Below are 69924 nucleotides of genomic sequence, written 5' to 3'. Positions count from 1 at the left end.
TGAATAGCAGGTGGAACTGTTGAAGCTGGGACAGGGTGAGGTGGCTGAGACATTTGTGTGTGATGAGATCTGACAGTCGGTGAGAAGAGTAGACAGTAAGAGAATGTCCTAGGGTGAGCTTGAGGGCCTCCTTGGTAAGTTCTGTGGCAGCCGCCAGGGCTTGCAGACAAGGTTGCCAGCCCTGGACCGTGGGGTCTAACTGCTTGGAGAGATAGGCCACAGGCTGGTATGTGGATCCAACCGGCTGGGCTAGGAGGCCAGTAGCTACCTTTTGGCGCTCCTCAGTGAATAGATGAAAAGGCCGAAGGGGTTTCGGGAAAGAGAGAGCTGGGGCAGAAAGGAGACAGTCCTGAAGCTTCTTGAAAGAGTTGGCAACCAACGAGGGGTCGGACAGCGGTCCGGTGGGCGCTTCCTTGGCAGCCTGGTAAAGGGGCTTGGCTAGGACCCCAAAGTTGGGAATCCAATGCCTGAAATACCCTACCAGTTTCAGGAAGGACAAGATCTCTTCTGCATCCTGAGGAGGCTGAAGAGTTTCAATGAAGCTTATTCTATCCACCATGAGGCTTTTTGTAGTGGGTGTGAGGAGTATGCCTAGGTAGGTGACAGAAAGGGTGCAAAGCTGAGCCTTGGCCGGGGTAACCCGACAACCTTGGTCGCTAAGTAAATTTAAAAGTGTAGCAGTATCTGCAAGGGAGCTCTCCCAGGAGGGACTACATAGTAATAAGTCATCTACATATTACAATAGTGTGCTGTGGGTAAGGGGACAGAGGCTAACATTCTGTGCCTGTGCCTGTCCAAAAAAATGGGGGCTATCTCGGAACCCTTGAGGCAAAACAGTCCAAGTAAGCTGGGAAGAAATATGAGTGTCTGGATCTTCCCATGTAAAGGCAAACAGAAAGTGACAGTCAGGATGTAGGGGAATGGTGAAGAAGGCATCCTTTAGGTCAAGGACAGTAAAATGGGTGGTATCAGGGGGAATGCGTGAGAGAAGTGTATATGGGTTAGGAACAACTGGAAAGGTGGGGACTACTGCCTCGTTGATGAGGTGTAGATCCTGCACGAGGCGGTAGGCCCTGGAGCTTTTCCGTACAGGCAGGATAGGAGTATTGCATGGTGAGTTGGCAGGGACTAGAATGTGCTGCTGGAGCAGGCGCATGATGATGGGTTTTAGTCCCTGTCGGTGCTCAAGGGAGACAGGGAACTGGGGTCTAGAGGGAAACTTGGAGGGGTCCTTCAGCCGGATGCGGACTGGAGTATGGTGCTGGGCAATGATCTAGGTGGAGGTGTCCCACACCTTAGGGTTAATGGGGACCGGAAATGGGAGTGGGGTGTCAGCCTGGTGGGGTTTACCAGGCGAGAGGAGGGGAAAGAAGAACGCGCGGTGCGGGAAGGGATTGGGCTGGAAGTGAACTGAGGCCCCTAGCTTGGAGAGGAGGTCTCGTCTTAACAAGGGGACTGGGCACGAAGGAATGATAAGAAATGAGTGCAAGAAGAGGGAGCCATCCAGGCAGCAAAACAGAGGAGGAGTCTGATGGTAGGTGGAGGGAGTGCCATCAATTCCCATGAACGTGACAGTGGAGGGATGGCTGGGGCCACTGAAGGAAGGCAAAACAGAGTAGGTAGCCCCCATGTCCATAAGGAAGGATATGGACTCACCCGCTACCTGGAGCATAACTCTGGGCTCGGCGAGAGTAAGAGGGGTTCCCGAGTCTGGGCCTCTTCAATGTTCATCAGTGTCGAGGAGCTGGAAGATGCCTCCAGTACCTGGAGGAGGGTCATCACATGGAGGCGTAGTGACTGTCCTGCAGGTTGGGGCAGTCTGACTTCCAATGGCCTATATGCCTTCAGCTCAGACAGGGGCGAGTTGGCTCCTTAGGGTTGGGGCACTGCTTGGCCCAGTGGCCTTTGTTGCTGCACTTGAAGCAGGCACCAGGTGGCACTCTGGGAGTACCTCCTCTCTGAGAGCTCCTGGAGCCAGCAGGCCTCAGGGCTGCTACCAAGGCCTGGGTTTGGAGTTGTACCTTCTGTTTTAGCCTGGCCTGTGGCTGGGCCTCAGCTGCTTCCTCCCTGGAGTTGTAGACCTTGAAAGCCAGTTTGACTAAATCCTGGATGGGAGTTTGAGGGCCGTCCTTCACCTTTTTAAATTTTTTCTGGATATCCGGAGCCGACTGAGAAATAAAGTACGTAGCCAAGACGGTTCCTCCTGCAGGGGAGACAGGGTCAAGGCGGGTGTACTGAATGAGTGCCTCAGTCGGTTAAGAAAAACGGCCGGATTCTCATCTGAGCCTTGGACTACCTCCTTTAATTTATCAAAGTTGACTGACTTATTGGAGGCTGCCTGCATGCCAGCAAGAAGGCACTGGACCATCACGTCTCGGTGGTGGCGGCCTGCCTGCCCAACCTAGTAGTCCCAGTCGGGCTCAGCTGACGGCACTGCCTCCGTGCCGACTGGCATGGTGGGGTCAGTTAAATGAACCTGGTCAGCATGCTGCCTGGCTGCCGCTGGGATACGCTCCCCTTTCTCAGGGGACAGGGTTGAGGTCATAACGACATGGAGATCATGCCAGGTGAGGTCATATGCCTGGCATAATCTGAACTCTTTTATATACAGAGTGGGGTTGTCTGAGGAAGAGCCTACACGCTCTTCAATCTTACACAGGTCTGCCCACAAAAACGGCACATGGACCCGGACCACTCCTTCGGCGCCTGCCACTTCCCGCAAGGGGCACAGGAGGTGGGTCCTGGACCGGGTATGGGCTGAGACAGGTGAGGAGGAGGAGGTAGGAGAGACAGGGTCTGTCAGGTTTGGTGGGGACACAGGAGGAGTGGAGGGAAGGGGTGGCGCCGACAAGGATGGAGACACCAACGGGTCAGAGTAAGTGGGAGTTTGAGCGGGGGACCGAAGTGGGGCTCAGAGAAAGAGGAGGAATCGTCCTTCTCCTTGCTTGAGGGAGTAGATTTCACAAGCAAGACCTAGGCCAACGAACATCGGGCACAGAGGTCTGGGTGGGAGCGCAAGTCCCAAAAGGCCTGAAGGTAGGGTACTTCGGACCATTTGCCTAGTCTCTTGCAGAAGTTGTTCAGATCTATGAGGATGTTAAAGTCTAGAGTGCCTTCTGCAGGCCACTGAGACTAATTATCTAATTCATACTGCAGCCACGCCATTGTGCAGAAGAAAATAAGCTGCTTTCGTTTTAGGTCTTGGCTGAGACCTAAAGTCTGGAAATTAGCCAAGAGGCACCGCAGAGGGGATTTTGGGTCTGGTTTGGACTGGGCAGCCCCCATGATCCTGAGGTGGGCAGTCCGGAGGCAATGGGAACCTCCTCCCACTGCCACAAGGAGTGCAGGGTATGGCGGCTTCCGGGGAGGTCGGATGTCTCCTAGTCCCTGGTGCCCAGGTCACAAGTGAGGGAGGGGGGAAGCCCTGACATGGCCGTGTTTTCAGGCAGGGACTCCTGGAGCCTGCAGGACGGGGGAAAACTTACCCAGCAGTGATGGAACTGAGTCTTGGATTTGGAGAAACGACTCCGGGCTCGGAGAGGAGGTCCTGGCTCCGGAGAAGACAGCCTGCCCAGACTGACAGGGGTCCGGGGAGGGGTCTCCTTCCGGTTTCGGCACCAATGTAATGTAATGGGGAGCTGAGCAAGAGGACATGAGGCAGATGAGAACAGAGGTAGCCTTTATTGGGCTCTCCGGGGAGGTTCACCGGTCCCCTAGGAGGAGGGCCCAGGAAGTCGAGGGCAGGGCAGATATCAGGGGCCTTTTATAGGGCGAGTTAGGCGGGGTCTGTAGGTTTCAGTTTCCTGAGTTAGGTTTGGATCTCTGAGGAATGAGGTGTCCAGGAGTTTGCGCAGAGTGGGGAGTTTTGGCGGGCTTAGGGTGCTTTTCACGCTGAAAAGTCCTAGCAGGAAATCCCAGCGGGTAAAGTCCCCACAAGGGGCCCGCCATGTCAGGTGGTACTGCCATGTTGGGTCTAGGTCCCTGCCTAACATTACTCCTTCGCAGAGCACATCTCCCCATCTACACAAGCATTGTACCTAGGATGGGGGCTTTACTCCTGTTACTTTTGGGAACGTCCCACTCTATGGAGTAGCTGTACTGTAACCACTTTACTTTCTTAATAAACTTGCTTTTGCTTTGCACTGCAGACTCGCCCTGAATTCTTTCTTGCGTGAGATCCAAGAACCCTCTCTTGGGGTTTGGATGGGGACCCCTTTCTGGTAATAGGACCATCTCTAAGATTTTGATAGATATTCTGAACCCAAATTCCCCCTCCTCAGACTTATGTTTGTTCTTGAGGATTTCATCTTTGCAACAGACCCTCCAAAGCCTATCTCCCCGCACCCACTCACCCCTACCACGTCAGAACACCCACTGAGTGACGGAATTAATGAATGAGGGAGCAGGGACTCCGGGTGGTTTCCCTTTCAGAACTTCAAGAATTCTCCCTTCTCCAAACGAAGCTGCTTTGCACCCTGGGCTCAAGCAAGGTAACCCATGCACACTTGCCTGCAACAGCACCAAGAAGTGTAATTACCTGAGACTGTACCCCACCTACCCTCACTCCCCACTGCAGGGGAAACCCCAGGTCCTCCAAATCCCAGCGCTGTCTCCACCTACCCACGGTCATTCCGTCCAAACCATGTCCTTCTGCCCTGGCCCCCTCCCACCCTCCAGGGGCAGTTAAGTCCCTCGACATCTCTATGTTCTAAGGGTCGCGGAGCCCCCCTTCCTGGCAAAGTGCTGAGCGGTCACAGCTGGGGCCAGGGAAGCGGAGGAGTCGGGGCACTCCCGGAGGAGCTGGGCTACTTGGGCGCTGGGGAGGTGCCGCTAGCGGGGCCTCCAGGTCGCGCGGGAAGGGAGGGCCGGGAGGCCACGGGGGTCCTCGGCGAACGGGAAGCCACAGGCACGGGGCGCGTCGCCGCGGCCCCCCGGCCCAGGAGCGAGAGGTCGGGGAGCCTAGAGCCAGAGGGCGCCAGCGAGAGCTGGAGCCGCCTTCAAAGGACGCCCTCGCCCTCCCGCAGGCGCCGGCGCTGGCCCAGTCCGAGCCAGCAGAGGGTGGTCCGCGGAGCTGAGCCCGGGGAGGGCTGGGCTGCCCAGCTGATCAGAGGCTTTCTCCCGGGTTGCGGGTTCTCTGGCCTGCGGCACCCTCCCGCGCCGGGGCCGCCCACCCACAAGCCCTGCCCAGAAGGCGTGTGCAGCCAGGAAGGCGGGGCCTGGTGTCCTCAGGGCTCTGGCGCCAAGTTCAGAGCCGCGAGCTGGGCCCTTGGCGGTGGCGGCCGCGTCGGCATCTCCCTCCCTGCGCGCCGCCTGACAGCCTGGGAGAGAAGCGCCCTCAGGTGGGCCAAGACCTGGAGCAAGCGGGAGCGGTCAGCGGGGTCCATCTCATTTCCACTGCCTTTCCTCACGGTAGCGCTCTTGAGTCCTTTGACTGTGGGGTCCTTCCCTTCCTTCTGTCGCCAGCTTCCTCCCGCATTCTCCCAGGTCCTCACTGAGTCCCATTCCTGTTCCTGTCCCCTGTCTTTCTGCCTCTTGTCTCCTTGTCCCATCCCGTTTCTTTCTCCTCTCATCTCTCCCTTTTTCTTGTGTCTGCTTTATTGGCTATTTCCCTGTCTTGTCTCTTTTCCCTCTCTCTCTCCTCTCACTCCCTTTTTCACTATTCCTATCCTCCGCTCATTTTTTGCAAGCAAGAATTCTCCCTTCCATTTATTTTTTCACCTAGGGAGACATGTTGGGCTGCGGTTCTCTTCATCCACCCATCCCTCTGTTCATGACATATTGCTCCATTATCTTCGTGGGCTGGCTGCTAGGGTAAGAACCATGCATCAGACCCAGATCCTTTCTCCAATAGATTATATCCAAAGATCTGGACATGTAACCTGTTCAGTGCCTTTTCCAGGGTAAAATACATAGATGATCAAATTATAAATCTCTGACTTTTCAGAGTTACCTGAAAGAAAACATCTGGTTTTAGAGTCACAGCTTGATTGCATTCTTTCCTTGACCTTTTGCCTTTCACTAATAGGCACAGACATTGCAGGAGTAAGCTAAGCCTTGCAGAAGCATTTAAGGGACACCCACACCTTCTGTGCAATGCCAGGTGCAGGGTAGGGAGGGGACAGGATACAGAGCTGGGTTGTGGCAAGACAGTGGGAGGCCAGGGCTTTGAACCTGAAACATTTGAGGGAGCCTGGAAATAAGAAAATAACAGTAAATTTCTAAAATATGTAGTTGCCAATGCCACTGATGTACGGAAATGAAGTTACCTAATTACTCCTGAGAGAGACATTAGATATTTTATAACAATAATTCTAGGCCGGGCGCGGTGGCTCACGCCTGTAATCCCAGCACTTTGGGAGGCCGAGGCGGGTGGATCACGAGGTCAGGAGATAGAGACCATCCTCACTAACACGGTGAAACCCTGTCTCTACTAAAAAACAAAAAAATTAGCCAGGCGTGGTGGCGGGTGCCTGTTGTCCCAGCTACTCGGGAGGCTGAGGCAGGAGAATGGTGTGAACCTGGAAGGTGGAGCTTGCAGTGAGTGGAGATAGTGTCACGGCACTCCAGCCTGGGCGACAGAGCGAGACTCCATCTCAAAAAAACAAAACAATAATTCTGGCATTTGAAATTAATGTTTTTGTGTACATTAGGTAGGAGGACCAAGATAAAAATAATACATTAATGTTAAAAATTGTCTTAGCTGCATACTAAATGAAGAACTCTAGAAAAGCAAGTCAGAGTCATTTATGAGGGATAAAATAGAAGAATTATATATGAAGGCATTTTTTTTGCTGCTTTTGTTAAAAAATGTAATCTTGTCAGATGTGATTTCATTTTTAATGAGTTTTTATGATATATGTGTCTGTATATTCAAAGACAAACTCTACATATATTTGTGTGTATATGTGTATATATATATCATTAATAACCAGCTAAAGCTTGAAGTTGGCATTCTTAGAAATAATTTAACCTGATGCTATAGTTTGTTGTGATCGTTGAGCTAATTTAACTTTTCAGTTGATGCAGAAAAGGAAATATGGTCATAGAGAAATCACACAGAAATGAATAGAGATTAAATATTATGGAAGTGGATTGCAGTGTGTTTAATGAAAGAATTTGCTCACTTTAGATCAAAGAGTGTTGGACAAAATCATAGGTCTGTGCATTGAACTTCGATTCATGAGACTTTTTCTGGAATAAGGAGTTAAATTCCCTTTTAAATCATCTAACCACTGACCTCCGACACATCAGAATTCTAGGGAAAGGGGTAAAAGACATGCTTTTCAAATGATTTTAATCATCGTATCTGCTTGGTTTAGCAGATTTCTTTTCAGAAATTCAGTGGGTGGCACATTTTGTAAAGATTTAATCACATCTTTTTTTTTTTTTTTTTAAACTACAAGGTTAAGTCTTGGGTTTCAGTACTTTTATCCTTGGATGATGCTATTGTAGGAACCTGGGAAGGTCGGAAGGTGTAGCTGAAGTAAAATCACGGACTTTTTCCTTGAAGGCTGCCAGTGGAATTGGGACCACCATCTTGGGCTCCACCTTTATTCTCTAGTTGTATTAGGAAGAGAGCTGCTGTTCCTGTGCTCTTGCTACCTGGCATGCGCAGAGCCCTGCTGAGTCCTGTCAGTGAGCCCCTGAAGTGAAGATCACCGTTCCTGTTTTACTTATGAGGAGAGGGAGGCCTAGAGTGGTTGCCTGAGGTCAGGCAGGTAGCAAGTGGCAGGGCTGACTTAGAACACAAGTTATGCCCTGGAACCAGAGTAACGAGAGCTAACTCAGTCCCATTATGTGACTTCCATGTTACTGCAGCCTCAGCACATATTATGTCTGATATATCACTCCACACAGCACCACTCATTGCCTGTTGGCGTTGTTGGGCAATAGGCAATGAGTACTGCTGTTGCTCCCTGTTCTGTGTCCTGGCCATCTTCAGCCATGTCCATGGCAGACTCTCAATCCGCACAGCAGGGCCCCTTGAAGCACTGCATCTGCCTTCTGTGTTCACTGGCCCTGCTTCTGCACAGTCTCAGGCATCTGAGTGGGTGATGGGATCGCATCCATGCCTTATGAGGGTCCATGTGGCCAAGCTGTGTTGTACTAGGGCTGCCCTCACTGCAGGACTGGGGGCTGCCTTATCCTGGGACTCCTGCACTTGGCTTTGCTGGAATACAGCAGGCATTGCTGCTAAAGGGGTCCAGGCATAGCTGGCCACGGAGCCCATAGGGGCTGGCCAGGAAGCGCTCATCTCCCCAGCACCACCAGCCAGCCTGGATCACCTTCAGTGTTTAGTTTCCTCGATATGCCAGAGCCAGGAGGATAACAGGTGTATTCCCTTTCTTAGGAAACCCCAGGACCTTATAAGCCATCAGCAGAAGAGGCCCATAGGTGATCGTCCTCTGGAATCTTCCAAAAGGGTCTGAGAAGCTTCTCCAGAGACTGGGAACACCAAAGGATTGGAAGACAGGAGGTATTCTCTGCTCTTGTTTTAGCTGAAGAGAAAGGTAGATGCAGCAAAGCACTGCGTGGGGGGTCGGGGGTATATGGTGTCTTTGAATAAGATTTGGTGCCTGCCCTGCAGCTCAGAACAGCTGGAGGCTGGCCAGTTGGCTTGGGATGGGTGCCTTCAGACATCTTAGGAAAAAGAGGTTATCCAGCTGTTTGCCAAGAGTTCTTTCTTCTGTAGTTGGAGCGGGAAGAAGAAAAATGCCCACGCCATTTGGTCATTCATTAAACATTGTTGGTCGCTGGTCCCTGAGAGCTCAGGAGTGATGGGAAGGCCTCCATGGAGTGGACTCTATCCCTTTGCACTCAGTGTGATAAGAACTGATCGCCCTAACATTTACTGAGCCAGGCTCCTTAGCACTTTACTATACTAATCAATCTAATCTTTCCAACAATCCAGTGAAGAGAGAGCCAAGGTGACCCTCTTTACAGGTGAGAAAGCAGAGGCATGGCGATGATCCACACTTTGCCCAAGGTCACAGGTTGGACACAGCAGAGCTGGACTGGAGTCTCGGTTACCTGGAACAACCTGGTTAAGGTATAATGTGGGAGAATGTGGCCAGTGGTTCCCAGATGAGTGAATGATCAGTATGCAGTCAGGGCCTAGGGGATGGGTGATAAACCAAGAATCATGAGCTTTTAACATGGTGGGGCTGGTAAGGCTTCATCTCCCAGGCTGCAACACCTGCTGAGTTGGGTAATAGCAGACCCTGATTTGTGGCCCATGTGGGCTGGGAGCCTTGGGGAGATGTGCTCTGTGTTGATGGGGAAGGCCAGCCATGGCTAGATCCCCTGTAGACTTGGGGAGCTCAGTTTCAGAAAGTTTCAAAGATCATCACTTGATTTCCTGTGATCTGGGGGCTCTCAAAGCAGTGGGGGAGTCCTGGAATTAAATCTGGTTCTTTCAAGTAGGAAGGATGTGGGGTGGTAATGAGAGATGTCTGTGTGGTTCAGAGGGAGGTCTTGCTGAGGTCAGAGGGACGAGAGCCAAGAGGAGCCCTTCCCAGGACACTCACAATGACAGAATGATGAGGGTCAGTAAAGAGTGTCAGGGGGCGAGAGCCCAGGCGTGAACTGAGCCTACTGAGGAGAGTTGACGATCACAAAGCATCTTTTCATATCATGTTTGGAGCAAGGAGAACAGGGCTTCATAGATCCATCGCCGTCTAGGGCAGCTGGTGTCTGTGAAGGGGAGGAGGGCGCAGCCGCACTGTGCCCACAGTGGTCTGGACAGAGGAGGATCTGCAGGTGCAAAGGGCACAGGTGGGTCCCCGGAGGAAATTAGAAGCCAGGCAGCGCTGGGCTGCTGTGTGTGCTCAGGGCCCTGACCCAGAGAACACCCTGGCCAGGGCATGGTGTGACCTGGAATGAGATCCCCCATCTGAGGTGCTGTGGGAGAGGCACTGGGGATGAAGCCTGGAGGTGGGTGAGACTCAAATCTGATGTTAACCCTGGGAATGATCCTAGAGTAAGCGGAAGGCTGTGAGTCTGTAGGCAAGGGAGAGACGGACATGAGGGGAAGCCAGACTCATGTCATTTTCCACCTTGAGGGACTTCGATCTGGCCCTTGTTCTGTTGGGGTTCTGGAGGACATCCTGTGACCTGGTCTCTCTGACCTTACTCCATGTGGTGCTGATGCAGCAACAGCAGTGACCCTCGCGGGTCCCAGGTGGGATGAAAGGTCCCCAGATAGTTCCTAATTTTCTCTCCTCCTTTTCTTCCTCATTGCTATTATTATGTCTCCCATTCCTTTTTTCATCTTTCTCTCTCTCTCATCATTATGTATTCTTCTTCTCATTTGCTCCCTCTTCCTTCTCCTCATTCTTCAAACTAAGATGGATGTTAGCATTGGAGCGTGAAGCTGGGTGGGGTATCTAAATCAGCAGTTGGCAGTGACCAAATCCACGATGGTCTCTAAAAGCTGGGATGCTGCCCTGAGTTTATCAGGATGACATTTGGCAGGTTGAAGATAAATTCACTTGGATCAAGACCTCATGTGGTTGTTGTGAAAATTAAATAAAATAAGGTGTAGGAGCATCTGTCATGTAGACACTTACGTAGTCAATAAATGATAAGTCTTAATCTTATACCGTGAAGCATCCTGACAGCAAATGTTCTGTCCTGTTGTGAGATCTTGTGTCCCCATTTTTAGTGCTGAGAAGAGGGCTGTCACATCCTAACTCAGGGCATGCTGGACAGTTCTCCTGTTCAGGGTGGCATGGCTGTGGTTGGCAAACTTTGTCTCAGCCATGAAGGCAGCCCAGCGGGGCACCTGCAGAGGTGGTGCCAGGTGCAGCAGAACCAGAAGGATGACACAGGCAGGCTGCTGTACCTAGGAACAATACTAGCTATACTGGGGAGATATGTGTGTATGTGTGAAAAAGAGTGAGCATGAGTTTGCAAGCCTGTGTAAGGGAGTGCATGTATGTATTTGTGTATGTGTGATTGCATGTGTGTGTGAATGTATATGCATGTGTGTAAATTTGTGTGTGTGTGGGTGACTTGGTATCTCTGAATATATGTATACGTGTATGTGTGAGTGCATGTGTGTCACTGTGTGTGTGTCTGTGTATGTTGATTTGTTTTTCTAAGACCACCAAGAGTGAGCACAAAAGAACCAGCAAGTAGGCAAGGCTAGGAGCAAAACTGCAAATTTATTTTTTGGTCACCTAGCTTCAGGGAAGAAGGTGTGGAGGGTGAGGTCTGTCGGCCTCCGGCAAAGGAGGCCGAGAGAGTCGCCTGGTGGAGCTCTCGGGCAGAGTTCCTGATGCAGTCCCGACAAGAGTGGGGGCTGAGGAAGCCCGCGCAGTGCGCTCGCTGGTAGTGGCTTTTCTAGGAGTGGAAGGGCAATAGGCGGGGCATGGGCGTGTCAGGGGCGTTCCGTAGGTGCGACCAGGTGAATCTTGGTCTCTTCGAATTGACATCACCTGGCGCATGCCAGGTTGGTCTGCACCTTCCTGGGCGCCGGCTGCATTTTTGCACGTGCGGGAAAAATTGGTGATGAAGAACCCGGAAGTGCGCCATCTTGCCTCCGTTCGTCCAAACATATGTGACTGTATGTGAGTGTATGTGTGTGAGTGTGTATGTCTCTCTGTGGGAGCTCATGGAAGCTCAGCAATGGGGCTTCAAGCAGACCAGTTTTTCCTGGAAAAAGGGGGAGAACTGGCTTCATCCAACTAGTCGTACATGTGTAGATCTGGGATGGACTGGAGAGACAACTTAGCCCAAGCCCATTTTACAGATGGAAAGCCAAGGCTCAGAGAGTTTGAGCGCTTTGCTCAGGGTCATTGAGAGGAGTGACGTTTCTGTATCTGCCTCTTTGGGAGATAGTGGCTGAAATTCATCTCTGATGTCAGGCACCCCCTCTGAGGAATCTGCTCAGAAAGGGCATGGGAGCTGCAGCATGTGGTTTGCATCCTCTCCATGCAACAAAGGGCCTGCACTTCCAGCAGTCACAGGGTAGTCTGCAGGGCAGGGTAGAGATGTTCCACAGAAGCTGGTCAAAAGCTGGAATATCATTAAAGATCACAATATACCACAACATCAGGTTCAATTATTTCTAAGGAGGCAAAGCAACTACATATTTTAGAAATTTACTGTTTATTTCTCATTTCCAGTCAGTCTCACCCAAATGTTTCAAGTGCAAAGCCCCGGCCTTCTAACGTCTTCCCATAACCCAGGTCTGTATCCTGTCCCTTCCCTCCCCTGCACCTGGCATTGCACAGAAGGTGTGGGTGGCAATGTCCCCTAAAAGCTTCTGCAAGTCTTAGCTTCCTGCTGTGCTGTCTGTACCTCTGTGAGTAAAGGCGAAATGGCAAGAAAAGGATTCAATTGTCTTGTATCTAAAACCAGGTATTTTCTTTCAGGTGACCCTGAAAATTCAGAGATTCATAATTTGATCATCTATGTATTTTTTCTCAGGAAAGGCACTGAACGGGTTACATGTGCAGATCTTTGAATATAATCTATTGGAGAAAGGATCTGGGCTGATGACGCCAGCACCTACCACAAGCCCTGGATGAGAATAATGGGGCACTACAAGATGAACAGAGAGAGGGATTGGCGGTGGGGGGAGGGAAGGGATGCAAACAATTATGGCCAAGAAGTCACCTTAGGGGAAAAACCTAAGAAGAATTTTGGCTTGCAAAAGAGAAGGAAGCCTATAGGAAGAGTGGAAGAGGGCGTGAGGGGAGAGGCTGAAAGAGAGACAGAGGGAAAAAGGACAAAGCAGGACAGGGAAATAGCCAATAAGGCAGACACGAGAAAAAGGGAGAGATGAGAGAGAAACAGGAGAGGACAAGGAGACAAGAAGCAGAGAGGCAAGGGACAGGGACAGCAACGGAACTCAGAGAGGACATGGGAGAGAGCTGGAGGAAGCTGACAGAGGGAAGGGAAGAACACGCCCCGCCGCCGTCAAAGGCAGGACTCAAGAACGCTGCCTTACGTGGAAGTGAGATGGGCCCCGCTGCCTGCGCCCGCTTGCTCTCGGTCTTGGCCGACCTGAGGGCGCGTCTCTCCCGAGCTCTCAGGCGGCGCACAGGGAGAACTTGCAGACGCGGCCGCCACCGCCCAGCCCAGCACGCGGCTCTGAACTTGGCGCCAGCGCCCTGAGGACACCAAGCCCCGCCTTCCTGGCTGCACCCGCCTTCGGGGCGGGGCTTGCAGTTGGGCGGCCCCGGCGGGGAGGGCGCCGTGGGCCAGAGAAACTGCAACCCAGGAGAGAGGCGCCTGCTGATCCGCCGGGCGGCCCGGCCCTGGCTCAGCTCCCCGAAGCCGCCCGCAGCTGGCTCGGACCAGGACCGGCCCTGCAGGAGGGCGAGGGCGTCCTTTGGAGGCGGTGCTCGCTCTCGTTGCCGCCCTCTGACCCTGGGCCTGCCAGGACCTCAACGATAGGCGAGGGCTGCGGCCGGTGCCTGCGGCTCCCTCCGCGCCGTGGACCCCCGCGGCCTGCCGGCCCTCCTTACCTCACTGAGGCGGGAGGATCGCTTGAACCCGGGAGGCGGAGGTTGCAGTGAGCCGAGACGCGCCATTGCACTCCAGCCTGGGCAACAAGAGCGGCCTGGCGGCCCAGCTAGCGGCACCTCCCCCGCATCCGAAACGCTCAGCTCCTACCGGGAGCGCCCGCGGCCTTCGCTTCCCAGGCCCCAGCTGTGACCCCCAGGAAGGCAGGCTGGGCGACCCCAGAACATAGAGGTGTCTGGGAAGGTAGCTATTCCCGGAGTACGGTGGGAGGGGGCCAGGGTAGAAAATGACAGTTCAAGTGCCTTAAAATTAAGAACTTAGGCGTTGTTTAAAAAACAATAAATGGAGTGAAAAAATCAAGCCACACCGTTAAAAGAAGATATTTGCAGCAAGTGATAAAGGATTAATATCCAGAATATATAAAGACTGTTATTGAATCAGTGTGAAAGAGAAAAACACCTAAAGCAAAGAATGGTGAACACCTAAAGCAAAGACATCTAAAGCCAAGACATCTAAAGCCGTCATTAGGCACTTCAAAGAGGAACCATGAACGACCAAAATCAAGTGAGTAGGTGACCAGTTCCCATTAGTAATTAGGAAATTGCAAATTAAGACCACAAAGAGGGTAGTGAGGGTGGCTCACACCTCTCATCTCAGCGTTTGGGAGTCCAAGGCCAGAGGATCCCTTGAGGCCAGGAGTTGGAGACTAGTCTGGGAAACATAGCAAGACCCTGTCTCTACAAAAAATAAAAATAAATGAAAAAGTAAATCACAAGGAGATGACTAACCACCAGGCAAAAATGTTAAAGTATGCTGATATCAACTGTCAAGAGGAATATGAAGCAAGATAGCTCAAATATGCTTTTGAAGGAAACATACCAGGCTTCATTCATTCTGAAATACCCCTTATTTAAGATACTCCATTATATTAAATACAATTCCAAAACAAAAAAAATCAAATAACAAAAAACCAGACTAACCCAATACTTTTTATCACTTGTAATTTGTATGTTACACATATTGAAAGATATGTTTTAGACTTATTAGAGAAGGATTTTTAATCGTATATCACTCTTGTGCATACAAAATAAAATTAAGATGTTTCTTATTTTATTTTATTTGTTCATTTATTTTTTTGAGACAGAGTTTCACTCTGTTGCCCAGGCTGGAGTGCAGCAGCGTGATCTTGGCTCACTGCAAGCGCCGCCTCCCGGGGCCATTCTCCTGCCGCAGCCTCCTGAGTAGCTGGGACTACAGGCGCCGGCCACCACACTCGCTAATTTTTTTGTATTTTTAGTAGAGACGGGGTTTCACCGTGTTAGCCAGGATGGTCTAGATCTCCTGACCTCATGCTCTGCCCGCCTCGGCCTCCCAAAGTGCTGGGATTACAGGTTTGAGCCACCGCACCCAGCCAATTAAGGTGTTTCTAACAGTCACAGTCTAACTTTTCTGAGTCCTGTTTGAATCTCATTCATCAGTGCCCACGTTTTTCCACACACTCAAAGCGTTGGTCGTACAGTTTTTTGTTTTTCTGTTGGTTTGTTTTTTGTTATTTTGTTTTTTGAGACAGAGTTTTGCTCTTGTTGCCCAGGCTGCAGTGCAATGGCGTCATCTTGGCTCACTGCAACCTCTGCCTCCCGGGTTGAAGCGATTCTCCTGCCTCAGCCTCCCTAGTAGCTGGGATTACAGGCACACACCACCACGCCTGGCTAACTTTTTGTATTTTCAGTAGAGACAGGGTTTCCCCATGTTGGCCAGGCTGGTCGCGAACGCCCGACCTCAGGTGATCTGCCTGCCTTGGCCTCCCAAAGTGCTGGGATTACAGGTGTGAGCAACCACGCCCAGCCCCTACTGCAGTTTTGACACTGGGATGTCAACCCGTCCACACTCCTGCCCTAGAGAGGGGGCCAGTGTTCCTCCCATTGACTCTTGGCAGCTGTGACTGCTTGGACCAATAGAGTACAGTGGAAGTGACACTGTGTGACTTCCAAAGTGATGTCATAACAAGTTCTACAATTTCTGCCGTGCTCACTGAAAACACTCTTGGAACTTTGGGCCACCTGTAAAAGCCCAAGCACCCTGAAGCTGCCATGCTGGGAGGAAGCCCAGGTCACACGGGGAGGTTACATACAGGGTCTCCATTCACAGTTCCAGCTGAGCCCAGCTTTTGAGCCCTCCTGCCCAGGAGCCACACTTGTGAGTGGAGCAGCCTCCAGATAATTCCAGTGCCCAATCCTTCAAGTCACGTCGGGCTGCTCAAGCCTTCCCATCTGGGGCCCCAGACATGAGGAAGCCCTCCCTACTCTGCCCTGAGTGCCTGATCATCAGAACCTGTGAGCGTAATAAAATGCGCCTGTTCTGTGTCCCTAAATGTAGGTGGTCTGTTACACAGCAGTAGAGAACTGGAATGTCCCTCTTTCACAAGGACTCTGGCAACGCCGCAGTTTCCATCTTCTTCCAGATTTGCCATCTCCTGGGGGACTTAAGTGTCATACAAATAACCTCCCATTGCCAACACTCTGGCCTCCCAGTCCTTGACCTCCTCACCCACAGCAATGTCCTCACCTGTCACCTGGGCTAACTCTTCCAGTGAACAAATGGCAGGGTCTAGTGGTTTTAAGGGACACTGTGAGGGCTGTTGTAAGGGAAATGGAGGCTTCCTCTTGTAGCCCCTCCAAAGGTCCTGTGCCTCCCCTCTGGTGTTGTCAATATGCAGGATATTGGGAAGAGCTGCAGGTCACAAAGTCACCATGTCAACCTTCCTGTCAACCACAAAGGAATTCTGTCCCCAGGGTGGGGGAAGGGCCAGGCAGGTAGCTGGAGGCAAGTCTCCCAGAGCCAGCTGCTGACCCTAGTCCCTGCGATCTGGGGAGGTACCTGGTGGAGGGCCGCAGTGTGCATTGGTGAAAGGGCAGGAGGAGGGGTGTGGCCCTTGGGCATAAGGGGAGGCGCCAGAGAAGGTGGCCAGAGGTGGCCTGTGCTCAGCCTATCTGGGCCGTGGCACAGGCACCCAAGAGTGAGGTGGGGTCACAGGGACGGCCAGATAATGAGGAGCCATGGCCGCTGGGGGCCCTGCTTCCTGCTCTTCCTGCTGCTGCTTCCTCCACCGCTTTTTAGAGCAGGAAGCCTTCGGTACCATGGACCTGGCTGGAGAATGTTTCAACGCCTGGCCCTGGGCTCCAGGAGGGCCCACCACCGCCATGGCCCGGGATGGAGGCAGCACTTGCGACAGGGGCAAGCAGGTCACAGATGCCAGGGCTCATTTGACCTCTACTTCATCTTGGACAAGTGAGTGTCCCTTCCAGCTCTGGCCCTGGGTCACCCTCAGGAGCCATCACCTCTTTTTCACTAGGGACAGGACGCCACTCAAAGAGATGCAAGCTTCCCTCACAGAAGCAGGGCCAGCCCTTTGGTCAGACCAGACCTAGGCCTCCTGATTTTCTGAGGCACAAAGAATGCCATGGCTGTCTTTTCCCTGGTGCTTCCCCTGGATGAGGAAAAAAGCCACCAAAGGGGTTCTGGACGATCCCCTATCCACCCATCAGCTGGGGCAGCATCCTCATCCTCAGGCTGCTGCAATAGCTGATTGCTCGGACCTGCTTCTCAGCAGTTCTCAGAAGCGCACTGTGGATGTTTGGGGTTTTTGTGTTGTTTTGCTTGTTTGTTTTTCACGCAAATAACTTCTATTTTACTGGGCCCCAGAGAGATTGCTTTGTTGCCTGTGTTGGTCATTCTAATGTCACTGCTTGGAGAAGGCCTTTGGTTGGCTGCTTCTAAGTGCTTCTTCTACAACTTGGGGAGCCACGTGATAGTTCCTGCACTTTCAGCAACAGTTGGGTCTGTTTCAGGGTGGCCCTGGGGAAACTGGGCTGTGTATTAGGCACCTTCTGGCTCACCAGGAAGGAAAGAGGCAATGTTCAGCTTTGGAGAGATGCCTGGGTTCCCTTTCCCACTCCTCCTGCTAGGTGGGAATACTCTCTGTGCTTATTCAGTAGCAGCAGTGGTGCAGTCTTCTGGAAAGCAAGCACTTTCTGGTCTCCAAAGCCCTTTCCCTGCACTCCTGGCACCTCACCACAATCCTGGGCTGTGAGTAGTGCAGGTATTTTTCTATCTGGTTCCTGGACAAGGGCGGCTCCTGGAGGTTGGGGAAGCATCCAGAGACAGCTGGTGTGACAAGACTCCGGCTTCCTGTGCTGCACTCTTTCCAGCATCGCAGGTTGAAGTTCCTCTGAATGTTTTCATTCCCCCGGATACTGATGCTTAGGGGACGCGCACCCCAGCCCACCAATTCCTATGGTTTGTAACTGCTCTGCTACTCTTGGGGAAGGAGCAGCTCAGTTCTGGAGACAGGCAGACTCCACTCACTGGCCACATAGTCTTGGGCGAGTTGCTTCATCATTCTGTGCCTTCGTGTCTCCCATCTGTAAAAAGGGTATCTTCATTTTCACCTTGCCAAGTGTGATGAGGATGAAGGGAGAATTTGCAGGTCAGAGGCAATGACAGAGGATGGGGATGAAGGGACCTGCCAGGAAAGGCGGAGTCACAGGCTGGAAACTCATAGGAAATGCAGAGGCCCTGATGCAATCCCACACAGACTGCATGAGGGGATGCAGAGGGAGTGCCTAGAATGGATGTAAAGGGAGCAGACAAAAGCAACCTTAATAATTCTTCCTAACAAGGCCAGGGGTAAAGGGTGTTGCCGCATTGTAAGGAGGAGGCAATGAGGCAGGCCATGGCCAGGAAATGACCCACCACAGCCTCCAGATAGACATCCACGGCGCTGAATTGAAACTCTGGATTGTGTGACTCCAAAGCCCATCCAAAGACCATGCAGCTGGGCGGGACCCTGAGAATCTCGCAGTAGTCTTCCTGGCAGAACAACATCTACTGCCTGCAGGGAGACTCTTTGGTCATTCATGTCCAGCTTATTCATGAGACTCATTATTCATTGGTTCATTCATTGGATTGAACTGGAAGAAAATGAATCAGCCTCCCATGTGCTTCTATTCTTGGCCAGATGACCTTTTAGGCCTCTAAGTGGGAGTGACCCATTGTATTTTTTTGAGTAATTTTTTAATTGTGGGAAAACATACATAACAAAAATTTACCATTTTTAAGTGCGCAATTCAGCGGCATTAAGTACTTTCACAGCATTGTGCAGCCACCACCATCCATCTCCAGAAATGTTTCATCATTGCTTATTGAAACTCTATTCTCAGCCAGGAGCAGTAGCTCACTCCTGTAATCCCAGCAATTTGGGAGTCAAGGTGAGAGGATTGCTTGAGTCTAGGAGTTCAAGATCAGCCTGGGAAACATGCAAAATCCTGTCTATACAAAACATATAAAAATTAGCCAGGCATGGTGATGTGTGCCTCTACTCCCAGCTACTCAGGCTGAGCTGAGGCAGGAGGATTGCTTGAGCCTGGGAGGTCAAGACTGCAGTGTGTCAAGATCACACCACTGCACTCCAGCCTGGGTGACAGAGTGAGACCCTGTCTCAAACCCCATCCACACCAAAACCCCAAACACGTCTATTCCCACTTAACGATAACTCCCCATTCCTTCCTTTCCCCAAGCCCTAGTGACCTTTAGTGTATTTTCTCTATCTATGAGTTTGCCTATTGTAGGTACCTCATGTAAGTGGAGTCACACAATATAATCATACAAACATATAATATTTGGCCTTTTCTGTCCTTTTTCACTTAACATAATGTTTTCAAAGTTATTCCATGTTGTAGCATCCATCAGAATTTCATCCCTTTTATGGTTGAATTATATTTGTCTGTATGTATATGTACCACATTTTGTTTATCTTTTTTTTTTTTTTTTTGGGTTGTAGTCTCATTCTGCCGCCAGACTGGAGTTCAGTGGCGAGATCTTGTCTCCCTGCAACCTCTGCTCTCTCCCTGCCTCAGCCTCCTGAGTAGCTGGGACTACAGAGGCGTGCCACCTGGCCAGGCTAATTTTTGTAGTTTTTAGTAGAGACAGGATTTCACCATATTGGACAGGCTGGTCTTGAACTCCTGACCTCGTGATCCCCCCGCCTCGGCCTTCCAAAGCACTGGGATTACAAGCGTGAGCCACTGCGCCCGGCCTGTTTATCTTTTCATCTGTTGATGGACACTTGGGTTGCTTCTGCCATTTGGCTATTGTGAATAATGCTGCTGTGAACACCGGTGTACCCGTATCTCTTTGAGTCCCTGCTCTCACTTCCTTTTGGTATATACCTGGGCATGGAATTGATGGATCCTATGGTGATCCTATGTTTAGCTTTCTGAGGAAATGCCAAGCTATTTCCCACAGGGATTGCACCATTTTTCTTTCCCACCAACAAAAGTCTAACGTTTGTTATTTTTTGGTTTTTGATAATAGCCACCCAATGGGTGTCAAGTTGTATCTCCTCGCCGCTTTCTTTGGCATTTCCCTAGTGACTAGTGGTGTGGAGCATCTTTTCATGTGCTTATTGGCCATCTGTGTATCTTCTTTGAGGAAATGTCTATTCAAATTCTTTGCCCATTTTTGTTGTTGTTGTTGCATTTTTTTGTTGTTTCTTTTTCATTGTTGTTGTAGGAGTTCTTTGTATATTCTGGATATTAATCCCTTATCAGGTATATGAGTTGCAAATATTTCCTTCCATTCTGCAGGTTATCTTTTCACTCCCTTGGTAGAGTCTTTGATGCACAACATATTTAATCTGGATACAGTCTCAACTTTTCTATTTTTAATTTTGTTGCCTGTATTTTTGGTGCCATATCCAAAAAAATCCCCAAATCTAATGTCATTAAAGTTATGTTTTCTACTAAGAGTTTAAAAGTTTTAGCCTTTACATTTAGGTCTTTGACCCATTTTGAATTAATTTCTGTAATGGTTTATAGAAGGGTCCAACTTCATTCTTTTGCATGTAGACATCCAATTTTCCCTGCACCATTTTTTGAAACTACTGTTCTTTCCCACATTGAGTGTTCTTAGCACACTGGTTGGAAATCATTTGACCACAGACATGACAGGTTATTTCTGAGTTCTCTATTCTGTTCATTGATCTACATGTCAGTCCTTATGTCAGTGCCATAACAGTTTGATTACTGTAGCTTTATAATAAATTCTGAAATCAGGAAATGTGTATCCTCAATTTTGTTCTTCTTTTTCAGATTTTTTTTGTTATATGACTAATGTCCCTTGAAATTCCATATGTAATTTAGTGCAAAATTTTTATTTCTGCAAAAAAAATGGTGTAGAGATTTTGATACAGATTACATTATCTTAACAATATTATTATTGTGCCTTCTGATTCATAAGCATGCAATATCTATCCATTTATTGTATCTTTAAATTATTTCAGCAATGTTTTACAGTTTTCAGTATACACTTCTTTTGCTTCCTTGTTTAAATTTATTCTTAAGTATTTTGTTCTGTTTGATGCTATCATACACGAAACTTTTTTGGTTGATTTTCCATATTTGGATTGTTCATTGGGGGCTTTTCCAGCCAATACATTCTCTCCCATTTCCACTCTACACAGTGCCCCACTTAACCTGATCAGCCACCTGGATGGCCAGCAAAAGCCCCACATCCCAGGAAGATTCTCAGTCCCAGGCAGATGGGGCTGGGTGGTCACCTTATGCTGACCACTCAACTGGTGAAACTCACGACCTCGGATGATCCAGTGGCCACTGGGGTGTGTACCCCAGCCTCAGCTGTGCTGGGGTCAGGCGAGCTTGTTAAGAGCCTGCTGGGAGGCTGGGGGCAGGGCAGACACTTGCCCACCTGACAGATGCACTCATCTCCCTGACCCACGTCTCCTGTGTCCTTTTGTTTTAGGTCTGGCAGCGTGAACAACAACTGGATTGACCTTTATATGTGGGTGGAGGAAACAGTGGTGAGGTTCCAAAGGTACAGATCTCCCACATGGCAGCCTCCCCTGAGCTGCAGAGAGCTTTTCCTCTGGAAGGCAGGCAGAAGGCACATCCCATCAGATGGGGTGGGCGTGGGAGTCCCTCAGTGGGGGACACAGAGCACAAGGTGGCATTCTGAAGCAGGAATGAGGCCAGCGCTCACTGGTTCCGTCGGGTCTCAGCAGCCTTGGCTGGCTCCTGCCTGTAAGCCCGGGCATATTGCAGGAGAGGCAGTTTGCCCTTGGGGACATCACACGCTGGGAAGGGACAATAGGTGGGGAAACCAGTGACTCAGTCCTGGAACCCCGGGTTACACAGTGCTGAGGGCTCAAGTAGGGGACAAAGAACTCACCTGGAAGGTTGAAGGAAAAAGGAACTCCTGAGGACAAAGTCAACGGTGGCTTCCAAGGATGTGGGTCTTTGAACTGGGTCTTACAGGATGGAAAAGACAGGGACCTGTGGTGGAGTGAGTGGTCTTGCTTGGCTGGGAATGAGGTTAGCTCAGGGAGGGCTGGGAGAGGACTGGGCAGGTCAGCTTGAGGCCAAAGCCACAGGGGCTCATTGTGCCAGGCCAAGGAGCTGAGATTTCCTGCTGTGAGCCATGGAGAGCCAGAGAAGGCTCTTGAGCAGAGGAGTGGCGTGATCTAGATGGCACTTAAGGAAGAAAAGTCTGATGACTGTGGGTAAAATGAGTGGGCAATAGGGCAGGAGCCATTAGGAGCTCCGCTGGGGACATATGACAGCACTGTCACTGAGGGCCACTGAGGGTCAGCCGGCAGGAAGGAGGGTCAGGGAGAGGAAAGGGAGGCTGTGTGCATGGCTGCCAATAGGGAGTCACTCCTCTGAGATGAAGGAGAAATGAGGGAGAGGAGGGGGAGGAGGGAATGGGGTGAAGAGGCAAAGAATTTTCCAGTAGAAGGGAGGCCAGCTGGGAGGGCTGTGTGTGCATCTCCCTGCCTGTTCATTATAAAGTATATGTGTCTGTGTGTGTGTGCATGTGCCCGTGTGTGGGTGCCTTGTGTGTGTGTGTTCATGTGAGTGTGTGCATGTGTGGGTGCATGTGTGTGTAAGTGTGTGCGTGTGTGTATACGTGTGTGTGTGGGTGTATGTGTGTGTGTGGTGTGTGTGCCTGTGTGTGTGTGCCTGTATGTGCATGTGTGTATGCATGTGTGTGCGCCTGTATGTGCATGTGTGTGTGCATGTGTGTGTGCCTGTGTGTGCATGTGTGTGTGCGCCTGTGTGTGCACGTGTGTGTGCAAGTGTCTTTGGGGTGTTAGGAGTGTGGGGATGCAGTGAGTTGCCATCCTGACTCTCTCTTCTGTGGAGCCCTTGTCTCCACAGGCCTCAGAGTCCTTCACTACATTTATCTCACCTCCTTGTGTCCAGCAAGGGACTCCAAAGCGGAATAGTTGGGGCGGGAGGTGCGGAATTGGCCTCACCACCCTGGCCTCTCAGCCGGTGCCTCTGACTTCTCACCAGCACATGATTCCTTCACAGCTCACATATTCGGATGTGCTTCATCACCTACTCCACAGATGGCCAGACTGTCTTGCCACTCACCTCAGACAAGTGAGTGCTGCTTGGATCCCCCAAGGGGTCTGGTGAGCTTGGCCAGAGGGAGCTCCAGGGAGCTGAGGGGCTCCCGGAGACCTTGGTTGGGAGCCTGACAGCAACCAGGGCAGGCCGGTCAGGGCAACTCACAGTACCCACCTGACCTTAGCCCCGGCTCCCCTGCACCCTCCTACCCATGGCTGCAAGGTTACCTGCAGGCCCCTGTGCTCCAGTTCTCAGCCTCCCCCACTTCACGCTCCCCTGCCCTCTCTCTGCCCTGCCTTCTTCCCTGAAAGGTGGCTGTGAGGATTCCCGGGGTGCAGGGGCTGGCGGAGGGATGGGGGTGTCCTGTGAACACACACCTGTGCAGGTGGCTGCTCTGTGCCTGTTCCCCCTGTCCTGGCCAGTGCGGGAGGGAGACAGGGTCAGAGCTGGTGGTGGGAGTCATGGGGCTTTAGTGCAGGGATGCTGGCAGGCCCAGACTGGGGAGTCCCTGGGTGGGGTTCTGAGATGCAGGGCAGGCTGGGAAAGTGGAGGGAGGCAGGAGGAACAAGCTCAGGCAGCTGGAGCCCAGGCCCAGCAGGGAGTACTGCAGAGTTCCTGTTTGGTGGGAGGTGAGGGCCCTTCCAATGCACATGCCTGGAACTGGGCCCAGAGGAGGTGAAGCGCAGAAGAGAGGTGAGGACACTGAGGGCTGGATGGGGGACCGGGCCCCACTTGCAGCTTCGAGGAAATACAGGGTAGGGGAGCTTGAGTTTGTGTGTCCTGCGCTGTGGGTTTATCAGAGAGACTGGAATGGGTGTGAGGTGGTAAAAAGCAAGTCTATGGGGGAGGACGGTGGTGGGTGACCCAGACAGGGAGTGGGGTATGGGCATGGCCAGAGAATGGCCAGGCATCGCCTCTTCTGGGTATGGATGGGCCTGGCCTCCTCTCCTCCTGGGCTGGGCAGGGCAGGGCTCTTAGAGCTCTGGCCATGGCAGGGATGCTCTGCCCACAGTGGGAAGCCATCCTTCAGGGTCCATGTTCTGCCCAGCCTTGCTGTGCAGGCTTAGCTTGTCACATTGGATTAGCCTGACCCTAAGTCCCTGGCCCATCCCAGTCCTGCCACCAGAGCCAGTCCTGGCTGCCCCAGCCCATTCTGTCTGTTTTAACAGCAGCTGACAGGCCACATCCCCCAGCCAGCCTGCAGATAGTGTTCGGCCCCTGCATGCACAGCCGTCGGGGCTGCCTCTCCAGCCTTTGGTCTTTTTGTTTCAGGGGCACGTAAAGTCAAGGAGGCCAGGCAGTCTAACTAAGCAGATTTGGTACTTCCTGTGTCAGGGTAAAAAGAGAGCAGGAAACTGAGTCAGGGTCAGGGGTCTGGGGCCGTCGGGGCTGGGTGTAGGGCTGGGGGTTTGGCAGGATGACTTTTCCCAAATGCAGCCCTACCTGTCAAAGGATGGAGTGCCCAACACTAGAGAGTCCTTGTTAGGGTTAGGGTTTGGATTAGAGTTAGAGTTAGAATGTCAACCCCATTGTCAGTGGCTGACTCTCAGTTGCCCATCCCTGGTTCAGGACTAGGGCTAGGGCTAAGGCTAGAGTTAGAGTTAGAGTTAGAGTTAGAGTTAGAGGAGTTAGGAATGTCAGCCCCATTGTCAGTGGCAGACTCTCAGTTGCCCATCCCTGGTTCAGGGTTAGGGTTAGGGTGAAGATTACAGTTAGAATTAGGAATGTCAACCCCGTTGTCAATGGCTGGCTCTCAGTTGCCCATTCCTGGTTCAGGGTTAGGGTTAGGGTTAGGGTTAGGAATGTCCGCCCCAGTGCAGTTCCTGACTCACAGTTGCTCATCCATGGGAAGTTCCCACTGTCACCAGAGATGGTCCAAGCAGGGCTCTGGGGAAGTTCCCCAGCCCTGCATTCTCTGTAACTGGGATGAGCTTAGAAGGGCTTGAAATCTCTGGTCAAAATCACGAAGAGGAATGAGCAGTACAAAGCCCTTGCCTGGCCCCCTCCTTCATCCGGGAGGCCTTGCACAAAGAACAGTGGCTCCTGGAGAGCTTGGGAGCTGATTTTTAACAGTCAGTGTCTTTCCAGGTCAACCACCTTTTTACATTTTTTTCAGGAATAGAATAAAAAATGGTCTTGACCAGCTTCGGAAAATTGTACCTGATGGACACACATTCATGCAGGCAGGATTTAGAAAGGTATAGACCCCTTGATCTCCTAACTCTAACTCTAACCCTAACCCTAACCTACAAAATCTTAGGGCATCACTGGGATCATCTCACTGTCCAGGCTCAATATTTCTTCATTTTCTTGCAGGCAATTCAACAGATTGAAACATTCAACTCCGGAAGTAAGCACCTGCCGTCCCCATGGTGGTCCCATAGGGGGAACAGAGCTGGGCGAGAGCCTCAGAGAGCTCTGTGTGCAGATTCTGCAAGGCCACACCTGCCCTGCCTCTTGGAGCAAGTTGCTCAGCTGCTCTGAGCTCCAGGTCCCTCCCTGGTGCAATGAGCATAGTAAGCCCCTGCCCCATGGAGTTCTGAGAACTGTGTGGGATCCTGCATGTGCACCCCTGGTGCTCATAACCCTGAGGTGCTTGCCCTTCAGCTGGGCTGTGTGAAAAGGAAAAGAGAAGAGCCAAGGGGTTTGCCCCCTTGCATGCACCTTAGTCTTCCTCCTCCCTTCTATGTCTCCCCTCCGAGTGACTTGCATTCCCTGACCTGTCTCATGTGGTACAGAAGGCTGTCCAGGGCCCCCAACTCCCGTCCCTATCGTGTTGCTGCAGCTCTTGTCAGGAAAAGGCAGGGCTGGTGAGGAAAGGCATTGAGGTGGCTGTGGGGTTCCCTGCCCAGGTGCCACTGACCTGGAGTCCTGAACTCCTGGGCCCAGAGATGTTGGCAGGGCTGCCTGCAGGCTCTGCTTACAGCAAGACCCAGCCCCCTGAGAGCCTCCCTGAGCCTGTCTCCTACAGGAGGGCCCAGCAGCTCCTCCTCCTGCCCGTGGGACAGGCCTGTGATTGTTGAGTCCTGGCTGGAGCTGCTCTCAGGCAGAGGTGGTGCAGGCTGCTAGTGAGTGAGGGTTCAGGCAGCCTGGTGGGAAAGACTGTGCTCCTTTCAGCCCCTCCTCTGTAAAATGGGTGCTGGGCTGAGACCTCCCTTACTCTAGGGGGTCTCTGGGTGGCAGGTGCTTGGGTCTTGGCAGCCTCTCCTCTGGAAGATGAGGTGGGGGCACCTGGCCATGCCCTGGAGTGGGCAGTGCTGTGGGCCCAGCCACCTGCAGAGGTTCCGGAGCTTCTGGAGGTCACTCCTGGTGCCTTTGCTGAGCAGGCCACTCTTTGCTTCTTCTACAGACAAGGTTCCCAGCATGATTATTGCTATGACTGATGGAGAACTGGTGGCACATGCATTTCAGGACACTCTCAGAGAAGTGAGTCCAGTTCATACTTACCAGCATTTTGCTCCATGAATTTTGATGACTAATACTCAATGCCTTCTTTCCCTTAGGCTCAAAAGGCTCGGAAACTGGGGGCCAACGTTTACACCGTGGGTGTGGCCGGTTATAAGCTGGACCAGGTAATTCCAAACGGGTGACCAGGCACCACTTTCGAGCCTAGTGGGGAAAGGCGTCCCAGGTGGCTTTCCCAGGGCCACCCTGAGGACGGTTGTCTAAGCTGCCCCAAGTGAGATGGGCCAACCCATGGCCACTGCAGAAGTGATTGACAGCATGTTGTACAAATCCCACCACGCCAGAGGGGAGGGTGGAAGAGCTCCCCGCTCCCGAAGAGTGGGCTGCTGGCTGGAGAAGGCTGCAACATTCAGAGCCTGACATTCTGCTGCCCCCAAAGCATGGGGGCAAGACACTGTTCCCTGGGCCTGGAGTCTGCTGCATCCTCACCTCCTGGCGGGGATCCAAGCCAGCTCTGCTCTCCGTAGATAACAGCAATTGCAGACAGCCCAGACCACGTGTTTGCAGTGGAGAATGGCTTCAAGGCCATGAGAAACACCATTGATGCTGTGAGTGGGCAGAGGTGAGGGGCTGGGGGCCTGGCTCCTGTGGCCAGAAGCTCACTCTCCCTGTCCTGCCCCACCCCTCCTGTGTTCCAGCTCACGTCAAAGGTCTGTCTTGACGTGACATCGGTGGAGCCTCCCACTGTGTGTGTAGGAGGTGAGAGCTGCGGAGGCCCCGCGGTAGCCACAGGGTGGTGTGCATGAGTGCAATCGTGTATGGAGTGTGTGCATTTGCTTGGTATGTGTGGGGGAGGATGTGTGTGGGGAGTGTGAGTGTGGTGTATGTATGTGGTGTGTGTGTGTTTGGTGTGTGTGGTGGGTGTGTGTAGTTTGTGTGGGTGCAGTGTGTGTAGTGTGGGAAGGTGTGCTGTGGGAGGCTTGATGTGTGTGAAGTCTGCGGGAGAGGGTAATACATGGTCTGTGTGCTGTGGAAATGTGTGTGATCGTGCGGGGTGTGTGGATGTGCTGTGAGTGTGGTGTGTGGGGTATGCATGAGTGATGCATCTGTGTGTGTTATATTGTGCGGTGTATGTTGTGTGGGAGCTGAGGTGCTGTGTAATATGTATGTGGGGGTGTGAGTGTATGTAGGGGGCATATATGCGTGTGTGTGTGGTGTATGTGCAGTGTGTGTGTGGCATGAGTGGGGGTCTTGTGGGAGTGTGTGGGAAGGTTGCCTGGTGTGTGGAAGGCTGCTGGTGTGTGGGAAGGCTGTCTGGTATGCAGGTATGAGGAGTCCAGTGTGTGTTTGTGTCATATGGGGAGTTGGGAGTGTGTTGCTGATGTGTGTGGTGTATGTATGGGATGTGTGATGTGTCTTTGGTATTTTTGGTGTGTGTGTGCTATTTATGTGTGTGGTGTGTGGGTGCGTGTGCTTTGGGTGTGTGGTATGATGTGTGTGGTACGGGGTGGGTTGAGTGTGTTTGTGGTGCAGTGTGCATGGGTGGGTGGGTGTGGATGTATAGCCCATATGGGTGTGAATGTGAGTGTCTGTTGGTGTGGAGGGAATATGCGGGGGTGGGAGTGTGAGTACCTATGTACAATTAGTGTGCTGTTACCTCACAACAATAAGTTTAAAGCAAGAAAAGACATGTGTGAGAGGCTCTCAGGGAAACACCAGCAAATGGCATGGAACAGCAGGTAACCCAGACCACAGGCCTGGAGCAGCCAGGGCTCCTCCCAGGAAGGCCAGTCAGGTGCAGGAGCTGAAATATCTGTGTAATTTACCACATCAGCAAAACAGGAAATAGGAACCAAGTGGTTATCTCAGGGGATGAAGAACAAGTGGGGGCGTCAACATGCCACAGCATCCTGTAAGCAGAAGGAAACCTCCACAGCCCGAAAAAGGTGTCCACACAAACACCCTTGGCTCACCTCAGTCCTACAGGATCAATCCCAGTGCCTGTTTATGCTGTCTGGGACATAGCGAGGATGCCCTCTTGCCAGCCAGGGTCCCAGCATGGGTGGTGACAGCCCTGTGAGGGCCTCTGTGATGCCTCTGTCTGTGCTGAGATCTTTCTGTGCAGGCTGGAGCTCTGCATGCCCGGCAGTTGCACAACTGCGGTTGCTGGAGATGAAGGGAGCCCTGGGTGTCCTCCCTCCATGGGGACAGCACGAGGCCCTTCGCAAGACCACCAGGCCCTCCAGCAGCTGGGCTCTGGCTTCCCTGTTCCTCACTGCAGGGTGCCCTGGCACTAGGCTGTGGGGCACACTGTCCTTGTGTGAGCTCTGCTCTCCATGGGCACACAACAAGGAGCAAATTGTCCAATTCCAGCGAGCTCCAGCGGTGCCTCTCATGAACAGAAAGGACGCTGTCAGGCCTGTCGTGAGTCCTAAGGCACTGGGCTGTGTGGGGACTAGCACAGGGCTGGTAGCTGGTAGGTCCCAGAAACAGGAGCTGTGCTGACATTTCCATGATTGGTCCTGGGCTCTGTCCCTGACCCCGCCTCTCCCTGATGCAGAGTTGGGGGTGGGGGTGGAGTAGAGAGAACTCCCCTCCCCCTCGGGGTCTCTCTGCTGCTCCTGGTTTAAAGCCGCTCAGCCGTGCAGCAGTTGTGACAGCTGTGCTCCTCTGATGATGTCCCCTGGACATGCACAGGCTGTGGCGTCTGAGCAGCCCTGTCAACCCCAGGTGAGGATGTGAGTCGTCACTTCTCCCTGGAGGCAGCTGAGTTGAGGTGACAGGTGCCTTCTGCCCACCAGCTCGGTCCTCTGCCCCTGCCCATGTGGCCTGGCAGTCACAGCGCTGAACTGTCAGCTGTTGGCTAACTTGGGCAAAGCTGCCCGACATGGAGGGTGACAGTCACAGCAGGGAAAGGCCAAGGCAGGAGCCTGAAACCCAAATGCAGCAGAATGAGCCCTGTCAGCAGGCTGCCGCCGAGAAGCCAGGAGGGCTCCAGGGAGCAGGGAGCCCAGACTTCCCTGTTCAGCCCTAGGCCTCATATCCAGCCTGGCAGAGGCCTCTGCTGGCCTCACTGCTCCAGGCCCATCCTGAAGCCATCCACCACACATGCTGGAGGGTTTTGACAGGGACCTCCCTCTCTAGCCTGTCAGGTGTCTGAGGCTCTTAGCAGGAACCCCAGGACCTCCAGGGGCCACTCCCTGCTCTGGGCACCCTGTGCAGAGGTGGGACCAGGTGGGGCATAGGCACTCTGCAAGCCCTGCCTCACCTTGAAGGGCCGAGCCCACCTGTCCCTCACAGCCCTGTTCAAAGGGCAACTCATCCTGGAAGCCTTCCCTGATGACCAGCCAGCCCCTCTGACTCCCTGAAGCCCAAGGGCTTGGTCTGTCCCTCTCACCAGTCACTTGTGACCCAGGATGTATCATGAGTTCTGGTTGTCTATGTCTAAGCATAATTTTCTTACTTAGTTCTTTGGTTTTCTTCCACCCTTTTATTGTTGAAATTTTCAAACCTATAGGTGAGTGGAAAGGAATGTGCAATGAACACAAACACACCTACATCCACCACTGGGATTTTACAATGAATGTTTGGCCACGTTCCTTTCTCTCTCTCTCTCTCTCTCTCTCTCTCTCTCTCTCTCTCTCTCCCTTTTTATCCATCCACCTTGGGAAAAAAATGCTTGCTTGCAATACATAGAATACATAGTCCTAACGCAGCCCAGGATGTCATTTGCAGTTACCCCGTCCATGGAGCTTTGGGGCAGCCCTCAGTCCTGCTTAGAGTGGCCAAGTTGTGCTGACCAAGGGGCGCAGGCCACAGGCCCAGTTGCTCCCTGCCGGGCACACACTGAGCCCAGTGTCCGGCTGGCCAGGGCTTTTTGGAAGCCTGAGTTGGGAAGACATTGAGAGTATCTGGCAACATCAGATTTGGAAGCAGCTGCTGTCAGCCTTAGCGGTGGGAGAGAACTCCATGCTTGCCCTGCGGAGGCCCACATCTAGTTTCTCAGAACAGGGCACCAAGTTGGCATTTCCTGCTGTCTCTCACAGCCTCAGTGCCCCCACCAGGCCCAGGCTCTTCTGAGGGCAGCATAATATCCATCATGTGGGTGCCTATGAGGGCCGGGCTGGCACCTTGAGCAGGAAGAGTAGGCCAGGCTCAGCCAGCTGATGTCAGCAGTCAGCGTTGAGGGCCTTGAAGTGAGGTGGGCCTCAGAGCTCCTCATCTGAGGAGCGTGGTTCCCTAGGTCCCAGCCAGTAGCTGACATGGAGAAACACAAACCCACTGAGGCCTGCATTTCCTATTTTCCAAGAAAGCTAGAAATCTAGATATTTCTGGGAAATGTTCAGGCTTTCAACTGCAGCCTCCCATTCTGAAAGCCTCAGAAAGCATGTCAGCAGGCCAGCTTCACTCACAGCCTGCCTTGAAGGTGTGATGCTGCAGGAAGGCAGGAAGCAGGGTTCAGAGGAAGCTTTCCTTGGGTGCATGAACTGGGGGCACCCCAGGCATCAGCAGGGATTGGAATGCGCGGGGCCTGGGTCAGGAGGCAGGGGTGGAGGCCAATGCCCTTGGCAGCTTCAGACCTGCGGGAACCTTGGCTGGCTCCTGGGGCCAGCCCTCACCTGCATGTGTCCCCTGTGGTCTTTGGCTCATGGCAGGAGCCACAGTGGTGGAAGGACACACTCCCTGAGCCTCAGAGTGGGTGCCCTGTGGTCCTCGCTGGGTCAGGAAGAGCAGGAGATGAGGAATCACCTGTAGGTCTCTGGAATCACAGTTAAAACAGGGCTTCTGTGATGGATTCCCCTGAGCAGGGTCTTAGGTGACTCGCCTGCTGCACCTGAGTCCTGGCCCTGCCACTATGGGTGTCCTGCCTGCCACAGGCACACAGTAAGACAGGGAGGAGAGACCCCAAGTGTTCAGCAGCCCTGAAGGAGGCATCCAGGCCTGGGTGCCCAGCTGGGTGCATGAGACATGGTGTCTTCAGGCAGCATTATGGCTCCGCTTATACCTTACATCAGGGAGGGCCTGGCTGAGTGCACAGCCTGCACGCTTGGGGCCCGAGGGAGCACCACAAATTTCAGGGCAGGAATAGCACTCTGAGCCTACCTGTGCTGGGACCAAGGCCTTTCCTTAGCGTGTTGGTTCAGGAATGGTAGGGAGAGGGCCCTTGAGTGTTTGAGGCCCAGACGCCTCCTCCTGGACCCTCAGTGACACCAGATGAAGATTTGACCCAGTGGGCACATAGATGTTGGTTCAGACGCAGCTCTTTCCTTACAGGAGCCTCTGCGAATTTGGTATTGGGGCTGGATCTCCAGGAACAGGGAGGTCAGAGGGGAGGCAGATGCCTACTCTTCCTCACTCAGACTTTTGAACGTTGTCCTTGCAGAACCCTACCATGTGGTTGTTCATGGAAATGGCTTTCAGAATCTAAAGAAACAGGATGAAGTTATTTGCAGATTTATCTTCAATGAAAGCACTATCATTGGTAAGTTGTCTCCTCGGTGCCTCTGAGTCACGTATTTCCCACACAGTGCTGCCTTTCCCCACAGCTAGCCAAGCCTCCCAGCCCTTGCCAGCCATTCCCTTGGACCCGGTGGGGTTAGAGGCCATGAGGGCAAGTGGAAGGAGGCACTGGGAAGCCCGGCCACCCCTCCCTTCATCTGCCAAGCGGGGAAGTAACAAATCCCAAGAGAGCATCTCAGATCAGGGCTTCCCCCTCAGTGAGGCTGGAAGGACCCGAAGCCCACAAGGCTACTCCTGGGAAATGGTGGCAGCCCCGGAAGTCTGAGCCTGGCTGGCCAGGTGCACCAGTAGCTTGCCCAGAGGGGTGTGTTTACCTTGCATTGAGGGAGGATGCCACCCTGTAGGCCTGAGCCCTGGAATCCTGGCTCAGGCATACATTGCCTGTGTCACCTTGACCAGATGAGTGTTCTACTCTGAGCCTCTGTTTTCTCAATTTAACATGGAGCCAATATGGTGCTGGCTGTGCATTCTTTAACTGAAATGGTTGGGACCACAAATGTTTTAGTTTTTTAATTTTTTTAGGTTTTGGAATGTGTGCATTATGCTTATGTTTCAGCATCCCAAACCGCAAATTTGAAATCTGAAATTCTCTATTGAGCATTTCTTTTGAACATCATGTTGGTGCTCGAGAAATGTCAGATTTTGAAGCATTTTGAATGTAGATTTTCATATTACAGATGGTCAGCCACAGTTGCACCTAACTATGCAAAATCACATGTGTAGAGCAGTTGGTTCGTGGAAGGGCTATAGTATTTTAAAAATCTCCTGTTATTTGACAATAGTTAGGCATCAGGGGACCTCTGTGATGGTGCAGTAGCCTGACGAAGTGCACAGTCCAGGCAGACGCTGTGCCCTGGGTGCTGGGGAGGGTCGTGTGCTCTTCCCCACTGAGCGCCTGGGGTGCAGATGGATTTTTGCATCCTCCTTGATCTTCCCAGGTGGCCCCTTGATACATTCACTTGATCTGATGATAGTATGTTCACTGACATCTAATTCCAGGGCCATGTGCTAATCCCAGGATGACTTCTCTTCCCCCAAGAGGCTTCTTGGCCATTTTCCTCCTTTCCATGAGTACATAGGAAGGGCTGGGCCTGTCATCCCCACATTCCCACTCATCAGCATTGTGTGGATGGTCTCAGGGAATTCGGTTTTCACTGGGTTATACTTTCTCGGGAGTGTCTTAGGGACTGAGCAGCCCCTTTCTAAGGAAAGCTAATGCTTATTGAGCACTTACATCAGATATTGTGCCAAGTACCTTACACACAGTATCTCCCTGAATCCTCAAAGCAGCCTCACAGAAATTTCTTTGTATGTGTCAACCTAAATAACAGACAAGGGCTCTTTACAAGAAAATGATGTTCATCTGAGAATGGACATCACAGTGGGAATGCGCATCCATAGGAAACTACATGCATATTCAGGAAGGTTCGATTTTACAGGAGATGTGAGGAGGGTTACATAATTGTTTGAGTTAATTCTTCTTGGCTACTAACATCAATAATAATAGAGGTGACCCCACTGTGAGGTTGCATGGGCAGTAGCTGGGCAGATGTCCTTGCAGAAGTAATTTTGTGTAAGGTTGCAATGGTCTTTGTACAAGGTTGTAGTTTTGCAGAGACTTGTGATAGTTTTTGTTATCAGGTATACAAGCTCGTGAATCCTCTCTTCATAAACTTCCCCATCTCAACTTGCCAGGAATTTTTTTTTAAGCATGTTAACTCCATTTTGATTTTGACAACGTTCGCAGTTTCTTCCTTTTGATGAAAATCTTTTGGCTGCTCATGGTGGCTCACGTGTGTAATCCCAGCACTTTGGGAGGCTGAGGCAGACAGATCATGAGGTCAGGAGATGGAGACCATCTTGGCTAACACGGGGAAACCCCATCTCTACTAAAAATACAAAAGAAAAAAGAAATTAGCCGGGCGTGGTGGCGGGTGCCTGTAGTCCCAGCTACTCAGGAAGCTGAGGCAGGAGAATTACCATATATTTTACATGAGCACTCATTTATTTAAGTCATTCTAAAAAGAATTCCTTAAGGGATTTCTGGATGACTATGTCAGATTTTACCAAGTAGACACAACATAAAACTTGTACGTATGTGTAAACACACCTAAACATATATATACACACACAAAGATTTTATAGCTTACGTTTTAGAATGTTAGTCATAAGACAATGGAACATACAAACTCACCAGTTAATAAAAAGCCTGTTGTGGCAAGGCGAGGTGGTTCATGCCTATAATCCTAGCTCTCTGGGAGGCCAATGTAGGCAGATCGCTTGAGTTCAGGAGTTTGAGACCACCCTGGTCAATATGGCGAAACCCTAGCTCTACCAAAAACACAAAAAGCTAGCTGGGTGTCGTGGTGCAGGCCTATATTTCCAGCTACTCGACAGGCTGAGATGGGAGGATCACTTGAGCTTAAGAGGCAGAGGTTGCAGGGAGCCAAGATTGTGCCACTGCACTCCAACCTGGGTGACAAAAAATTTTAAAAACATGAAAAATAAAAGTCTGTTGAATACAAATTATATGTCTGACAAAGTTGGTTACTGTTCACATGGCTAAACTTTATTTGCCCTTATCAGTAATCCAGTGAGGGCTACTGATAAAAATTTTGAGTAAAACAGTTTTTATAATAGTTTTGTTTTTAACAAGCTGCTTTTTTTTTTTTCTTTTTTCAGGTTCAAATGAATTTAGAGTTAAATTTTCAATGTTTACATTTAGCTATGACTGGTTGAATTAGATGACAAAAACGAAATCTCCAAGTAGCCTTGAATGTATCTTTTGTTTGCTAGTCCAGTTTGTTTGACTGGGAAGGAAAGCATCTTAGCAGTTTTGGTTAGTATAGTGTTGGGTTAGTATAGTATTGGGTTAGTGTAGTATTGGGTTTTCCTTTTTTTTTTGGTCCCTGCATGTCACACAAAGCAAAATTTTTATGCCAGACTGAGATATATTACTGCTCTGAGTTTAAGATTTTGACCTGTTTAATCCAAGAGCCTAACTTTTATAAACATTTATCTAGTCCTTTTTTCAAACTATTCGTTTTAATTAACTGCTTCATCACTCTAATTGTTAGTTAGACAAACCTAAATTTACATTTCTAAAAAGTGTCTAGGTCGTTGGTTACCATGGAGCTTTTGTAATTTGTAAAGTGATTGATTTGAACGCCCCTTTTGGCGTTTTAAGAAAATCTTGGCTGGAATGCCATAAGCAGTGAGCTTATCTCAATACCAGTAGACAAGTCTGCAGATCTGAAGCATATAGACAGAAATAGAGACAGAAAGAGAATTTAGAGGATTCTACATGTTAACTCTATATTGGCAGAGTTTTTTAGAGAGTTCGAATAATGACTATTTGGCTCTGAATTTTCCTTGATGGAATTTGCCCATCAGTTTTAAAATGTGCAAAAAATGGGCCATAATATGTAATTGGCTGGAATCCCGGAAAATCTGGCATGCCTTAATGCTTGAGAATCCCATTCCATTTCTTTTTGATCTCTCCAGTGCAAAGAAAATCCTGAAAATCTCCTGTCAGGAAAGGTCAGGAGTTTGGACCGGTGCTTTGGACAGAGACAACTGCCCTAGTGGCTTTTAGTTAGCCATCCTGCCTCCATTATTCAGAAACTTATTTTTACCAGGAGAATATTTTCAGAAACAAGCAAGAGAAAAGAGCCAAATCAATTACAGACACACAAAATCATTGTTCACAGAGATTTTAACCCAGGTGTGCAGATCACACAAAATATTTAATTAGGCATGCAGAACTAAAAGTGAATTTGCCAGAAAAGACATGCCTCACAAACAAATGTAAATTATGTAGAAACAAGGGTGCTCAAATCAGAAGAACACTTGTCATTATACCAGAAAGAATTTGCCAGAAAAGACAAAACATTGTTATCATTTCAGGAGGGATGTAAGGTCTTTGGTTACAGTGGCCTTATCCAAATCAGATGCGGAATGAAGTCAAGAGCTTCTACCCAAAAGTAGGAGGCTCAGCCTGAGAGAAGACTCTCCAGGGCAGAAAAAGCAAGTCACAGAAACAGAGAGCTCCAAGGGCTCAAGTGAGGACTGCACACCAGTTCCAAGAATGGCTGATTTCTTCCAATAGTGGTCCTACTCCAGGTCTACTTCTGGACACCATTTATGTCAACCTGAACAATAGAGAGTTTCTCTCTAAAAGAAAACAATGCTTATTCAGGAACAGTGCCCGGCACTGGGAATATGTGTGCCATAGTAATGTGCATAATCAGGGAGGTAACAGAAGACAAAGGCTTTTAAAGGAGAAATGAAGATTACATAATTGGTTTGAGACCATTATTCTTGCCCAAACAGATCAATAGCAAGGGTGACACTAGTTCAAGGCTGGACAGGCAGTTCTTGGGCACATGTTCCTGTGGACGTATTTTTTTATGTTAAGTTTGCAATGGCTTTTGTGCAAGGTTGTGGTTTTTGCAGTCTTTTGTGATATTTTTATTACCAGGCATATAGGCATAAAATCCTCTCTTTGTAGCCTTTCTTAGCCCTATTTTTCATGGATTTTATTTTATTTTTTAACACAAATGACTTCATTTTAGTTCTGACAACTTTCCCATATGGATGGAGAACTAGAGAGAAGCATGATGGAAGAGCCTGCCCAGGGACATACAGTTCATGTTGCAGGGCAGGAAAGTAGACCCAGGCGATCTGGCTGCCCTACCAGGGCCTTCTGCCTCCCTGTGATGGCAGCTGCTGGGAAAGGGGGTACCCAGCCAACCTCCATGAAGGGCATTCAGCTGCCTCCTCTGTGGGCCTGTGGCTGCACTGGCTTCCCACCCTGGAGGTTACCGTCTACCTTTCCATACACAGGCCAGCACTGACGTTTCGCAGCGGGGAGCCCGTGCCACAGCTCTGGGCACCTGCGTAGATGGCCATTCTGCTCCTGGTTGATGGCTTGTCCAGGAGTAAAAAGAAGCTTATTTTTAAAAACAATTGAGAACAACCTTTAAACCTATTTTCACTATTAGGAAGATATCCCCTGAAAATGTCCCTGGAGTGTTGGCCACCACTGCACACGCCTCCCCTGCACTCCCCACTAGATGGCAGCGTGCCTTCCCTGGCCACTGATGCCAGCCTGGAGGTGCAGGTCAGGGAGAGACTTCCCCCTGTCCTGCATCTGTCCCTATGGGGAAGCAGGGGCAGAGCCTGGTTCTGGCTTCTGGAAGTGCCTGGATGCAATTTTTGACAACCTAAATAACAAACAGTGTCTCTAAACAGAAATGCTATTTATTCAGGACCAGGGCATTGCAATGGAAAACACGTGCCAGAGTAAACTATGTGCATATTGAGGGAGGTGAAAAAAAAAAAAAAAAAAAAGTTTTACAGGAAAATGAGGAGGATGCCATAATTGTTTTGAAATCATCCTTGGCAAAAAGGTCGATACCACGGGTTCTGCCAGTCCTAGGATGGCCAGGTAGTTGCTGGACCCTGTGAAGCTGGGGTCCTGGCAGCCAAGCCCAGTGGGTAGAGAGCTGGATCAAGGCCAGCAGGCAGATGCCCATGCCCTCCCCCACAGTTGAGGAGGCGTGAAAAGGGTGTGGGCTCAGGAGTGAGAAGGTTCCATGTCTACACGTTACAGAACTCTCCTGAGCCCACCATGCTCCCACAAAAATGAGTAAATAAATACATAAATAAAAATGGGAAAACAAAATTGCAGACTTAAAAAAATAAACCCAGTCCCCTCCTGAGGCTTCCCCATCTTGGTAAATTGTGTTGCTGTCCACCTGGTTGTTCTGGTCAAACTCTCAAATGTCATCTTTGACTCCTCCGAGCTTCCTCTTCACATCCATCCCACCAGCAAGTCCTGTTGCCTCCATGTTCAAAATATATCCTGGATCTGCCCAACCTGGACAGATTCACTGCACAAGAAATAAAATCCCAACCCCTTTCCAGGGCCCAGGAGGCCCTGCCCCCTGTCCTGGGTCACCTCTTTCCCTCCTTGACAAGGTCAGCGAGTCACTGCCCGGAGCCTTGGCACAGGCCACTCTCTCAGCCCCAAGCACCCTTGCCTGGGATCTTTGCCTGGCTGGCTCCTCATCTTTTTAATCTCAGCTAGATTGTCACCTCTTCAGAGAGAATTTATTTTTCATGGAAGTTTACAACACTATACAAAGTAGCAAGAATTGTGCCATGAACTTGAAGAAGCCATCACCTACTTTCAATCATTCTTAACCTGTCCCCACCTGCTTTCCTTGGTACCCTTACCACAGAGTATTTTGAAGCAAATCCCTGGCCTTGCATCATTTCATGATCCTCTAGACCAGAAATTGTGGCTCTACAAGATAGGAGAAGTCACGCATAATGAGGTGGCTGTCCCTTCCCTCTGGTCCCCTCACCTCCTCTGGTCATGGATATCACAGCACGTTGTACTCTCTGTCATCTGTTTTGTCCTGTTTTTTATTTTGTTTTCTGTGTCCCATGCAATCCCTAAAGGTGAGTCCTTGAGAGCAGGGGCTCTGCCTGCCTGTTCCTGTTACACAGCAGAGCGCTGCACAGGGCCTGGGTGTGGCAGGTGCTTGCAGGAGTCTATGCAATAGGAAGGCAGAGCCCACATGCCGGTCCTGGGCCACAGGGTCAGCCCTGCATGCTGAGGACACACATGGGGAGGAACAGTGGACAGACAGGTGCGTTGACATTCTTCTCATGTCATTTTCTTTTAGATGAAAAGCCAACCAGTATCGACAATAATTCCATGAATTGCCCTGGGCCAAAACTAGAAAAACCTGGAGAGTAAGTGTCCCTGGCAGGAGGCCCCAGAGGCAAGAGATCAGGGAGTCAGGGTTGGTCACCGTGAGGTGTACAGAATGTGGATGCCACCCCCTGCTGGGGCAGCCCATGTCTGTGGCTGGGCAAAGAGCAGCCTCCTCCCCACATCCCTTGTTGGTGGCCCCAAAGGTATTCAGGGATCTGCAGTGTCCTAGGGTCTGTGAGGAGGGCAGCGTGCAGGAGATGATTGCCCGAGGAATGGTACCTTTGCTTCAGGTTGGCTCTCAGAGTTAAGCCAACAGACTCTGTAAATACAGAAGAGCCAGGATGGTGACACCAAGCAGTGGTCCCTGGTCATTTAGGACACAGTCACAATGGCATGAGACCCCATGCAGGGCCCCTCACTGCCTGACCCACTTACCCTTTGGTCATCATTGCTGAGTTGACCTGCAAGTGTTTGGGGAATGACCTCTCATGACCCATGCTGTCCACTGGCCAAGGGCAAGAACTGCATCTCTCCGGGCTGACTCTCGCTATCTGCGTTTTCTGTGCTTTAGGGGGTACTTTATTGAAGTCAGCTTGAACAATGGCAAAACATTCTTCAAGAGCAATGTCAGCGTCACCAGCACCACGTGTGTGAGTACCAGGATGGGGCTGCAAACACGTATGAGGACTGTCCAGAGCCTCCTCCCTGGGGAGGACAGAAAGGGCAGGCAGTTCCCAGGCAGTCCCAGAAAGTAGTGTGTGCAGCAGGCACCTGAGGCTGCTCCAACCAGGCTTCCATATGGTGCAGGTGGGTGAGGCTGGGAGGCTGTCTGCCGGGAGCCAGAGTCCAGCACCTCTAGGCCAGGACCTCAGACCCAGGAGCACTGGAGGATTCCATGCACTGCCGTCAGGGTGTGTGTGTGCCACTGAACTGGTGCCCCAGCTGCTGATCTGGTCCTGAACCTGCTCATGATCCTGGCCCCCAAGCCTGCCTGGTGGTCACTTGCTGTCATTTCCCAGATGCCTTCAGCCCCCTTTCTGCCTCTCCTCCTTGCTCAGGCCTCTGAGATGTCCCTCTCTGCTCCCTCGCCAAGCCCTGCAGTATGTCCCCTCCTGCTGGCTGAAGGGAAGGCTCTCAGGCACTCGGACCTGGGCTCAGCTCCAAGAAGCCCCTGGGAATGGAGGTGCTGTGCCCCAGCTGCCTGCTCCTCAGAGCTCCATGTCTTTGGGCAGCTTGGCCCAGGGACTCATAGGCAGGAGGATGTGCTGGAGGGACGGGCGGGAGGCCAGAGCCCACTCCACTGCCTTGTACCCAGTCTTACTTGTGAGGACACACCAGTGTTGAGAGCCCTCCCTCTGGGTCTCCCCTTGCCTGTCCCTGCACATCCACACATGGATCTGCAGGCTGAATGCATGCATTCCCCATCAGGAATCTACCCACTGATGGCCGACTGTGACAGACACATCAGGAGCAGCCCTGGGGCTCCCACCTGGCCAGCGGCCTTCATGCTCAGCCTCAGTGGTTCCTCTCCTTCAGCCAGCTGGGTTCCCAGCACAGTCATCTTCCCTCCCCTTCCCTCCCCTCCCCTCTCCAGCCTTCTTTCTAAGTAGAGCTCTGGATCTGGGGAAGACCTGAGCAGCCTGCATTCCCACGGATGCAGCCCGGGGTTCCTTTATTGTGAAGAACACCCAGAGAAGTGTTCCCGTTGCTTACACCCCATGTGGCCCTGGTTCTGAGCCAGGACTTTGTCTGAGCTCTCTAAATCACACAAGTGCCCCCAGGGAGGGCGGCTCATTCCCTTTGCACAGGTGTGGAGGCTGAGGCTCAGAGCGGTGCGTGGATGTGCCCACGGTGCAGAGCCTGGAAGTGGGGAGAGAGGCTGTGGGGGATGGACCCGGGTCTCCTGCCCCTGCTTCTGCACCTGCACCTCTCTTGGCCACAGCACCCCCACCCTCACCCATCTTTGTACTTGTAGATTTTGTGGTTCTCACAGAAGCCCTGTGCTACAGGCAAAGTGTGCTGTGAGGGTTTATCAGACCACGGAAGTTTCCGGGACTTTCTTGTCAGGGCTCTGGGGCAGAGACTTTCAGCAGGGCCAGAGAGAGGGTCTGTAGCTCTCTGGGGCCCAGCCCTGGCCGCTGGCCCTACTGTGGTACCCGGATTCGGGGCCAGCTAGGGAGAGTGAGGAGTGGGCAGATGGGCCGCCAAGTGGTGGGCACCCGGAAGAGGCCACCCAGGCCCTCCCAGGCCTGGCATTCCTCTATCCCTTAGGTGTGGTTCATGGTGCTCTCTTTCTCCACCAGGGTGTTTTCAGCAACTGGCTCTATTTTTTGCTGCCTCTGCTGCTTGTGCCACTGCTGCTGTGTTGTGTCTGGCGGCTGTGCCGCAAGAAGGTAAGTGCTCCCTGCCTGCCTAGCCTTGGGGCCCAGGCACAGGCCCGCCCTCTGAGGAACTCTAACATGTGACTGCCCCGTGATCCCACCTGTGGGAAGTTTCCCTCAGCTCCCAGCTCATCACATGAGCCCGGGGAATGGCAGACTGGTCCACACGTTCCCAGGGCCTAGCAAGCCTGGGCTTCTGCAGGGCCTCCTGCCCCGGGCTGGCCACAGAGAGCTGGCCGGGGATGCCCTGGACATGGGGCTGAGGCCTGCCCTGGCTCCTAGAGAGAAGTGACCCCAGAACCCCTGAAACCAGGGCTGCCTCAACAATCCGGACTTCTGGAAGTCTCAGATGGACAGGGCCAGGAGGCGGCCTCTGTGTGGAGGGAGGAAGACAGGGTCCCCCATGAAGTCCTGATGGCCCAAATGGAGGACGGTGCTGTAACCCCCAGCTGTCTGTGCCTTGAGGAACCAGCGTGGATCTCGGCACATGTCTGGTGCCTTCCCCATTCCTTCATCTGTCTTTACTGAGCTCCGGCTTCCCCTGGGCCCCATGCTGGGCTGGGGAGGGACAGAAATGAAGCAGCCACCGTTCCCCACAGGCAGCTCACAGTCCTGTCCTGTCAGGGCTGAGGGTGAAATGTCCACCCCACAGGAGTGGGAAGGGCTCCTTGTAAGGCAGAGCAGGACCCAGAAGCAGAGACGGAGCCTGGGGCAGGGAGGGTGGAAGGGGTGCTGGGACCTGGGGTTGGCAGACCCAGCTCCGAGAGCTGCAGAGGACAGAGCAGAGGGAGGAGAGGACAGAGCTCAGCCCAGGGAATACGCAGGGCTCATGTCTGCATAGGGAGCCACAAGGGGAGGAAGCCAGGAACTCAGCCATGAGGCTGGGAGGTCAGGGAGGGCTCGTGGGGACAGACAGGCTCTCCCTGAGGAAGGGAAGTGGGGCGGGCGCTGTCTTCTCCATGTGGCTGTGGGCAGAGAAGGACACTTGTAGGGGCTGGGCCTCTCTAGGGACCTGGTTCCTGGCCTGGCTGACCCCTAGGAACCCCACAGTGGCGGTATAGGGGTTCCCCTTGGGTAAGATTAGAGGCTGAGGCCTGGGGAGAGGAGCCTGCCGGGTACAACTTCACAGGCTCAGGGTGGCCAGAGTGACACCCCAAAGGCAGTGCTCTCTCCTGGTGCTCCAGACCAGGGTCCCAGCTATGTGTAGGGCCAAGGCAGAGCCTGCCCACCCCCATCCAGCTTGCGTTTGTCTCTTTTGAACATTCTAGACTGTCAAGGAGCCACCACCTGTGCAGAAGCCAGAAAAGGTAAGTCGCAGTTCTGGTCCCAATATTGTCACATCCCAAGGAGCCCACTGACCTTCACCAAGAGTGCCATGAAGCCTGCGCCCCATGACCTCCACCTGCCTGGGCAGAGAAGAAGGTGACAGAGGGGCAGAATGGAGCCTGAGAAGATGGGGAACTCACAGTGATGTCCCCAGCACACCCTTCCTGCTCCCTACACCCCTTAACATAAGCCTTGTCACCAGTTCACAGCCTGGGGTGGCCAGTTTCAGCAACTGTGATGATCTGTCCTGAATGAATGGGGCTTTTCTGTCAATGCCCCAAGGACCTTTTATAAGATGCTAAGGATGGAGGCGCTCTGGAAAAGGAGCCCCGCGTTTCAGGGACCTGGCCCTGTCCCCAGGCTCCAGAGGCGGCTGTGGCTCCATTTGGTCTCTCTGGATCCATGTCTCCTGGCAGGGACAAGGGGCTGCCTGGACTTAGCCTCTCGTGACTGCAGGGCTAAAGGATGGGGGAGTCCTGGTGGGCACTGAGCTGGGAGGGACACCAGCCCAGTGAGCATAGGGGCCAGGAGTCCGGGAGCAGGTTGTGGCTCACCTGGGTCGGGGACCCACCCCAGGGGCCATGGGCATGGTGAGTAACTGAGGCAGGAGGCCCTGGGCCTGGGATGGGGTGGGAACAGGCCTCCCTGGCCAAGGGTGGCCTCTGCGGTGCTGCAGAGTGGGCTCAGGGAGGCTGCATCTGCAACCAGGTGGATGCGGACAGTCACCTGCAAAAGCTGGGACCATTGCACAGCCCCCAGAGCAGACCTCTTTGAACAAGGGCGGCCACAGGAGAACCAAGGGGACAGAGTCGAAGTCGTTGGCATTTATGAGAAGAGCATTGTCTGCCAACTAGGAGGAGTTTGCGTGTTTCACACATGAAGGACCCTCCCATGTGGTGTGGGTTTCTCTCTGGTCCTTTCATTCCCCAGACACACATCTGCGAGTGGCCAGCACTGTGCCCCACCAGCACTGTCAGCAGATAGTTGTTTTTCCTTTTTTAGGAGCCAGAGCAGGAGAAACCACCACCTCCACCACCATCACCACCACCGCCTCTGCCTCCATCACCTCCGCCCCCACCTCCGCCCCCGGCTCCTGTAAACACCTGCCCCACTGTGATTGTTTGTTGCTGTGCATGCCAAGGAGTGTGCGGGATGAGAGGGATAGAGGTGAGAAGGGCACAGTGGAGAGGGGCTGTGACCCCAGGCTGGGACTGCAGGAGGAGGGGGCAGCTGGGTCCCACTGCAGAAGCCTGGGCCCTGGAGGAAGGCAGGCTCTGTGGGGGCGGGACTTTGGTCACTTGATGCTGAGAGAAACCAGAGCCCCACCTCACCCTCGCACCCCAGTGGCAGGCATATATGAAGGCTCCTGTCCCCTGCACCACCAGGTCTGTCCCGGCACATTGAACTCCCTCTCTAGAAGGATCCATGTTTCTATACAGTGGCAGCTTTTGATGTCTGACCAGTCCCTGGTTCCCACAGGGGTGCCTTAGCTCTAGCAGTGGCCTTGGCTTTAGACCACCTGCTTGCAGGTGCATGGGTCAAGGAACCTGAGTCACAAAAGGTCATGTAGATCAGAAAAAAAAAATAGAATTGTCCAGTCCTGACACGCATTCTCACCACCACAAACACTGCAAGGATGCCAGGGGCACCCACCAGCTCGGGCAGCAGGATCTTCAGGCAGTGAAGAAAAGCTGTCCCTGAGTGGGCTTGTCGCCTGCTGAGATGGGCTGACAGGCACTGCAGGGAGGGGAGGAGGTGGAGACCCGAAAGTGCCCTCACAAGACACCTGTGCAGGAGCTCGAGCCCCGGAGCCAACACAACAGCCACTCTCCCTGAGGAAACCTCCTTCATGGGCAGGTACAGGGCCCATCTTGCTGAGGGGAACCCAGCCAGGCAGCAGCAGGGGCCCTGCACAGGGGTAGAGAGGGCACCTGGGTGGCTGGTGTTGAGGAAGAAGGACCCCAGAGTTCCTGCCTGGTTCTGCCCCTCTCCACCTTGGTCCTGGCTCTGTCTGTGGTCAGATCTCTTGCTTCCTTCTGGGAGTGTCAGGCTCTTCTGCAGCTTCAGTGGGCATCTGGGGAAGCCAGACCTGTCTCTCCCCGGAGTGTGGGGCACAGAGAAGCCGAAACACAACCTCCGGGGAGAGGAAATCACCTGCCAGCGGCCTGCCAGTGCCTTGCAACACACGGCCCTCATCCCATCCCCACCAGGGCCCAGAAAGGCCTGACTGCAGTGCCAAGTGGCCAAGGGGCTGCTCACTATGGGTCCTGGGCTGTTTTCTGGCCTGTTTTTTCTCTGTCTTCCTCTTCCTCTCTTACCTGGTGTCAGGTACCTACTCCCTGAACAGGGCATGGTCCTCTCACCTGCCTTCCCCTTGTGTGCCCCCAGCAGTAAGACTCCTCCCTTCCATGAGCTCCTGCCCAGGCCCCGTACCCAACTCATGCTCCCCTTCAGGACCTCTGCTCGGAACCACAGGCTCCTCCTGTCTTTGAACTTTTTGTCTGAATCTGCCCCTGTCGTTTTCTCTTCCTTCACCAAAATGCTGTTTTGTTCTAGATTCCAAAACTCTCTGTGGCCACAGTGACCACGTCCCCAACACACAAGGCTGCCAGGCCCCTCCCCCAGGGGGAGATGGAAGCTTTGTCTAGGTGTGTTCCTGGGGACAGAGCCGTGGGTGGCTGGGGAGTCCTGATGCCTTCTGGAGGTAGTGTCCAGCCTGCATGGCTTCCTCGTGGCCACGTTGCTTTTCAGGGCAATCTGGATACCTTTTGTGACCTCTCTCACCAAAGCTGCCGCCAGGTGCCATGGATGTGGTGTCAGCGCAGGGACCAGGTAAGCTGGGGTGCAGGGACACACTTGATGGACAGAAGGCCACTGCTTTCCCCTGACCACTGTCCTCTGGGATTGTGGCTCAGAGAGCCATGTCAGGCATCTGGCAAGGAGGACGGCACAAGACACACAGAAACGGTGCCCATGGGCATCCCAGCCAGTTTCAGGACATGGGACCCAAGCACTTCCTTTGTTCATCACCTGGGGCCAGGAGTGCTGGCTAGGATGGCTGACAGGGTTGTTGGGCAACACTGACTGGTTCTAACAGGCAATAAGGATTCCTTCCTTGGGTCATTGCCTTGGGACCATGGGGAGGACCAAATTGTTAAGATTTTCTCTTCGTAACTTATTATGAATGAGGACTAAAAATTATTTACAAGGCCTCAGTAATGTATGGAGTCCTCCCATGGGCCAGTTTCTAACCTAGGCCACGCTTTCACTGTTTTCATCCTCCCAGCAACTGTACCAGTAGGTGCTATTAGTATCCACTTTACTGAAGGGGACGGAAGTGCTGAGAGATTAAGTGGCACGTCCCTGCTCCTAAAGCCCGTGAGTGATAGGGCTAGATGTGAACTGGGCTTGGCTCCTGCCCTTAACTGGGCTTCTGCACTGCTCTCCTTTTGGATCAGCACCAAGGGGCTTCTCCGCTCAGGCCCCGGGGCCCTGGAGAGCCCTGCTCCTGGCTCGGCCTGGGGCTCATCTGCCTGTGCCTCCCACAGTCCAGCCCTTTGCACCTGGAAGATAATCTCATTCCCAGGGTTTATAGAGGGACCTGCACTGGCCAGACCTCCTGCATCAGGCCAGCACAGGCTCTCAGTGGCCAGGTGGCTGCACACTGAGAAGGCCTTGCAGGCTGCAAGCCTCTGGATACTGCTAATGAGAAATGGGCTGGGAGCCCCTGGGAGGCGTGCTGACACCTGGCAGGGCATCACCGGTGTCAGAGGCATGCAGGGCTCCTCCAGCCACTGGGCTCCTGGCTCTGTGCCTCTGCACAGGGCTCTCAATCCCAGCCACACTTGCACAGAAGCCCATTTCCGTCTGAGGTCCCACGAGGCCTCTCCACATTGACACAGCCCAGTTCCAGTCACATAGCACTAGTCCAGCCTAATGCCCGGAACAGGTGAGACACTTAGACGGGAGGGATAGAGCTTGATGGCTGAGTGTGAAAACAGGCACCTCAAGCAGAGGGAAGGCAAGAGATGGGAGGGTGGGCATGGGTAAGGGCCAGAAATGGCCTTACTGTCCAGTGTGGTGACACAGGGGATGGAGCAAGTGTCTGAAATTGTCTCATTCCCGAGGGCAGCTCTTTGAAGCTAAGGTTTGGGGGTGGGGTGGTGGGGGGCAGAGTAATTGCATCACAGAGGGCACTTACCACTGCTCAGGGCTCTGCCAGGCTGCCACTGTCATCGTGTGAAGTCCACCTTGCAATTCTTGGAAAAGGAGAGACAATCCCTATTTTATTAATGGCAAAATAGAGGCCCAGAGTGGCCCAGAAAGTTGCCTTAAGGCCACCTAGATAGTAAGTGGCTGCCTCCAGCGCTATCAGAAATCAACCCCATATCTGTCCCTAACCCAGGGAGGCCCATAACTATGCCTTGTGGACCTGGGCTCCTTCTAGCTTCTCTGCCACAACCTAATTCGACCTTGTCCTTCCCAACTGTAGTCCTGAACACCCAACTGAGTGTCTTGTAAGATTTCTGTTGGGTACCCAAGAATTCAGACAATCTGGCAGGAGTTCCCAGTTCTCCTCTTTAAGCCTTCAGTGTGCTGGCCCCAGGGTCTAACGTGAGTCATGCACTAAAGAGGATGCGTACCCCTGAGACCTGCAGCCCATTTCAGAGTCACAGGGTTGGCCTGTAAGCCTAGTCCTGAGTGTACAGAGCCAGACACCAGCCAGGCTGCTGGCGAGCTCAGCAGCTTCCTGCTTGGAGACACTGGGAATGTGACCTTCCTGCCTGAGCCAGGGGATCCCTGAGTGAGAAGGAGCCCTGAGGCTGGAGGAGAGAGAGTGCATCTCAGGGAGAAACCGCTGGAGACCAGACTTGGGAGGGTGACTCGGCCCGAGCCAGGCAGCCCAACTGCAACTGCAGGGCTGTGGAGGCATCAGTGAGACGTCTCCTGCCCAGGACAGGCGTAGGCTGTCTGTCTCTTCACGGCAGAGTGAAGAGGCCACCTGTGTGCTGCGCACCCCTCTTCCAGGATCTCCCCTCAGACAGAGACTCACTCAGGCCCTCAGCAGTGTGGGGGATCCTGACAGAAGCAGTGCATGCCTCTTTCTCCGTCCATGCCCCGGCCTTGTGGGGAGGCTATTTCCAAACTCCTCTTCCTGACTTGGCATTGTGGGCTGACCTGGGGGTGTGATGAGCTCGGGACATTGATGAGTCTGTTCAACTGGAGTGTGCTGTTGAATTTAGAGGAGATGCTGCCTTTTAAAACCTTGTTTAGTTGCTGGTTTCAGCAAACCCAAACATCTTTGCATTTCGGCACATAATAATGCAGGAAATTATCAAAGGCTCAGTTTACCGAAAACCTCAGCATTTTTTTTTTTTTTTTTTTTTTTGTGGCAAAAGCAGTCAGTGTTGTTTACTTTCAATTTTTTTTTTTTTTTTTAAATTGAGTGTGTCTCTCTGGTTTATCACCTTCAGTTCCTTGAATAAATTTTTTGATAGTGTCCTCTTCCAGGCCATCCCCACTACACACTCATACAAAATGAAGCAGCAAGACTCTGAGGCTCTTGAATCAAACTCTACCTCCCATCCATGCTGACGATTCTCCTTCACCTTGTCCTGTGGATGCTCATTATGTTAATGGGAAACAGTATTGCTAGATCCATCAGGAAAGTCACGCTAATAATGTGAAACCTTACCCTCTGTCACCAAATGTGGTGGCCACAATGATATAACAGCCTTTCCAGTGAGTTTAATTTGTTTGCGCACCACAGCAGGAGGCCCTTTAGAAACTGGATCTCATTTCATTCTCACAACACCCAGGAAGACTCATAGCTGCCATTCATACCCAATCTTAAGGTGGGCCAGATGCTGTTGCAAGTACATTCCACAAACTAACATATGCCATAACTCTATTGTGGGGAGGAAGCTAGAGGCTCTACGAAGTTAGGTAACCTACCCAGGGTCACACAGCCAGGAAGCAATAGGACAAGCATCCAACAGCCTGGCTCCAGGTCCTTACTGTGTTCATGGCCACCTCTCTGTCCTGCAAGGTAGTCACTACTGTCTGCATTTCACAGCTGTGGACACTGAGGCTCTGATGTTTAGTGATAGGCTCAACATGGCAGGATTGTTGAGTGGTAGAGCTGGGCTATGAACTGACCCGAGGGGAGGCTCATGTCTGAGTCAGGTTCCACCCCATGTCCTGCTGTCAGAGTGATCTATGGAAACACCTGCAAGTGCATCTCTCTCTTCAGTGCAAAATGTCACATAGAAGGTCCTCAAATAAGGCCGGGCGCGGTGGCTCAAGCCTGTAATCCCAGCACTTTGGGAGGCCGAGACGGGCGGATCACGAGGTCAGGAGATCGAGACCATCCTGGCTAACACAGTGAAACCCCGTCTCTACTAAAAAATACAAAAAACTAGCTGGGCGAGGTGGCGGGCGCCTGTAGTCCCAGCTACTCGGGAGGCTGAGGCAGGAGAATGGCGTAAACCCGGGAGGCAGAGCTTACAGTGAGCTGAGATCCGGCCACTGTACTCCAGCCTGGGCGACAGAGCGAGACTCCGTCTCAAAAAAAAAAAAAAAAAAAAAAAAAAAGGTCCTCAAATAACATTTCATTCAACGTCATATGAACACTGAGTGAGAAATGATGATGCTGATCAGAAGAAAATCCATTCCCAGCTGATGTCAATGTCTGTGTGGAGTTTGCATGTTGTTCCCATGGCTGCAGGGAATTTTTCTGGGTACTTCAGTTTCCGCTTACATCCCACAGATGTGCACATCAGGTGGACTGACGTGTCTCTGTGGGCTCAGTGTGACTGTGTGGGTGTGTGAGTGCACGTGCAAGGACATGACATCCTGTCCAGCGTTAGTTCCCACCTTGCACCCTGAGCTGATGGGATAGGCTCCAGCCTCCTGCGACCCTAAGCTGGAATAACTGAGTAAATAATTATGTTATTTGCTTTTATTAACTTTTCTTAAGGGTATGTATAGCTCACATTTATGTCAATGTTTAATATTAGAAGCATTTTGGTTTTTATTTAGAAGTTTGGTGATGTCTTCATGACTAGATATATGCCACAGGATCTTACATTTCTAGTATCAATTAATCTATGATCCAGTTGGTTTTCTTGTACCCTGTTTCACTGGAAGTCATGATTTCTAAGAAACTGTCGACAGCTTCTGATGAGGATTTACTGAAATTTACACATGATACATTTATGAATATTAATATCTTGATTTCACACTGTCACTTGCAGACCTCCTTCTAAATTTGTACTCACGTCTGCTGGGAGAGTTGTTCTGGGTAACAATTGGAGCTTAATGCAGATTGGCCTTAGGATGCATTCATGACCATGGATGGTCTTGAGTTCTCCTCCTGGCCATGTGCCTGTGGAGGGCGCTTGACCAAGGGACAGGCGTGGCAAAGCCAGGCTGGCTGTGGCCTCCACCTGTCCAGGAATCCCAGCTTGCAGCCATTCTTGAAGCCAGTGCTTTTTGGGAAAGTTTCAGATCATAACTTTGGTATTGCAATTACAGCAAGCTTTCCTTCAACTCCTCAGCACCACCCCCTACCCCAACACACACACACACACACAGACACACACACGCACACTTCTGTAACATAATCAGGAAATTCAAAGATTGAGCCAAAACTCCAAAGCATTGGCGATTAAGGTTTCTGATTGTTTGCCAATCACTTCAGGAAATGTCCCTTCACCTTAGAGTGGTTGAGCTGATGTGAGAAGTGATCAGTTGCTGGCTTAGATATCTGCAATTAGTAGAGAGGCAGTGAGGAAGGACACCCTCTCAAACTCCAGGAACCTCGTCACCACCTTACACTTACCCCACGGATTCAGGGGGCAGCCACCTGGAGGTCTCCTCTACTGTGAGGCACCCCAACCCTGCTCCTCTCCATCAGTGCAAGTGCAGACCCATACCTTAGCGCTCCCTGTATCTCCTGGGATAGGCTGGGGCAGAGGAGAGGAGGTGGCCTCAGTGTTAGTGCCCTGGGTCCTGCTCTGGAGGAAATCAAGGGGATCCCTCAGCAATGGGTAAACACTAGGTCTGGAATTATTGTGGTTAAGTTTTTACTGGAATGTTTTGCAATAAATAAGTAGAAACAAAGGAGGTGGAAATAAACATGAAAGATTCCTTTCTCTTTACAACAGCCACAAAAAACGTAATACCCATGTGTAAGTGTAACACAAATGTACTGACCATGATGAAAAGAAACCATAAAACCTTACTTATTGGTACAAGAGAAATTTGAAAATATAAAAATCTAGAGCACAATGTCAACTTTCCCCAGAGGAATTCATGAGCTTAATATGTTATTTTAGTGAAAATTGTAATGCAATATTTTTAGGGAATTTGATCAAAATGACAAGTTCACGTGAAAAAAAAAGACAGTTAAGAATCATTAAGGAATTTTTAATACAGAAAAGCAGTGAGAGAAGATTTGCCTTATCCAATGTTAAACATTAAGCTCCAAAATTTAAAATAATGAAAAACAAGAGGCTGATAAAATAGTGGGCCCGAATCACACAAACACTCCCTGGAATAAATAGAGTGTGTGACTGTGGTGGTAGCTCCTGGTACTGACAGCGTGTATGCAGGTGAGCTCAAGTGCACTTATGGATGTTTAAGGATTGTTTGACATATGTCAAAAGAAAAACATCAGACAAATTAAATGCAACAGAGTTTAGATGAGCCCAAAAAAACAAAACATGATTCCAAATAGGGCAGCCCCCAGAGTCAGGACAGACTCAGAGAGGTTCCAGGGCTACCACAGGGTCAAATAAGATTTCTGAACAGAGAAGGCAAAATGGCGTAGAGAAAACGGAACTGAGGTACGGAAACAGCGGACTTGGTGACAGCTCTGTGTGTCCTCCTCATTTGAACAGTTGACTGCTGTGAGTGGCTGAAGTGTGGCTGCTGTGAATGGCCGAGGCTCAGCTCCTATTATAGAAGCACACTCCGCAGTTGGTTTTCAGTTTTTTAGGTACTGAGTTAGGTTGTGGTTCATATGTGAGAACTCAAATATGTGAATATGGAGGCTTTCTCAGGCCAAATTTTAGTTTTATTTGACAATTTCACTCTTTTGAGAGGCCTCTCAATTTGGAGAGGTTGACCAAAACTTTGGGCATTGATGCCACTCTCTGTCACCATCATAAATGAGTTATTTGATCTCAGCATGGAATTCACAAGTCACAACATCATGCCAGTTCAATACTTTTGTCTGCTGTTGCTGACTTAGTGGAAGTGAGAACACTTACGCTCAATGAATGGTTGCATACAAAACATCGAAGGTTTCAGAGGGTACAGTGGACCACAGGGACTATTAGGATGACTACAAAGAGGATGATATCCAAAGACCAAAGTGAACTCCTTAACAATATTTCTTATGAAGCAAACTGTCCCAAATCAATCAAGTCACGGTTCAGGCAGTATAGGCAGCTCAACAGTATTTCAATCGATTGGTCATAGTCTTTGTTCAGGGTGTACAGGCCATAATTCACTGTAAAATGGCCTGATTTATAGAGGCATTCAACTTTGTTGTTAGCCTGGTAACACAAGCATGGTAGCCTGGAAAGTCACTAGAATAAATATAAAGATTAGAAAACCCAAGTTTGTCATCCACCATTCAGGATGCCTGCAAATCAACTGTCAGTTGCTCCCATGAACACATTATGTGCTCCTTTCTCTTGAGAGATTTTCTTAATGTATTTGGTGGCAGAGTCCAAGAAAACAGTAATACCAGCCACCTTGTAAATTAAACTTTCTGTAGTAACAAGATCAGAGAAGAGATAGGTACAACATTCACTTGTGTTTAGTACCAAACACAAGCCCTCAACTGTAGCAAAGAGAAGATCTGAAGCTGCATGATGTTCCATGTGAATGCATATGTCATCATCTCTCTTTTGGAGTATGACTTTTACCCATGGTTCACATCTGGCTATTTGATATGGCTAACTCCTGCCTTTCAAATACCTTCCCATGGAAGTTCCCATGATAGCTCCTGTGATCAGAAGCAAAAACAGTCAATAACTGAAGTTAGCACCAACTTTAAAACAGACAAAGAGGAGATAGTTTCTACTGAGGAAAGATTTCAGTTGGTTTCCTGGGGCCTCACTCTTTCTGGTAGTGGGGAACCCACTGCATGAAATTTAGAGCTAATCATTAAATTGTGAAAAGTCTTAAATTTTATAGCCAGGCAGACCTCCCAGGGGTTCAGCAGAATGGAATAAGCAGATTCTCTGCTGACTCAATATAGCCCTTAGGGGTTGGAAAGTGGGCTATTTAGTTGTATTTGAGCAAGGGTTTGTTAAATTTGTTCACCCATGACCAGGCATGGTGGCTCACTCCTGTAACCCCAGCACTTTGGAAGGCTGAGGTGGACAGATTGCTTGAGGCCAGGAGTTTGAGGCCAGCCTGGCTGACATGTCAAAATCCCGTCTCTACCAAAAATACAAAAATTAGCTGGGTATGGTGGCACATGCCTGTAATTCCAGGTTCTTGGGAGACTGAGGCATGAGAATTGCTTGAACCCAGAAGGCAGAGGTTGTAATGAACCAAGATCATGCCACTGCACTTCAGCATGGGGTATAGAGGCAGACTTTGTCTCAAAAAAAATTGTTTGCCCATTAGTCTGCATAAAAAGAAGTTCCCTTTTTTTGTACTTCCCTTACAATATGCTGTAAAGGTATATAACCACATTTAGTTTTTAAAAAGTACCCTACTGAATTTAATCTGGTGACATTATACAAGCAATTACTTGTACCCATATAGGTAATTCTCAGGTCTTGAGAGACTAGTGCCTGGAAGCCAAATATAACTTTTGCAGGTATCACTTGAATAGGTTTTCTATATTTGGTAACAATCAGGTTATTAATTGGAAATGTTAGAGTGTTGTTTCTAGCAAGTGCAGAAAAGCAAGTAGCAGTGATGTTTAGTGTATCAAGGATAACTTTCCACTCTTCCTTTGGAGTTTCAGGGTGATTCTCTTTGAGAACACAGAGCGACACTGGCATTAATGGAATTGTTTCTTCATTTTTTTGGTTTTAGCCCACAAACCCAATTGCTCGGGTTTTATGCTAGAGCAGAAGCTTGAGCTAAAGGCATCCACTGATTATGGTTCCATGAATTTTCTTGTAGAGAAAAGGAAAGGATTAGGACAGCAGGAAATGAGGGGGAAAGACAAAAGCTTAAGGTTTCCATGATGTCAGAGAAATCTTAATTTATGATCTTTGAAAAGTTGTCCATTTCTAGGATGTTGTCTGCTTCTAAGGAGAAATTTCTCTCATCAGGTTTACCTTAAAGATATACAGTCCCAAGAGTCTAAAGGGGCCTTTCTGAGTTATGAAATGTGGACCCGAGGTCCAAGTCCCTGAAGCCTCACTGCAATGTGGGTGGTGACAAGGGCTTGGTATGGTCCCTTCCAGTGAGGTTCAAAGCAATTTTCCTCTGACGTCATTTCCAGAAGATCCAAGTTACAGATTCTCGACCATGAAGGGCTTGATTATCCTCAGTCAGTGCACCGTAAAAAGCTTCCTTTACCTGGTGAGAATACACTTTGACATAATGCATTAAAGCCTTCCAACTTCAGGCATACCAGAGTTTAGGAGAGTGGGAGAGGCATGCGGTTCTGTTACTAGGAACATATGTCTTCCAGTGACTATTTCATAAGGTATCAACTTATGTTTTCCAGTAGGAGCGTATCTAATTATCATCAAAGCCAATGATAGTACCTTTGGCCAAGGCAACTCAATTGACTCAGTTAACTTTGTCATTTTTAGTTTTAAGATGTCATTTGTTCTTTCAACTTTTCCAGAAGACAGAGGGCTAAGGACAATGATAGTGCCATCATGTCCATATATCTTATTGAAGTGCTTTATAACTTGCCCAGTAAAATGAGTTTCCTTATTGCTGGAGATTTCTCCAGCAAGTTGCCAGAAGGAAACACATTTTTTTTCTGATAATTTCTTGGCTATTGTCATTGCATCAGCTTTCCCACATGGGAAAGCCTTTACTCAACCAGAAAACATACAAACTGCTACAAGGACATACTGATAGCCCGGTAAGGTTGGCAACTGAATAAAGTCCATCTGTAAGTGCTCAAAAGGCGGGTGGATCACGAGATCAGGAGTTTGAGACCAGCCTGGCCAATATGGTGAAACTCCGTCTCTACTAAAAATATAAAAAAATTAGCCAGGTGTGGTGGCGTGTGCCTGTAGTCCCAGCTACTCAGGAGGCTGAGGCAGGAGAATCACTTGAACCTGGGAGGCGGAGGTTGCAGTGAGCCGAGATCATGCCACTGCACTCCAGCCCGGGTGACAGCGTGAGACTCTGTCTCAAAAAGAAAAAAAAAAAAATGCCCATCAAGTGGCGAAAATATACTACCTGAAGTTTTTATTGTTTTTCCAGGATTATGAATTTGGCAAACTAAACATTGATTATAAACCATTTTAGCAGTTTTGAAACAGTCATCCCACTAATATTTCTTCATGACGTGGATTCTGTTCCAGAACAAGTTGTGGAATGCAGAGATTTTAATAATAGAAGCTTCAAAGACTCAGGAAGGGCCAAGCAGCCAGCTGAGCCCTCTGTGAGTCTATGCTTAACATTGAATTTACATCCTTTAGATGCCAAATTTGTTTTTCCAAATCAAGTGCATTGCAGTGTTTATTGAGTAGGTCATCATGAGGGAATTGACTTGGATCAATCTTACGGAGTTAATTTAAATTGTATATCCTAACAGTTTCAGCACTAGCTGATTTGGCATAAATATCTTCTAGAGCATTCCTTTTATGTTCAAGTTCAGTTTTACAGGCATGAGCTTTGATCTTAACAATGGCCATCTCTGATGGTAACCAGGTAGCAGAAAGGAGTTTATCAACTTGGAGTCTGTTTTTTTAATGGGGATCCCACTAGAAGTAAGAAACTTTTGTTGTTTCCATAACATGCCAAAATCGTGTACTACTCTTCTATTTGGGTAAATATTTACTGACTTGTCCTTAGCTGTAGGACAGGCTTGGGTGAGAGCAAAAAGCCTGTGGGTTGAGCTGACTTCAGTTGAGGAAGAGTTCCCTCCTCTATTAGCTCATTTTGGGTGGTAATGGCATATCCTGCCTGATATTTTCTTTTGAGTTTTTGGCATAGGACCTATGAACAAAAAAACAACAACTCAGGATTAGCGGATGTACTGTCTCGTAAATCAACACAAGAGGCCACTGTTTCCAATACTGCACTTACACAATGTGGTCATCACCAGAGTCAGGTGGAGTTAATACAATAGCAGGGTTAAGTAGATTGCAGCATTTTAGATGGAGATTAGAAGATAGGAGGAAGAATTTCATAAGATGCTAGCTGGCTTGCTGGAAAATGCTGTGTTTTGTTGAAATTTAATAGACTTTTCACAGCATGTTGGATTTGTGAATTGAGTTCATTCCCTAAAACCAGCTCAGATGAAGCTTCCAACTTGGCTGCTGCTACTACTGCTTTTAAATGATTCGAATATGCCCTAACTACTGGGTTTAACTGCAGGCTGGAATATGCAGTGGGCCTATGTTTCCCTCATGTTCTTGAGTAGGAATTTCCAATACCTGATTGTTGTGTTCATGAACAACCAAGATAAAAGGTTTAGTGTAGTCTGGAAGTCCTGAAGCTGGAGGCTGTCATAAGGCCAATTTCATGGTTAAAAGCTTGGACTGTCTTTCCAAGGTAAAGATTCCCATACTGCATTTCTAGTGAGCTAAAACAATGGTGAGGCGATTCAGGGAAAATTTGGGACCCAGGATCCTCAATGTCCTGTGAGTCCAAGAAAACCTCTTAAATGTCTTTCGGTTCCAGGCCGAGGAAAACGTTGAATAGTTTTTAATTCTCCCAGGCGAGAGGGAAATCCCTTCAGCAGTCAAGTCATGTCCCAAATAGTGAACTTTTTCTCTTGAAAATTGAAGTTTTTCCATCAAGGCCTTGTTACCTTTATGTGTGAGTTGCTATAAAAGGTAAATTGAGTCAATTTCAGAGCACTGTTGAGCGGGAGAGCATAACAGGTCATCTACATACTGAGTAACAGCAGAATGTCCAGAAGACTGTAGGGTTATTAAGTACTGAGGCAATGCCTGGGAAAAATAGAAAAGGCCGGGTGTACTGCTGATTTTTCCGAGTGAAAGCAAACAAATGTTGACTCTCTTTATGAACTGGAATGCTAAAGAAGGCTGAGCGGAGGTCTATTACCATGAACCACTTTAAGTCAGTGGGTACATTAGATAATAAAGTATTTGAATTTGGAACTATGGGAAATCTTGGTATTATAATTTTATTAATTAGCTGTAGATATTGAACAAATCTTCAACCTCATTCATTTGGTTTTTTAACTGGTAAGATGGAAGTGTTAACAAGGACTGGTACATGGAACTCTAAATCCTAGCTTAGTTAAGTCTCCTACAATTGTTGAGAGCCCTTTAATTTCATTAGGTTTTAGTGTATATTGCAGTAATTTAAGGAAAGACTTAGAATGACCAGTTTGGACTTTTATAGACTCCACACTTTTCATTCATTCTCTATCATTTGAGGTAGAGACCCATAAATATTCCGGGGTTTTAGAAAGGTGTTTCATTATGGGCCTGAGTTTTGATCTTATCAATTTGTCTGTAGAGAGCACAACCGTTCTGGTTCAGGAGAGTCAGGAATCTCTACAATTGCTTCTCCCTCTGAGGAGAATTGTATGTGCCCTTTCAACTTTGAAATGTCCTGCCCTGGCAAGTTTACTGGATCAGTATTACATAATAGAAAGGTACATTTTCCTGCAAATAGCCCCAAGTTGATTAGACGGGTTCAGATACGGAAGCCTCTTGAACTTGATTTGAAACCCACACCACAGAGATGATCTTTTCACTCCAAGAGATTCGTTGGCTTATTAAAGTAGGGTTTATGCTGGATAAGGCGACCCTGGTATACACCAGCATTGCACAGGATTCCCAGCTTAAGTCTTGTTTTTCTATGTTTATTTAAAGGTATTTTGGCGAGCAGTTTACCAGAGAATCCCTGAGCCTTGTCTATTTTTATTATCCTGAGCGTTAAAATCTCTTGGGTCCCCTCTATTGGTGAACCAGTCCAGCCTAAAGGGAGGAGGCTTGGTGGTGGACTGAGACAAAAGTCAACAATCTCCTTTCCCAGTGTCCTGGGTGTTTGCAATGAAGGTATCTACCTTGGGGGAAGGCATTCCTTATTCTAGACCTCTTGCTTGTGATTTAAAATAAAAATGAGAAGATCTCTTTGGTCCTGGCCCCTGTAACTGTTGTAATTGGAGAGGCATAAGATTGTTAGCCTTTTGGGTTTTTTCTTGCTCTAGAGTCTTCTCAAAATGTTCAGTTAAGGCCACCAATTCAGTCATGTCTGTAACTTTCCATTCTGGCTTATGTGTTTTAATTGAACTGCCAAGTTCCTAGGATGGAGTTCATTTGTAAATACAGCAGTTAATGCCATTCCAGTCCCTGAAGGAAATACTCCTTACTATATTGAACACAAAATGTTTCAGAAACAGTGTTTCTAACAAGTTCTGTAATCTGAAACTGGTTCCTCCTGCTTTAGTCTGCAGGATTGGATGATGCACCAATCAATTTTTTCTGGAATGATCTTAGATCCTGAATGTAAAATGTTTTCAGCATTTTTTCTAGCTCATTTTACCCCTTCTCAAGCAGGGGTTTTCGGGGTTCTTTAATATCCTCCTCAGGTCCACCCCATTCTGCTGCTGCCATCCATTTCTTATCTTCTCCAGGCCCCAATATTATGTGAATGAATTGGTTAAGGTCAGGGAGCCATTCTAAATTCCTCAGTAAACCCTTGAGGCTTCATCCTTGGGTTAGGGAAGTCCTTCACAGTGGCTCAAAGCTCAGTTTTAGGCCGTGGAGTAAAGGTGTTTATCGCAGAAAGACCTGGCTGATCAGAAGGTCTTTCTTTGTAAGGCATGTGGGTGTTTTTTTTTTTTTTCTTTTTTTTCATTTTCATGGTAAAAGGGTAACTTATTAAAAATGTTAGTGGACTCATAGTATGTGAGTAGAGATGGATAAAAAGAAGGAATAGCTGTGAGTAGAGATGAATAAAAGGGAGGAACAGGGGCTGGGCAGGGTGACTCACCCCTGCCCTCACCTAGCACTGGTGTCAGGATTGATGGAAGGCAGGGAGAAACGAATGGACAGCAGTTAGCAGGCCCCTGGAGCCCCACAGCTGGCACTTCCCCCTCCCACAAAGATGAACAGAGGCAGCCCCTCACAACATCACCACAGGTCCCCCAGGCTGGGTGGGCAGTGCCGGGAGGAGGGGCCACCTCCTTCTGGGAGTGGCATTATCCTTTCTGGTTCCGCCACGCCTTCTAACCATGCCAGAAGAGGGTGTGAGCACAATGACCTTGGCTGCCCCCAGGGATTGCTCAGAGGAAAAAGGTTGGGGGCTGAGGCCTGAGTGAACAGAGGAGAGCACTGAGCAGACACCAAGATCTTGCCTGGGCCTTATAGTCGGGTGGTGCCCAGGAGGAGTGTGGTGGAGTTTCGAGCCCCCATGACAAAGCCACCTCTGTGAGGCCTGGACTGTGGCCCAGCACTGATGAAGTGACCTGTGCTCTGGGACCAGTCAGCTTGTGGTCAGGAGGGCAGTGGTGGGTGCAATACAGTGCTGAACCTTCTTGAGCCCCAAGGAAAGGTGGAGAAATCATCTGTGTGCCTCCAGGCAGAGGTCTGGGCCAAGCCCATAGACTCTCCGGTCGCTCTTGCTCTGGGTACGGCCTTGAGCTTTGTGTGTGACCTGGGGCAGGCAGGGTGAGGGTGCTGTTATGCGAAGGGACCCCAACTCTGTGCTGCAAGGAGAGAGAGAGGCTGGAGAAAGAGAAAGAGACTCAGCTCTAGTGCTCTGGGGCTTTGGGACCAGGGTGCTCCCCTTCGAGGAAGGCAGCTTGTCAGAGGCAGCATCAGAGCTGAGGCTGAGGCTCAGGATGGCTGGAGTTAGATGTGCAACATGGAGAGGTAAGGAGCAGAGCCCTCAAGGCAGAGGAGCGAGGGAGGGTGCCAGGGCACAGCCAGCTCTTCTAGTAGCTGGGATTTGATTGCCTGAAAGCAGGGTGTGGAGACCCCAGGAGCCTGGCAGGGGAAGGTCTGGCGTGCAGGCTGGGTGGAAGGACTGGATCCTGCCAGCGGTGCAGAGCATTTCTGGAGGGTATGAGCTGGGAGGGAAGACGGTGCCGGGAGGACTAGATTTGGGGATGGGTGGAGCCAGGGAGAGCAGGCTAACACACTTGGGTTGTACTAAGGAAGCCTGAATCCCTGAACAGGTAGCAGGAGCCCAGTCAGGCATGGAGGAGGGTGGACAGGCAGCTACAGACACAGGTGGCTCAGGACAGGGTCTGAGGGGGCACAAGGGGAAAGTGAGCATCATCCTGGATGGGGACTAGCAGGGCAGGGGCAGGAGAGGGCAGGTCCCAGGACGGGGCCTAGAGGGGAGAAGGGCCCCTGTCAGTAAGAGAGGGACCATCTCTTTAAGGGAATCCAGCATTTGAGGCACTTGTCACTCACATGCCCAAGGGGAGGCTTTATGCATGAATGACAGGTTCAAGCAAGCTCAAAGTCTGCACGCTCTGGGGAACACCTGTGAGGAATGGAGGGTTTCCTGGGGACCATCAGGCTGAGACTGGCCTGGCAGGGGACCCCTGGGATTCCAGACAGCCTGGGAAGGGTGGCCTTGAGTGGAGAAGGAGCTGAGCAGGCCCCACGCCAGGGAAACCACAGGCGTTGATGGGCTGCTGCTCCTGCTGTGGTCTGTGGGTATCGTCAGCGCCACATCACAGATGGAGAGGTGGAGGCGAAGTGGTGTATGCCCACTGGCATCCTGGGAGCCTGCTGCAGCCCTCCAGCCACAGATGCAGAAGGGGATGCAGTTACAGTCCTCATGCATGCAGAGCAGGGACAGGTACATCTAGAGGGACAGGGCAATTCCCACAACAGGCTCAGCCTTCTGCCAGCACATGACCAGAAAGACCAAGCAGGGTGGTCACTTTAGCTGGGAGCAAGGGTAAGGAGCTTCCTGGAGGAGGCCACTCGGGAGCTGAGTCTGAAAAGGTGAGCAGCAGTTCACTGGGCAGACAACATTAGGAAGAACATTCCCGAAACAGAGGACATCCTATACAAATCGAGAAATGGGAGAGCTGAGGGGCTCTGAGAAAGATTGTTATCTGTTTGCCTGCCTGCTAAGCCCCAAGAGAACAGCCTTGGGGAAACCTAACGGTTCAATTTGCTTTCATGCTTATAAGATAGCTTCTGGAGCTCCAGCCATCACACTCATACTCCAGGCAGGAAGAAGAAGGAAAAAGGGAAAGCAGCCTTCTTTAAAGCAATGCCCAACAATTCCTGTTTATACTCCATTGCCAGAATGCATTCACATGGCCACGTTGCTCAGCAAGGGAGACTGGGAAAAGGTCATTTTATAGCTGAGCACATTGTCTCTCTCTCTCTTTTTTTTTTTTTTTTAAGTTCTGGGATACATGTGCAGATGTGCAGGTTTGTTACATAGGTGAATATGTGCCATGGTGGTTTGTTGCGCACATTGCCTCTCTTAACAAAATCAGGTCTCGTTAGTAAGGAAGACAGGAAGAATGGACTTGGGGTGACCAATCCGTGTTTGGTATTGCTGGGCCCATTTGAGAGATGGGAAAGTCGTTCCCAAGAGGTTGAGTGACTTGCCTGAGGTCAGAGGCTAGATTGAACCCCAGTCCCTTTGACCTTACTTACAGTAACCCTGAGGGCTTTTTAGAAAGGCCCAGATCAAGTCTTCAGACAGGCTTGCCCCGATCGTTGGCCTAAGAAGCCAGCAGAAAGGCATCGCAGACAAACCCAAAGACAATCTCTGTGTGGCTTGCAGCTGTGTGGGTGGTGGGTTGGCTGCACTGGTGTGTGCCCAGGATGAAAGCAAAGCAACTGCTTCTGCAAGACAGAATTAGCTGTTCCTACGGGTCTGGATCATCCTCTTCCCAAACCAAGGGAACCGTGGAGCTGCTGCCTTCTCAGCTCATCACCCACCCAAGGGTCCCTGGAGCCAGCCTTGAGGGCTGTGGTGAGCGCTCATCCCTTCCACATGCTCACTAGAGCCTTCTGGGCCATGCTGGGGCACAGAGGTAATTGGGACCTCCTCCTAGCTGCCAGGGGGAAGCAAACAATTTCAACCGAGGGCTGAGGGAGTCCAGAGTCAGATCCAGGGCTGCCTGGAGAGGCAGAGGGGACTTTTAACGCTAGAGCCAAGTCTGGAAGGAGGAGTCCAGGCTGGAGGCAGCACCCAGGGGAGAGAGGAGGAGCTCAGCAAGGCCTACTCTGTGGGTCCTGATAGGTCCTGGCCCCACCCCTTGAGCCAGGCAGCCGCAGCCTTCTGAGCCCAATTTCAATGGCATCACAGTGACCTTCTCTCTCTTCTCTTCCCTACAGGGGAGGTACCTCAGCTTAGCTCTTGCACAGTCCCAATACGCACAGGCTCCCTGCTGCCCAAGGATCTGCTTTCCACACAGCCAGGAGTGCCTTTCCCTACCACAGGCTCCCTGCCGCCCAAGGATGTGCCTGAGACACAGCCGGGAGTGCCTCGCCCTCAAACAGGCTCCCTGCAGCCCAAGGATGTGCCTGAGACACAACCAACACAGCAGGGAGTGCCTTGCCCTCAAACAGGCTCCCTGCAGCCCTGGGATCTGCCTGAGACACAGCCCGGAGTACTTTTCCCAAGCACAGACTCTGTGCAGCCCAAAGAGCTGCCTTCAACCTGGCCAGCAGTGCCTCCCTGTCACCTGCTCCTCCAGGTGCCACCTCTTGCCTGCTAGGTGCTCAAGGCCTCCCTCCAGGATCCTGCCGCTGTTGTCCCCACTGCTCAGGCACACTGCAGAACCCCCTCTGTCACTCCCTCCCTCGGAGCCCAACTTCTAAGGCACTAAACACCCAAGATTAACAGGCTTTTGTTGCTGAACTGGACATATACATTGAGTCCTTTCTTATGGTCAAAGGAGTTGAATTCTTGTTGATCAACAAAAGTGTTTGTCACCAGGGAGCTTGTCCTATGAGTGAGCTGGATTTATACTGCACCTGCCACGACACAGCGCCCTGGTGCCGTGGGGATGCCAGGCATGGATGCATTCCACTCCCAACAGCTCCGACTTTATCAAGGGCTGGGACACAGGAGGTCTTAGGCCAAATTCTCCATTTAAAAAGCCCAAAAAGTCTTTGAAATAATAATTCAATGCTGTGTCTCCCTCTCCAGCTTTTTGTTTGTTTGTTTTCTTTGTTGTTTTTTGAGACAGAGTCTTGCTCTGTTGCCCAGGCTGAGTGCAATGGTGTGATCTCAACTCATTGCAACCTCCACCTCCCAGGTTCAAGCGATTCTCCTGCCTCAGTCTCCTGAGTAGTTGGGATTACAGGAGCCTGCCACCACGCCTGGCTAGTTTTTGTATTTTTAGTAGAAATGGGGTTTCACCATGTTGGTCAGGCTGGTCTCAAACTCCTGACCTCAGGTGATCCACCTACCTCGGCCTCCCAAAGTGTTGGGATTACAGGCATGAGCCACCACACCTGGCCCCTCCCTAGCTTTTTGAAAGGAAAAATACTTGCATATCTCATTTCCTGTACTCCTCGTCTTCTTGTCCCTGGTTTCTGTTTTTTGGCTACTCAAATTCTGAATGTATCCCAGAAGGCAGTGAGGCCCTTTCTGGAAATGCTAATTATCTTCCCAGATACCCCACACCATCCCCAAGACCAGGCAAATTTCAGGGAATCCTCCTCATTTCACTAGAAAAGATAAACTTCCCTCCTTAATCATTTGTCCCCATAGAAGAAGCCACAGCCCCAACAGAGATGAGTGTCAACAGGCAGTGTCCTACTGCCCACCGTGTGCACATGGTGGCTGCATGACTGCCCAAGGTGCCACCCACACAGGCCATGGGCACCCCACATGGGATTCCTGAGCATGTCAGGAGGGAACCCCCTGGGGGGCTATGGCTGAGGTTGTCCAGTCATCCCGAATCCATCTTTGAAAGAAATAAACAGCTCTCCACCTCCCCCATCTACTGGAATGAAATATTTATGCTTTTCCATAGAAATTCTGAAAGACAAGTACAACTTAAAAATATACTAGGTTTGGATTTTAAAAAGTATTGACTAATTTGACAGTGATAACCACACTGTCCCCCCTCCCTTTTTCTTTTAAGACTTTATGGCTTGCCTATGTGTGTAGGGCTTTGGGGGCTTTCTCTAGGTCGCATGACTTTGACCTTCGGTGCCATCATCCTGAGGAGTTACTCTTTCTTGTCCCCCTTCTCTGTCTTGCACCCTCCTGTCCTGCTGCAGCCTGGACTCTGCATCTGGGTCCTGCCAGCTGCCATGATGGGAAGCAAGCCTCTCTCACCCTTCCCCAGCCTGTCCCCTCTGTGTCTGCAGATCTGTCTCCCAACCTGGTTATGGGAGGCTTTTCCAGGCGCACAACGCCCTGCACAAGGCGTCCAGAGAAATAAGCCAGGTCAATGTTGAGGAAATGGAAGAGGGTGCTAGAGCCCTGGGGGTGGATGGGACCCAGTCATTTGGTTTTTCCCTGTTTGGAGGCTCGTTCCTGGAACAGCTGTGGGTACTCAAGAACATGCTGCCCCTCCACGCTTCACTTCTCAACATTCTTCCTGGAATAGGAGGCCTGGCTTCATCAATTTTTTGTCTTGCTTTGTTTTTGAGAGAGTTTTTGTTTCACAAAACAAAACACCTCTAGTCCTGTAAATACAGAGATTTTCACAAAGAATTGAGAGTTCCCACCTCATTGTGAGACAGGTGGAGATATTTATGACAAGGGTGCCTGGTGCCTGGTGAGCAGGTGCATGGCCTGTGTGCAGCGCAATGAGACAGAGTCTAGAGAGGTAGGATGTATGCCCTTGCAGGTGTGGGAAGGGAGAGCCAGCCGGACAGTACACCCTCTGGTGCTAGACTGCCTGGCCCAGCTGCCTAATGCCTACAGCCATATACAAATGTGCCCAGAGCAGCCAAGACAACTTTACAAGGTGCCTGGGACTGTGTATCTCTCAACACTAAGGGAGGAAATGTTCACTTTACTCATGACACCAGGAAAAGTGTGGGAAAGCTTTCATTAGGCAGAAAGGGAGTTGTAATAACATGAAAGTGTAGAGAGACTTTATTTCTTCTGTGTTACCCACGTGGAAACATAAAGATGTTGCTTCCCATCCCTGCAACTCTGAGACCCCATAGGAAGAAATGTATATGCAATTTCATGAAGAGCTTTATGTGATCCTGGTGAAATCAACATACCTGTTTGTTAATGGGGATTGAGAGCCTTTGGAGTTTAGCCAATATGAGCTCAAGCTATGGCCTGTCATCCTTCCTCATCCCTCAAAGGAGGAAGTCATATATTAAGAAGGTGAGCTCAGAATACATGAGAGGGGAGGGCCCCTCCACTCTGGCCACCTACAGGGACCCTCCCAGCCTTTCTGTGTTGAACAGTGATAGCAGGGGCAGGCAGAGGGAACTTTGCCAGCCATGCTTCCATGGGCCACTCCTGCCCTGCCTCCTCCTCTGCAGCTGAGTTGATCCCCCAGGTTTGGCATCAGTCAGGGGCTCCTCACCCTAGTGAAGGGAGAAAAGGGACACAACCCTTGATCATGCAGGTGGGCTGAGTTGCAGGTGGGCTGCCTTTTTGAATTTTAGATTCAGGGGGTACATGTGCACGATCGTTACATGGGTATATTGTGTACTGGTGGAGATTGGGCTTCTAGTGTACCAATCACCCAGATACTGAATGTTGTTTCCAACAGGTAGTCTTTCAACCCTCATCCCCCTCCCACCCTCTCCCCTTTTGGAGTCCACAGCATCTCTTATTTCCATCCGTATGTCCATGTGTACCCATTGTTTAGTTCCCACTCACAAGTGAGAACGTGTAGTATTTGATTTTCTGTTTCTGAATTAGTTCACTTAGGATAATGTATGAATTAGTTCACTTAGGATAACGGCCTCCCCCTCCATCACGTTGCAGCAAAGAACATGATTTCATTTTTTATGGATGCATAGTATTTCATAGTGTATATATACCACATTTTATTTATCTGGTCAATCACTGGTTCCATGACTTTGCTATTGTGAATATTGCTGAGATAAACATACTAGTACAGGTGCCTTTTTAATATAAGGATTTCTTTTCCTTTGGATAGATACCCAGTAGCGGGACTACTGAGTCATATGGTAGTTCTATTTTTAGTTCTTTGAGAAATCTCCATGCTGATTTTCATAGATGTTGAACCAATTTACTTTTCCCCCATCGGTGTATGAATGTTTCCTTTTGTCTACATCCACAACAACATCTGTTGTTTTTTGACTTTTTAAAAATAGTCATTCTGACTGGTGTAAAATGATATCTCAGTGTGGTGCTAATTTGCATTTATCTGATAATTAGGAATGTTGAGAATTTTTTCATGTGTTTGCTGCTTATATTTCTTCTTTTGAGAAACGTCTTCATATCCTTTGCTCAATTTTTAATAAGGTTGCTTGTTTTTTCTGTTTAGTTGTTTGATTTATTTATATATTCTGGATATTAATTCTTTGTTGGAAGCGTAATTTGCAAATATTTTCTCCCATTCTGTAAATTGTCTATTTACTCTGTTGATCATTTCTTTTGCTGTGCAGAAGCTTTCCAGTTTAATTAAGTTCTGTTTGCCTATTTTTGTTTTTGTTGCATTTGCTTTTGGGGTCTTTGTCATAAATTATTTGCCTAAGCTGATATCCACATTTTTCCTAGTTTTCTTCTAGGATTTTTATAGTTTCAGGTCTTGTTGCGTCTTTAATCCATCTTGAATTAATTTTTGTTTATAATGAGATAGGATCCAGTTTCACTCTTCTGCATGTGGCTAGTCAATTTTTCCAGCACCACTTATTGAATAGGGTGTCTGTCCTTTCCCCACTGTTTATTTTTGTTGACTTTGTCAAACATCTATTAATTGTAGGTATGTAGCTTTAATTTTGGGGCTCTCTATTCTGTTTCGTTGATCTACATGTCCATTTTTTGTACTAGTACCATGCTTATACTACAGCGTTGTAGTATAGTTTGAAGTCAAGCAGTATGATGCCTCTGGATTTTTTTTTCTTACAATTACTTTGGCTACTTAGGCTTTATTTTGTTTCATATAAACTTTAGAATTTTTTTTCTAGTTCTGTGAATAATAATGTTGAAAATTTGACAGGAATTGTGTCATATCTATAGATTGCTTTAGGGAATATGGTCATTTTAACAGTATCGATTATTCCAATCCATGAGCATGAGATGTTTTTCCATTTGCATCATCTATGGTTTCTTTCATCAGTGTTTCACAGTTACCCTTATACAGATCTTTCACCTCCTTGGTTAAATGTATTCCTAGCTAGTTTTTTTCTTTCTTTCTTTCCTTTTTTTTTTTTTATTTTAGTGTGGCTATTGTAAATGAGATTGAGTTCTTGATTTGGTTCTCTGCTTCCATGTTATTGGTATATACAAATGCTACTGATTTTTGTGCATTGATTTTTATCTCATGAAACTTTGTACCAAAGTTGTTTATCAAGGCTAGGAGTCTATTGGAAGAGTCTTTAGGGTTTTCTAGGTATACAGTCATGTCATCAGCAAACAGAGATAATTTGACTTCCTCTTTTCCAAGTTGGATACCTTCTATTTCTTTCTCTTGCCTGATTGCTCCAGCTAGGACTTCTAGTACTATGTCAAATAGGAGTGGAGAGAGTGGGCATTCTTGTCTTGTTTCAGATCTTAAGGAGAATGCTTTTAACTTTTCCTCATTCAGTATGATGCTGGCTATGGGTTTGTCTTATATGACTCTTATTATTTTGAGGCATGTTCTTTCGATGTCTGGTTTATTGAGGGTTTCATCTATTGATCATATGATTTCTGTTTTAGTTCTGTTTATGTGGTGAAGGATGTTTATTAATTTGCTGTTTTTAACCATCTTTGCGTCCCTGGAATAAAGCCCACTTGACTGTGACGAATTATCTTTTCGATGCACTGCTGGATTTGTTTTACTAGTATTTTTTTTGACTATTTTTGCATGTACATTCATAAAAGATATTGGCCTGTGGTTTTATTTTTTATTATGTCCTTGCCTGATTTTGGTGTCAGAATGATACTGGATCTTCATCAATATTTTGGAATAGTTTCAGTAAGATTAATACTAGCTCTTGTTTCTACATCTGGTAGATGTACAAAGCTGTGAATTTATCTGGTCCTGGGAAATTTGTGTGTGTGTGTTTTTTTTGGAAAGTTTGTTATTACTAATTCGATTTTCTTACCCATTATAGGTCCATTCAGGATTTCTATTTCTACCTGGTTCAATCTTGGGAGATTTTGTGTTTCCAGGAATTTATCAATTTCCTCTGGGTTTTCTGGTTTGTGTGCATAGAGGTGTTCATAGTAGTCTCCAATGATCTTTAGTATTTCTGGAGCATCAAATGTCACCTTTGTCATTTCTGAGTGTGCTTATTTGAATCTTCTCTCATTTTTTCTTGGTTGATGTAGCTAGCAGTCTGTCAATTTTGTTTATCCCCTCAATGAACCAACTTTTTGTTTTACTGGTCCTTTGAATCTTTTTATGGTCTCAATCCCATTTAGTTCTGCTGTTTGTTATTTCCTTTCTTCTCCTGGCTTTGAGTTTGGTTTGTTCTGTTTTTCTCTAGTTCCTTCAACTGTGATGTTAGGTTGTTAATTTGAGATCTTTGTCTTTTTGATGTAGACATTTAGTGCTATAAGCTTTCCTGTTAGTACTGCTTTTGCTGTTTTCCAGACGTCTTGGTATTTTATGTCTCTATTTTCATTCATTTCAAAGAATTTTTTAATTTCTGCCTTCATTTCATTGTTTACCCAAGAGTCATTCAGGAGGAAGTTGTTTAGTTTCCATGTACTTGTGCAGTTTTGAGTGTTCCTCTTGGTATTGATTTCTGATTTCATTTCAGTGGTTTGGGAAGACACTTGATATTATTTCAGTTTTTATTTTATTTTATTGAGCTTTGCATTATGGCCAAGGATGTGGTCAATTATGGAGAATGTTTCATGTGCAGGTGAAAAGAAGGTATATTCTGTGGTTGTTGGTAGAATGCTCTATAAATGTTTTTAGGTCCATTTGGTCTGTAGCCCAGTTTAAGTCCAGAGTTTCTTTGCTATTTTCTACCTCGATGGTCTGTATGGTGATGTCACTGGGATATTGAAGTCCCCCACTATCATTATATTGCTATCGATCTGTTTTCTTAGGTCTAGTAGTATTTGTTTTATGAATCTGAATGCTCCATTGTTGGGTGCATATATATATTTAGTAAAATCTTCTTGTTGTATTGAATGCTTTATCATTATATAATGGTATTTTTGTCTTTTTTTAAATGTTGTTGGTTTAAAGTCTGTGTTATCCAATATGAGAATGGCTACTCCTGCTTACTTTTGTTTTCCATTTGCATAATATATGTTTTTCACCATTTTACTTTGAGTCTGAACCTTTAGCCAGTAGATTGGTCTCTTGTATGCAGCCAATGGTTGGTTTTATATCCAATTTGCCTCTCTGATCTTCTAAGTAGATCATTTAGGCCAGCAGTCCCCAACCTTTTTGGCATCAGGGATAAGTTTCATGGAAGATGATTTTTTTCACAGATGGTGGCAGGGAATGGTTTCAGGATGAAACTGATTGACCTCAGATCATCAGGCGTTAGATTCTCATAAGGATCGTACAACCTAGATTCTTTGCATATGCAGTTCACAATAGGGTTCACACTCCTGGGATAATCTGATGTTGCCATTGATCTGACAGGAGATAGAGCTCAGGCAATAATGCTCACTTGCCCACCACTCAACTCCTGCTGTGTGGTCAGGTTCCTAACAGGCCAAGGACCAGTCTATGGCCTGCGGATTGGGAACCCCTGATTTAGGCCATTTACATTCAAGCTTAATATTGATATGTGAGGTGTTGTTCACATTATAATGTTGTCAGCTAGTTCTTTTGGAGTTTCAAATTTGTAATTGCTTTGTAGAATCTGTGAGCTTTGTACTTATGTATCCTTCCATGACGGTGAGTAGTGCCCTTTAATTTCCACGTTTTGAATTCCTTTGAGCATTTCTGGTAGGACCAATCTAGTGGTGACAAATTCTCTTAGCACTTGTTTGTTTGGGAAACACTCTATTTCTCCTACATTTGTGAAGCTTAGTTGGTAGATATGAAATTCTTGGCTGGCATTTTTTCCCTTAAGGAGGCTAAAAGTAGGCCCCCAGTCTCTTCCAGCTTATAGGGTTTCTGCTGAGAAGTCTGCTGTTAGTCTAATGGGTTTTCTTTTATAGGTAATTTGATCATTTTCTCTAGCTGCATTTAAGATTTTTTTCTTATTGCGGATCTTGGATAGTCTGATAACTATATGTCTTCATGATGTTCATCTTCTATAATATGTTGTAGGTGTATTCTGAGTTTCTTATATCTTGAAGTCTACCTCTCTAGCAAGATTAAGTACATTTTCCTGAATTATTCCCCTAGATGTTTTCCAGTTTACTTACTTTTTCTTCTTCTCTCTCAGGAATGCCTATAAATTATAGGTTTGGTGATTTTACATAATCGTATATTTCTTTTTTTAAAAAATTCTTTATTTTT

At 49.5% G+C, this 69924-nt stretch overlaps 2 protein-coding genes across 2 annotated transcripts; one reads left to right on the top strand and one right to left on the bottom strand.

The window, feature by feature from the left end:
* Window positions 1-9677: 9677 nt before the first annotated feature.
* Window positions 9678-16612, bottom strand: LOC115900419. Its single transcript, XM_030941083.1, has 5 exons — window positions 16505-16612; window positions 16039-16169; window positions 12956-13383; window positions 11955-12018; window positions 9678-9753 (listed from the first exon to the last, which is right to left on the bottom strand). The coding sequence occupies exons 1-5, from the start codon at window positions 16610-16612 to the stop codon at window positions 9678-9680; spliced, it is 807 nt and encodes a 268-aa protein (XP_030796943.1).
* Window positions 13898-62652, top strand: LOC104653610 (anthrax toxin receptor-like). The gene is made up of 18 exons (XM_030940112.1): window positions 13898-14037; window positions 16591-16761; window positions 21292-21363; window positions 22863-22934; window positions 25018-25099; window positions 25218-25251; window positions 26251-26327; window positions 26405-26473; window positions 26834-26914; window positions 27005-27065; window positions 31690-31788; window positions 38522-38591; window positions 39125-39203; window positions 40857-40946; window positions 42203-42241; window positions 43263-43427; window positions 45012-45092; window positions 61724-62652. The coding sequence occupies exons 2-18, from the start codon at window positions 16628-16630 to the stop codon at window positions 62207-62209; spliced, it is 1791 nt and encodes a 596-aa protein (XP_030795972.1). The 5' UTR covers window positions 13898-14037; window positions 16591-16627; the 3' UTR covers window positions 62210-62652.
* Window positions 62653-69924: the final 7272 nt, after the last annotated feature.

This window comes from Rhinopithecus roxellana, chromosome 11 (assembly GCF_007565055.1).
Source record: "Rhinopithecus roxellana isolate Shanxi Qingling chromosome 11, ASM756505v1, whole genome shotgun sequence".
NCBI lineage: Eukaryota > Metazoa > Chordata > Mammalia > Primates > Cercopithecidae > Rhinopithecus > Rhinopithecus roxellana.
This window is presented reverse-complemented; position numbering and strand designations above follow the sequence as displayed.

Coding starts and splice junctions, on each gene's coding strand:
- LOC115900419 (XM_030941083.1), bottom strand. CDS start 16,612: ATGGTACCGAAGGCTTCCTGCTCTAAAAAGCGGTGGAGGAAGCAGCAG. Junction 16,170..16,504: donor CTCATTATCTGGCCGTCCCT/GTGACCCCACCT, acceptor TGACAACACCAG/AGGGGAGGCACAGGACCTTT. Junction 9,754..11,954: donor CTACCCTGTGACTGCTGGAA/GTGCAGGCCCTT, acceptor TTGCACCTGCAG/ATCCTCCTCTGTCCAGACCA.
- LOC104653610 (XM_030940112.1), top strand. CDS start 16,628: ATGTTTCAACGCCTGGCCCTGGGCTCCAGGAGGGCCCACCACCGCCAT. Junction 16,762..21,291: donor CTCTACTTCATCTTGGACAA/GTGAGTGTCCCT, acceptor CTTTTGTTTTAG/GTCTGGCAGCGTGAACAACA. Junction 26,474..26,833: donor CCGGTTATAAGCTGGACCAG/GTAATTCCAAAC, acceptor TGCTCTCCGTAG/ATAACAGCAATTGCAGACAG.